At 37.7% G+C, this 60,948-nt stretch overlaps 1 protein-coding gene across 1 annotated transcript; it reads left to right on the top strand.

Moving 5' to 3' along the window:
- Positions 1 to 7,525: 7,525 nt before the first annotated feature.
- LOC139735336 (putative serine protease K12H4.7) lies at positions 7,526 to 43,700 on the top strand. The gene is made up of 10 exons (XM_071646086.1): positions 7,526 to 7,784; positions 18,262 to 18,443; positions 25,746 to 25,882; positions 27,478 to 27,573; positions 29,592 to 29,733; positions 31,287 to 31,401; positions 37,654 to 37,843; positions 38,780 to 38,873; positions 39,449 to 39,654; positions 40,977 to 43,700. The coding sequence occupies exons 1-10, from the start codon at positions 7,578 to 7,580 to the stop codon at positions 41,093 to 41,095; spliced, it is 1,488 nt and encodes a 495-aa protein (XP_071502187.1). The 5' UTR covers positions 7,526 to 7,577; the 3' UTR covers positions 41,096 to 43,700.
- The last annotated feature ends 17,248 nt before the right edge of the window (positions 43,701 to 60,948 follow it).

Below are 60,948 nucleotides of genomic sequence, written 5' to 3'. Positions count from 1 at the left end.
ACAGGCCGCCGACCACCAGGGAAGAGGTGGGCGACAGGTCGGGGTCTGGAGGGGAATAGAAGCATTAGCAGCTTGGGTAATACATTGTAGAAAAAGATCATACAAATCGTAAATATTTGCTGGACGGGAGCTGTGTGAATGATGTAACAATTCTAGTTCACGCTGAAATAATTCCCAATTGGCTCTTCGAAAAGCCCAACGGGGCGGAAGATTGTCATGATTTTGAGAGGAAGCGCTAGGTATGGAAAGTCGCTTTAATGGCAAAGTAAAATGAACACTGCAATATATAAGGTAATGATCACTCCCGAGGGAAAACGGGGATACCGACCAGTTACAGTGGGGGGCTAATGACGGAGGAACAAGGGTGAGGTCAATTGATGTGGAAGATCCTCTAGCAATGTCAAAGCGTGTTGCTGAGGAATCGTTAAGTATAACAATATCGTGATCATTGCAAAATTCAAATATGACTTTTCCGTTGAGGTCCATAGTGGTTCCTCCCCATGCAGGATGGTGGGCGTTAAAATCTCCTCCAATGACATAGTATGGCAGGCAGTCGACTGTAAGTGAAAGTAAATCTTGTGTGGACAATCTTTTTATGGGATTGTAAAAATTTATCACAGTGACAGAAACATTTCTATACAGAATATTGACTTTTAAGCCCTCTAGGTGAGGGAAATAATGAACATTGCTGAAATTTACGTCTTGATGAATAAAAATTGCACAGCCACCTCCACGTGATGAGACGCGATTGCGCCACAGAGCAGTATACTTAGGAATGGAGAAATTTGTGTCATCGTGACACCAGGTCTCTTCCACGAGGATAACATGTGGGGGAGAAGGGGAAGAGTAGATGTGTTGAGTCAGCTCCGCGCCATTAGAGGGGAGCCCTCTGGCGTTCCACTGCCAAATAATGAGGCTCAGATCCATTATTGGATCTGGTGTAGGAGTTCGAATATCTTTTCCTGGGAAACGACCACATCGAAACAAGTGTTTGCAGATTGAACTACTAACATGATTCTCTTGTGGTCAGAATCAGCCGCATGAAGATTGTTGATAACTGTGCTCACAAAGGAGACTAGTTTTTCTACTAGGAGAATGGATGTTGTATGAGGGAGTTGCCGTTTGTTAGTTTGAGTGGAGGCCGTATTTGTATCTGTGGGGACTGGGAGGCTTCTGTGAACCTGGGCCCTGTCAGTAGCCTGTTGGGGTTGAGTAAATGCATGGGTCACATTCACAGTGGTAGGATGGGAGCGAGAAGTAGTGATGGAGGAGGTGGTAGGGTTGGACTTGGAGTTATGAATGGGAGCAGGTATGGTGGATTGAGGAGGAGAATCGGGCACATGAGGACCTGGGAGATGTTGCGGGTCAGATTGATCTGGGTTAGAATTCATAGCCTGGGTGTTGGATTGGGTAACCTGTAGCTTTTTGGCAGCTTCAGCGTAGGAAACATGATTCAAAGTGGAGTAATTTTGCACTTTACGTGCAAGTTTGAACTTTGGGCAACCTGCATATGCCGCGCTACTATGGGGGCCCCCGCATCGCAGACACTTTGGATTGGATTTGGACGGGCAAGAAGAGAGATCATGGTTTTCTCCACACCTTACACAACGCTGTTTAGATCTACATGTATCTTTTGTGTGACCAAACCTCTGGCAGTGAAAACAGCGAGAAACAGGGGGAACATATACACTTACTGGGAAAGTTTCGTAGCCAATGCACACTGATTCTGGAAGTGAGGGGCAGTCGAAAGAGAGAACAAGTACATTGATTGGGGTGGGACCATCGTTTGATCGCTTTGAGATGCGCTTAACTTCGGTCACATCCTGGCCCGCCAGCGCCTCCTTGATGTCTTGTTCCGTTAACTCGGGCGAGACGCGTTTGATGACACCTTTTAGAACAGGAGAGAATGACTTGTCGTTAGTGACACGAATTGGGGTTTTGCAGAATTCATTCAGTTCCATAAGAGTACGAACCTGTTTAGGATTGAAACATTTGATAGTGAAGGATTTTTGTTTGCGTTGGACTTGAGACACTTTTCCTACTAGCTTGTTTATTTCACGTGCGATCTGGATGGGGTTGATGAGAGTAATGTTTTTGACTGTGCCAATGATAGTTACATGCGGGTTGAAGGGAGGACGGGTGGGTGTGTGAAACAGATCAGATTCGTCATCGGAGTAGGGTTGGGAATTCGGTCGCTGTCTTTTTCTTGAAACTTCAGTAAAGCCAGTGTCGCGGCTAGGAATCGGAGTGGGGTCAGGTTCCATTTCTGAGAGGTTGTTGGGGTTTTCTTCGGAGTCATTAGCGGGAACAGTGAGGGGAGAGACGTCCTGAATTCCAGACATGGCCGCCATTGTGACGGCCATGTAGGGAGAGGATCGAGTGGGGATAAACAATAAAGTGGGGCAGGGAGAGGCGAAATGAATAAAAGGGAAAAGGAGGACTAAAGGCGCACCGGACCGAATACGAAGAAAAGGAAAAAACCAGGCAATGACAAGAGAGACCAAGCGATAAGGAACTCTAAAGAAAGTCTGAGGCCTCTCATCAGTTATAAAGTAAATAGGTCGGATAGTATAGAACAAAGGGAAGTACAAAAGAGAACGCGTGTATAGAGGAGGTGAGAAACAAAATGGCAGCTACATGTAGCTACACACTATAGCTTTGGCAACGTGCAGCGACCGAACACTGCAGTTTACACAAGTATACACAGAATCAGATGTAATTTTGACATCTGGGTGTAAATACACAGTGGATATATAATAACACAGTAACAGACAGATAATACTTTCCTTTCACAAATAAACTACAGGTGAAGTCAATCAAAGATATAGATATATGGATAATACTAATAGTGGATACTATAACTCATAACAGAGGAAAATAGGCCTACACATCTAAGACAAAAGAAAAATAACAATTAGACAATATACTGTTCGCTACAATGAATGATAAATGATCTTACGAAGTATATAACATCAACACAAGAAAGTAGTAAAGTAAGTGATAACATGTATAAATCACGGTAACTCAAACTGTATAGGGCGGAAGCTAAAGAGCAGCGGACGTGCACGCACTGCGACAGACTGTGCAAAGCAGTGCTTGACTGCCGTGAGTCGAACAACTTACGATGATATGCGTTGTCCTTTGGGTTCAGATCCGCAGTCAAATTTCAAAACAAGTTCAGCAGAAATGTGTCACTTAAGGATCGAATAAATGAAAAACAGGTTCACTCATATGATCAAGAAGAACAAACAATATTAATCAAAGCTGAAAGGCAGAAAATAGATGCAAAATTCGGTTAATAGTACAAGTAGAACAGCGAGAGCACCACGGCACGTCCGCACCCTTCGACCTGCAAGAATAGGGTAGATGAGGAAGTTCAATATTAACACGGAACACACAGAATATAAAGGATAAGTTGACAGTCACCCTGGGCTTCGGAGACGATAATGATACACAAACACACAATGTCAGTTAACAAATCTTTTAAATAAAGGAAGGAAGAAGAATGTGGAATATTTTCAAATTCTCGGCATTAAAGGAGAAGGTTTGTTCAAGATAAGATAATGTTATATCAAAGTAATACCAATGAGTTAGAAAGACACTGTAATCCAACGTAGAGTTCGGCAGTTCGGTTAAATAAATTTTGATTCAGCATTCAATATTTTTGGGCAGAAAATAAATTTTCAGTGCATAAAGTCCAAACAGATAAATTTATGAATATTTTGTCAGAGAATGACAAAAGTCATATATACTGCAGATAAGTGATAGTCCTAATGATTTTGAGATTAGTGATAAAGAATTCAGGGAATTATTTCTTAGGCCGGGAAGTTCAACGCTTATCAAATAAATTTGCATTTTACATTTTTAGAACTGAAAATCAGCGATCTGGTGTACACTTTGGGGGAATATTCAGAAAAAAAAAAGTTAACTCAAAAGAAGAAAACATGAATATTCAAGAACATTGCGCATGATTACATTGTGCATGGTATCTGTCACCCTTCTTTTCTGCGTGTGTGTTTTCATTGTGTACTAAGTTTATGGAGCTGGAACAAAGGGGAGAGTGTGGAGCTTTTGAATTTTTAAAAACTGGTATTCAACGACCTCCATGGTGCACACTTTTAGGGGAATAAATGGAAAATGTTCAATCCCAAGTAAGAAAGTACTCAGGGAGTGTGAACGGCCAGAAATTTCCGCGTGTCCGTCTTTTCACCGTATAGATTAAGTCTTCTGAGATGGTCAGAAAGGGGAGGGTGTGGGAGGGGATATCCCCCCTCATCATACGGTCCAGCTTTTCCGTATATAGAACTGAAATTCAACGATCTGGAGCATATTTGGGGGAATGTGAAGAAAATTTTAAATCAAACGCTTGAGAAACAACTATTGAGGCCATTCAGACAAAAATGACTAGATCAAATTTCTGTGTTTGCGTCTTTTCACTGTGTAAATAGTTTGTGGCTGTGGAACTTGCGGGGTAAGTTGTGAGATGGATTTCCTCCTCCATTTCGAGGAAGTAAAATAATTTGAATTTTTAGAATTGAAATGATCTGATATGCACTCTTTTGGTGGAATGTTGAAGTTTTCAATCGAAAAAAGTAAGAAATATAAATATTTAGTGATATGGTAACCGAACGGTTCAGTGTTGTGCAATGCTGACCCGTCATTCAATGACAAAGACGCTTGCCTACTATGTGCTAGTTTCAAGATTTTAAGACAAGTAATAATACAGATAGTAATGACGATAACAGTGTAAGATTGATGCACTTGCTCCATCCCCATTGTATAAGCCTCTTGATAAATGCTTAATGACACCGTCCCATTATAGGCAGAAGAAAATTGTTTATACGGATTAGAAATATGGAAATAAAGACGAGGTAACGATGACGAAGATGACGATAAGAAAAATAATAAACTATAATAATGATGATGATAATAACAATACAAAATCATATTCGCTGCATGATAATGATAATAAAAACTAGAAAAGCACTCAGACCTCCGCCAAGCATGCAGCTCATTTCCACCACTGATCTTGTTCTTCCATAGAGATAATTCCACCCATACGTACTTAATAGCATTGTGTGCTGAAAGTCGCCCGATTTCGCAATATAGAAGCCTTTGTTACGTCATAAACCTTCAGCTGCACGGCGCGCCTCGCCCTAGCAGAGACTAGAGGGCGCACTTTAGTGCGCGCATGCAGACCTCAAATACGCGCAGCCTGAACTCCCAAGTTCATTGTCCCTACATGCCAAAATATCAAAATCTTCATAAAATCCCCCCCAAATTGTCGGATCACTACCAAATTTAATCATCTGCTACTTGTATCATTCTAAACCTTTCCTGCATGCAAGTTTCATCCAAATCCGTTAACTACTTTTTGAGTTATTATGCTCACGACAAACTAACACACAAACTCACAAACCAACGGTAACGAAAACATAACCTCCTCCCTTTGAGGAGGTAACAAAACAAAACGAAAACATAAATACACATGCACACACACACACACACACACACACGACGCGAAAAACAACAGGTCACGTTTGTTACCTCCGCCAAGGGGGGAGGTTATGTTTTCGTTACCGGTACCGTTGGTTTGTTTGTTCGTTAGTTAGTTGAGTTTGTCCGTGTGCAAAATAACTCAAAAAGTAGTTAACGGATTTGGATGAAACTTGCAGAGAAGGTTTAGAATGACACAAGTAACAAACGATTAACTTTGGTAATGATCCGAGAATTTGGGGGGAATTTATGAAGGATTTTTTTTTAATATCTTGGCAGGTAGGGTCAATGAACTTGGGAGTTCAGGCTGCGCGTATTTGAGGTTTGCCTGCGGGCACTAAAGTGCGTGCTCTAGTTTCTGCTCGGGCGAGGCGCGCCGTGCAGCTGAGGGTTTATGACGTAACAAAGGCTTCTATATTGGAAATCGGGCGACTTTCTGCACCGATGCTGTGTGTACGTATGATATCTCTATGGAAGAACAAGATCAGTGGTGGAAATAAGCTGCATGATTGGCGGAGGTCTGCGCTCTCAGAGTGCTTCTCTAGTTCATATAAATTATTTACTACAATAACATTACCTTTGGTGACTGGCTTCCGATGCGCATTCCTGTCTTTTCTCGATTTGCTCCTGAAATCTATACAAAAAAATAAATGCAGTGGAATAAAATATTCATTTCTTTTATTTGACACGTGAACGTATATTGTAAGAGTAACGTAGCGTCATACAACGTATCTCATTGACTACCATGATTCATCGCAATATCCCGCGTTCCCTGTATAATGGAATCAATGGAGTTTTCACAAGTTAATTCCGAGACAAACTTGAATTTTATTTATTCATTTATTTTGCTGGTGGCCTGTTCCGATAGCTTATAAAATCTTTCAATTCGAATTTTGATGACCCGAAAAAAGAAATGTATCGTGGCCTGCAATCAAAGGAAACATTAAAAAAAAATAGATTTCTTCAACACAGTTCTCCGATGGAACCGTCAAAACATAACCTGTTTAGAAGTTTGGTGGTCTGATTTCATTTCAGAGGTCCCGAGAAACCACTAAAGAGCCATTTGAGATGTAGAGTATCCATAGCCTACTTCTTATTAGGTGTCGTCTATGAAAGTATAAAAGGAAAAGACATCGGTTGCATTATTAACCGACAATCTATGAAAAATTATACACGCATTGTTCCCGGGATGAATCCCTTCTGAGGAAAAAAAAAACCCATCATAATAACAGTTAGAAGAAGAAAATGAAGAAGAACACAAAAAAGGAGATGAGTGATATTCATAGTCACGATAAAAAGAATACCACTAATAAAAAAAAAATCTCCGAAACCGGGGGGGGGGGGGGGGATTATACATGTCATCCCCACCTTACGAGCTTGGGGATGTATACCTTCACCCCCCCCCCCCCCCCCCCCGTTGTCTACGCCCCTAATAAACACTGTCTAATTGTCAAGATCATTATTGGAAAAAAAATGATTCTATTCTAATCCTCTCCCTTTTCCAGGGCTCTTGATGTCATGATTATACATCATCGTAGGCAGAAGAATTATAGTAATAGTAATTGGGCTAGTAATTCATTGTGATCTCAAGAGCGATGTACCCTCACAAAAAAACCCCAAACAAAACAAAACAAAACAAAACAAAAAACCGACATATTGAGATGCTTTTGAAGCGGAGCATTTTTAATTTTCGGAGCAATCGTCGGCGGAGCATTTAGTAGGAACTGTCCGATGCGACGAAGAACCACACTGCGCTGCGCGCGCTGCGCTCTATCATCTTTGCTAGTCCAGAGCAGCAGAGGAAGATTTTGAGACCGGTGCAAAAAAACTTATTAATCACATGATGGGCAAACTGTCACATGACTACCTTTAGCATCATGTGATTGCGATAAAGCACGCTGCCGCTATTCCCCCCCCCCCACACACACACGGTCTTACGGGCGCGGGCGCGGGGTACTGAAGCTGGTAGTTTTGCGGTGTTGCTCAGAACGCTAGTATACAAACAACCCTCACAGTCGAGTCACAGACACTGTACAGTCACACAGTCACTAGGGAATGTTGTACTCACAAACCAACTGATCATGAAAGGAGCATTCGTTATTTTTATGGTGGCTGTTGTGTTACCATTTGTGTTGGGTCTACCTCGGTTTCTGAATGGGAGGGCCACAAACCGAAACGGCATGCTTTTATCTCCAGCAAACATCGAAAATCACAAACTACCTCCTGACCAATGGTTCACTCAACAGTTGGATCACTTCAATGACGCAAATGTTCGAACATGGAAACAGGTAGGTAGCTTGACCGAAGCGAAAGATCAATCTATGTTGGACAAATAAATTTTCAATCGACAGGGATGTGTTCCGTGAAAGCTACTAGAAAGTCATCGGCTAGTCCTCTACGTCTATCTTCACGGAATCCGTCTTTGATAATAATAGCCTATAAAGGAGAAAAACCGTCAAAAAATGTTATAAAGCTCCTCCAATCAGACAGATTTTTCTGTAACTGTGATCTGTTATGACATTTTGTACTGTAAATTCAATATCTATGTTGGTGCAAACGTATACCATGCATGTACCAGTGCCAGTGGTAATATAAAAAAAAGAAAAGAAAAGAAATCGAAATAAGTTTAAATACTTTGGCAGTGATATTCCTGCATTGGTGAGTATGAAAATTAATAGAAGATTTGCTGAATCAAGTATGACTGAGCACACTCATCGAGTCATGGCAATGCTGGAGTCACTTTTCAAAATGCACAACTACAAGACTCACAAAAGTAATTTAAGTAAAAATTAATAAAATGTTTTTACAATGTAAATGTATGTGTATGATTAAGTCAGCGCTGTTTTTGTTTCACCACCCATCATTTGACCTCACACCTATCCTGACACTTTTTTTTTTTTTTTTTAAAGTCAGGTGAACTTTAGAGGAAAATGGCTATGGTCAACCATTACAAAAACTGCAAAATTCTTTTAGTTTATGGAAAGAATTTAGATCAGATACTACCAACAGAATTGACAGTTGATATTACTAACATGCTACCAACATGTAAAGTTTAACAGCACTTTTTGAGTGAACATAAGAGGGAGGTGTTGTGTCTTTGTTGAGTGAGGACACTGTGAAGATGGAGCAAGAAAAGCAAAAATATTCTGTTCATATTGCATGAATGGTGATGCAATGGATGACAAATAACAGCACCACTAAAACATTCACCAGAAGCAGAATGCTTCACTGACCCCACAAAAATAACTTTTGTAACTTTTGAAAAGTTACCATTGTTGTTAATGTGTGCTCAATCATACATAACTGAAATGATCACTCTCATTTTCACACAGAAGTTAGTCAATGTGTATGCCAATACAATATTGTACCCCCGCAAAATAATTTTTCTTACGCAGCATTTTCATAATTACAAAGTTGCATCATTTTGACTATGGGGAGTAATATCTGGTGCGTATACAAGTATGTATCATATGTATGCACTGTTTTTCAAATACCATGCTAGGTACACTATAATCATGCGTGTGTTAAAATGCTGAAGTAAAGCATTAATAAATCAAGACGGATGAAACTTTACTTAAAAGGACAAGTCCACCTTCATATACATAAGGATTGAGAGAATGCAGCAATATTAGTAAAACACATCAGTGAAAGTTTGAGGAAAATCGGACAATCCCTTCAAAAGTTATGAATTTTTAAAGTATCTGCGCAGTCACTGCTGGATGAGAAGACTACTACAATGTATGATGTCACATGCGTACAACAATATTAGGAAAATAAAAAGAGAATTTCAAAAAACTTTACTTTGTGAATAAAGTGCACATTTCTTCGACTTGTTACTGACATATTATAACCTGGATGATATTATTCCCCCTGTCTTCTGAAAGAGAGAAGTCGAGTGTTCTTTTGTTATGGGAGAAAAATGGAAATATGTTGAATTTTCTTTATTCTTTCTTTATATTGTTGTACACATGTGACATCACAAGCTGTAGTAGTCTTCTCATCCAGTCGTGACTGAGCACAAACTTTAAAAATTCATAACTTTTGAACGGATTGTCCGATTTTCCTCAAGCTTTCACTGATAATGTGTTCTACTAATATAGCTGCATTCACTCAACCCACATGTCTATGAAGGTGAACTTGTCCTTTAAATACCCCCATGAGATAGAAATTTTGCAATAAGAAGACATATGACACACTACAGCTGTACTGTACGTGAATATGAAACTAATAACAGAAGTGATTCTATCAATTCGGCCAACTTCCTTATATTGAAGTCATTAACCATATGTTGTTAGCATACAAAAAGAAATACAGTATCGTTCTCATTTACGATTTTATTGCATTATATTTTGTACACATAATATCAAATTTTTAGAGGAAGACACAGGCATTTGATTTTTTTTTTTTTGGGGGGGGGAGGGGAAGGGAGAGGGGCAATAATCTAAATTGAATTAGTAAATGCATTTGGTGTTTGTTTTTGGAGGAGAGTGAGCATGTCAAGGGTTATTCTGTAGGTTGATTTGTATTAGGGAATATCAGAGGTTCTTGCTGGTCTGGCTGTTGCTTGCCTTCTTCCTCTCTGGTGATAATGTAATAGGGTAATTCCATGGGGTTGGGACTGACATTGTGACATACAAGTTGAAAATTCAAGTTGGGTAAATTGAAATTTCCTTTTTCCCCCTGATTTGTTACTCCCATTCTTCAACTTATTCTACTAGAAATCAGTTTAATACTTCGCACACTTTCAGTCAGCATGGGTAAACAGGTATGGCAAAATACCTACGTTGGTATGTTACACGGACTTCATTTTTTGACATCCTTAATAATTTTGTGTTCTGAAATGATAACAATGAACACATCCACATTTTTTTTCCACCATAGCACATCAACATGTTATCTAACAGGCGCATGAGATCAATATTAGTGAAAGACTGTATGTTCTGATATCAACTGCAAGCCACTTTTATTAACATGTTTTTTCTACAAACCATTTACAATTTCAATCAAAGATTTAACTTTTTCATCAAGAGTGACACAATAACAATATTCTTAAAAATACTACAATTGAAGCAAGTGATTTGTACGGGTATTCAAGTGAAAACATGATTTTATTGTTATAATCAGGGGTTTTCATGTGTGTACAACAACCTCGCCCACAGTGTACTACCGGTACCTATGTTACATGGTCAGTATGTCTTTGTAACATAGGTACACTACGACATATCAACTGATTTCCTTTATTGTGGTGTGAGATGTTAAAACCTACACATATGGACTTTATGTATGTTCCCACAAATAATACTATTGTAACAGTTCTTTGGAATTATACCTACTGCACACCTGTGGAACAATACCTATGTTACACAGACTTCAATTCTTTGTAACTCTGGTATGAAAGAAGGCAGACTTAATCAGAAGAAGAAGAAGAAGAAGAAAGTGAAGCTTTACACAATTTAACCTTATATACACTAACAGCATCATCAACTAGTTGTCAACTAACTAAGAAAACTAATAAAGAGAAATCATACAAGTTTTCTTGTCTTCTCCATGTTCTCCATGTATTTTGTTGTTTGAAGTTAATTTGTGCTCTTTTGTCCAATGTCCATTTAGCCCTCGGTTTTTGTTTTTCTTCTGTCCATTTTCCCTCTGTGCAGTTTTCTTCTTGTCTAGTCTTATGTTCACTCTTCTCGGATGTTGCTTTGTCGGCTTCCTCTCTGTTTGTGGAGTGCTGTGGATGTGTCCTTTTCACTCTTTCATGTAGTTTAAGACGTAGCGGTGGCAGAGGAGGAGTAATGGCAGATTCATCAACAAACTGAACAGAAGGTGTAAAGAGAAATAAAATAAAAAAAATTAAAAGAAAATTTTTGTTGGGGTTGACTTTATATTCCTGTTGATGTATCTATGTGTTTATCGATGGAATTAAATAATTTTAACAATTTTGTTACATTTCTACCTCTTGGCATACCCATTAGCTAGAGTTCCATGTATACCCCCTACCAAAATTGAAAAAAAAATGGGTTATGCTTAAAATGATGTAAATATGAAAATAATGATACGTGTATAGCATTTAAAACATGGGAAAATATCATTTTCATACTCTACCCTAAAAACTTGTTTTCAGATGTAAGCTAGCAAGGGCAGGTCGCTGCCCCCGGTGTCTTACACGTAGCTAGGGTTAGGGCTAGGGTCAGGGTTACGGTTACGGGTATGGTCCTTAATAGACTCCAAATAAAATACATTACTAGGCCCCATTTTTTATTCAATCCCCATCAACATTGTCGCCCTCTTTTTGAATGATAGTATAGAGCAATAATAGTCCAATTTTGATTGGGGTTCATAATTTTATTGAAGTCTTTCCTACCCACTACCCACCCAAACTGAATAGGAAACTGGCATTTTAGCTTTGAGACTTCACAGTGGGTGAACATGGAATGGAAATGGTGAATCCTTGTGAAATGTTAACAACTTCGTCAGAGCATCTAACAGGTCAGTGAAATCTTTGAAGGAAAACATTGACATTTTTTAAGTAAATCTGTTAAAGAGAAAGAATTTCACAGCTCCTAGTTCCCTCAATATCACCAGCAAAATAAGGCAAACTCTATTTCTCTGGCTCAGATGCAGTCTGGACGTCTACGTTTTCAAACTAGTATCAAATAATAGTGATTAATACTAACTCTAGCACGTCTACCTTGGTAGATACCTAATGATAAAAGAAAGGTCCAAAAATTCACAATAATCGGGAGGAAAAATAATTTTATACTGCAGTGAAGATACACTGATATACTTTTGTATGGTTTTCTAAGAGAGGAATATATGCTCCTTTTGCAGAGACTGGCATGGAAGGAAAATTTGGCGATCAAAATTTCGAACATAAACCTGTAACAAATATCTCAGTATGTGGGACTACAGTATCATTGTCCACAGTATTTTTGGCCAGTTCAGAGGTTTAGATGTCGTTTTTTTTCCTCCAATACAGTTACAGAATATGACGAATGTTATTTATTTCGTAAAATAGCGTAAAAGCTTACCAATTGACATCAGAAACATCAAAACTCCTTTACCTACGTTACATGGACATCAGCAGAAAAACAGATCTTGTGCTGTCCAGGTAGGTGTATACTGGCTGTGAGTAGTTTTCCTGCCATTGGGGGAGGACTGCCAGTGACATGAATACGATTGCTGAAGTTAGTAGCTCTTCTTTATGTCGCGAGACGCGACTTTCTTTACCTACGTTACATGAAGAGGCCGGACATCGCACAGAAGTACAGTGATATGTTCCGTATTTTCTTGTTTATTTGGAGGATTTTGATGCTAATTTTTGGATAAGAATACTCCTGAAATATAACTCTCATTATAGAAATAAAGTTTCTGATCATAATTATGATTGGAAGTGTACATGTAAAACCATGCTATACCTATGTTACAACAAAAATCGCCGCGGACTTCGTTGTAACATAGGTATGAGGTGGCTTTCAAGATGCTCTGGTGTTCTTATTTTGTTACAAATGTTTATGTGCCTTATAGTCTTTGTAGAAGTCACCTGGCCTCTCTTTATTATGATAGGCATAATGCTGAAAGGTTGTATATTCCTGTTTTACATTGCCATGAAAATGGCATATATTTATGTCACAACATAAACCACAAAAAACCATGAGACATCAATAGTGAAACAGTCAGAGACAAAATACATTTGTACACAGGCTTGGTTATTTTTTTCATCAAATAATTCTTCACACATTTCTCTCCAAGAATAACCGCAAACCACAATTATTTGATAAATTTTTCAGAATATGACTTTTATTCCCTACACAACATGAAAATCTAGAGAAGACCCAACCCCATGGAATGACCCAATAACATAGCAATACTGAAAAAAAATTGTCACAATGTCATCCTCAACCTGTCAACCATTGCTTGCATTAATGATTGTAGGTTGCAATCACTCTACAGAAGTTAAGGAAACAGTGAATTTCACGATTAGGCTGTTTTCCCATCAGGGTCCAATCGGAGCTCAAATGGTGGTTGTTCTTGATCGCGATTGTGAAACATATCGTATCTTACTGTACCTCGGCAGAGTGCATCAGTTCGTGATGGTCGTATAGAAAGTTATTGGAATGAACTTGCACATACCAGATCGGGGATTGCTATAGTAATGACTTGTGTCAGATCAGTACCCAAGTGCCAATCTTGGACTCAATCGGGACAATAGGATAGTATCTGAACAGGAGACCAGGCTATGACAGATCATATCACTTAAAATTGATTTATCATGTATATATCGCACCTTTATAAATGCAACAAATCATAGCAGCACATATTGACTCACACCACCTCTTGACTCACACCACCTCATGTCCAAACATGAAATTACAGATTATGAGTTGAACAAAACTTTCATGATCAGTTACGAATGGTAAATTATGGTGTTACAAATTGTAGTAACAGATTGCACAATAGTGGGAATGCAGCATTAACAATACATGGATACTCTGCAATGAAAGTTAATGTTGAGGCTGGTATTGTATTGAATGTAAGCAAGCACACAGTGTTTGTTTGAACAGTGTATGACTTTTCAATGCGCACGTTGTAACAACTCAGACCATTAATACGAGTAGCCAGAACGCGAAGCGCTGGTTTATACAGGCCACTCCCATAGTACAACACTGTACAATCCAGAGGGACAACCAATACAACTCAGCCCGCCGTCAAAGCGAGGCCGAGTTATCCCCAGAGACTCCAACTCTCCCGTTTTTGATGGGAGATCTCCCGCCGAAAACCCATTTTTGCAAAATATCCCGTTCTCCCGCTGGAGATATGATTTCTCCCGCCCTGGCTCTGTGTCTCCCGGTGGAAAGGATTTCTTATTATTGCTATTGTATGTTGAAAAAATAAGCCTTAGATAGCACCAGAGAACATCTAGAACCCTAGGAACTTCGTGCTTCGCACACATCAACTTGGAGTCTCCCGTTTGCTAGGGGTTTCGGGCGGGAGAATCTCCAGATCAGAAGGTGCTTGGGGTTGGAGTCTCTGTATCCCTGAGTCCGAGTTTAGCCTGACTCCGTTCGGGTAAGTTCTTAGACTGAACCTTTTTGGTTAATATTTCGCATTTTCGTTGTTACCCATCGAATATCTTGTTATTACAGCGTTATTCCGCACATTTCCTAGGCATACGTTCACATTTGGGAGCGAAATTTGACAACTTTTGCAGGCGTACCAGAACTATGTTTTGGCTTTAATACTGTGTGTGTTTGCCAACTTGAGGTTGGAGGATTGGAGCTGTAATAGCAAATTCTGTCTATGATATAAAATGTATACTCTCTCTTTATGCATTATTTCACAGAGTTTGATTTGATTATCAGTATCACGAGTCATTGATTTTTTCAAAGGTTTTTGTGTTTATTTTAGCATTTAAAGGGGATGGCTAGTAACTGATCAGTGGAAATCAGTGGGAATGCTGGGGGATGATTATTCCAATCCTTATGGGATTCATTTAAGAGTACATTATATATCAATTGTGTGAAAATTATTTGCTTCAGAATGGTCTCATATTCAAGTAATGTGCAGTTAAATGTACTGTCACTGTACAGGCATGCTAACCTGGAAACATTGAACTGCACATTACATGAATTTGAGACCATTCTGAAGCAAATGATTTTCACACAACAATAGATATCTAATGTACTCTTAACCCTAACTAGGCGGGGGGGGGGGGGGGGGGGGGCCTCCGAGGGCCCCCCTCGACGTTCCGCGCGATGTATCGCTAACGCGAAAAGCTTTTGCCGCGATGTTTCATGACTTTTTTCTTTTGAGTCTTCCGCATCTTTTGACACCAAATTTGCGATGCCCGGGCGCGCTGTTCCGAAGTTGCGCATAAATATGTACGTGCATGTCAAACCAAAAATTGCTCAAAAACGTGAATATGTGTACAATTTCAATGCAAACTGTGCTTACAGGCAAATTTCATAAAAGCATGATTATTTGGGGGTTTTATTGATTAAAATCAATTAATAGCATATTTTCTTGTTTGGAACAATGTCGCGGACAAGTTTCATCGAAAAAACAATGAAAAACATAAAGTCGAAAAAACAAAGAAATACATAAGAAATTCAAAAAAACAAGAAAATTTTTTTTTCTGATGCCGCAATTTTTAGCTCACCTGAGCCAAAGGCTCAAGTGAGCTATTGCGATCGCCCTTCGTCCGGCGTCCGTCGTGCGTCGTGCGTCGTCCGTCGTCCGTCGTCCGTCGTCCGTCGTCCGTCGTCCGTCGTGCGTCCGTGCGTAAACTTTTTACATTTTCATCTTCTTCTTGAAAACCCCATGACCGATTTTCATCAAACTTGGCAGGTAGCATCCCTAGGGGGTTAGGAACTCAATTTGTTAAAATGGGCACCATGCCCCACCCAGGGGGCCCCCAGGGGGCCCCCAGGGGGGCCCAAACCCCCCAAAATTAAGGAATCTGTAAAAAGCTTCTTCTCTAGAACCAGAAGTGATAGAGCTAAGTTAATACTATGAGTTAGTACATTGATGACTGTAGTTTCAAGTTTGTTCATGGCAGAATCAGGGGTGCCCCCCTTGGGACCCAGGGGAGGGGGGTGGGGAAGGGTTCTAATGGGGCCTAAATTGCACATTTTCATCTTCTTCTTGAGAACTCCATAACCCATTTTCACCAAACTTGGCAGGTAGCATCCCTAGGGGGTTAGGAACTCCATTTGTTAAAATGGGCACCATGACCCACCCAGGGGGCCCCCAGGGGGCCCAAACCCCCCAAAATTAAGGAATCCGCAAAAATCTTCTTCTCTAGAACCAGAAGTGATAGAGCTAGGTTAATACTATGAGTTAGCACATTGATGACTGTAGTTTCAAGTTTGTTCATGGCAGAATCAGGGGTGCCCCCCTTGGGACCCAGGGGGGGGGGGGGGGGTGAGGAGGGGTCCTAATGGGGCCTAAATTGTACATTTTTATCTTCTTCTTGAGAACCCCATGACCCATTTTCACCAAACTTGGCAGGTAGCATCCCTAGGGGGTTAGGATCTCAATTTGTTAAAATGGGCACCATGCCCCGCCCAGGGGGCCCCCAGGGGTCCCAAACCCCCCAAATGAAGGAATCTTTAAAAATCTTCTCTAGAATCAGAAGTTATAGAGCTGAGATAATACTATGAGTGAGTACATTAATGACTGTAGTTTCAAGTTTGTTCATAGGAGATCCAGGGGTGCCCCTCTTGGGGGTAGGGGGGGGGGGGTGGTTGGAAGGGTCCAAATGGGGGCCTGAATTGTACATTTTCATCTTCTTCCTGAAAACCTCATGATGAATTTTTGTCAAACTTGGCAGGTAGCATCCCTAGGTGGTCAGGATCTCAATTTATCAAACTGGGCACCATGCCCCACCCAGAGGGCCCCAGGGGGCCCCAATTCCCCCAAATTAAGGAATCTTGAAAAAATTGGGCCTTAATCTTATATTTGCTCAGGACACTAAAAAGAATATTTACACAAAAAAATGTGCCCATTTTGAGCTTTATTTAGTGATTAATACCAAATTGTCTGATTTCATGCATCATTATGCATAAATTAGCATAATTTAGCATAAATGATGATTTCTTAAAAATTCAACTTCGTGGTACCGTAGATTACGTCATAGGCAATGTGTGTGCCAATTTTTGTCGCGATCGCGCAGTCGACGGCCGAGATCTGGAGGGGGGGCCTGGGAGGCCCCCCGGCTCTATGATCTACCTAAATAGCCCGGCCTAGTTAGGGTTAAAGGAGCATTCCGGACGATTTTCATAATTTCACATCATGTAGTACATAAATCGACAGCTCCATGTATAGATTTGTGGAATTTAGTGGTCCTTGAGCAGAGAAACCAATAAATTGAAAATCTTAAACAAATTACACTGAACAGTGTTGATGACATCAGAGCCTCATCTATTTCAGAAATGTAGCAGTGTAATTCCATTACAATACCGCTTGTTCAACAAGTTCACCCGCGAAAAATCTATGCATGCCTTCTTCTTTTGTTCTGCTTCCTTGAGCCCCAACTCATGCATTCTTATGGTGAGGCTGCTATGTCATCATCCTTGTTCATTGCAATTTGTCATAAATTTGAAAACATTCTCATTCCTCATCCCAATCACTAAATATTCTGAAACTCTGTACTCAGTTTAACTAATTTATAGTTGTTCAAATGTAAAAGTCTGAAAATCAGTCGGAGGTCCCCTTTAAATGAATCCATAAGGATTGGAACAATCATCCTCCACCATTCCCACTGATTTCCACTAATCAGTTACTAGCCACCCCCTTGAAGTTTCTGTGAAAGACATGATAAAAACAAACCATGCGAAGTGATAGAAAATGATTTGCATGTTGAGATTCCTTTGACACGAGAGGACTAAACTGTGACTTTGGAAAGAAGTAGTGTCTCACTACTCACAGAATGATTGCAGAAAATTGAATAAGGATTCATACACACTGATTTCTTGTTGATACCAGGTGCACCTTGCAAAGAGCTCCACAATATGAATTGAGCAAACAACCAAGAACAGAGAGCTTCATGAGATTACATCTGCTCCCGTACAATGCTGTTTTTCTAACAAAAATTGCTCGGTTCTTTTTCTTGATGTTGGGTAAGAATGAAGGAATGAATGCTGATGAAATTTGATGACTTACAGTAAAATCAAATACTTTGGTATATCATGAGGGAAAAAAATATTGTACAGTTGCAAAGCAGTTGACACCAACCGTGACTCATGTCTTAATGTCATTGTCCTGTAGCGCTTCTTCATCAATGACACATTCTACCAGCCTGGAGGACCAGTGTTTCTTATGATTGGAGGAGAGGGCACAGCTAACCCTATCTGGATGGTGGAAGGAGCTTGGATTGAGTATGCAAGGGAGATGAATGCATTCTGCCTCATGCTAGAGCATCGCTACTATGGCAAAAGTCATCCAACTGAGTAAGACACCACAGACAGTATGATAGAATAAAAATTTAATTGACGTAGGACAAGGAATATTCATATTTACCAACTCTACCACTTTTGGCAGTAGACTACTTCTTGTGAGAGATTTCGGTCGCCTACTGTTTTTTTTTTACAGAAATACATGTATACCATTTTTTGGCTAATCTGTCACCCAACCAAATGATCGAGTAAACTGAAATGAAAGTACAAGTCAATACATCAGCCCCCCAAAGACTAACACTCTCATGAACAAAATTTTTAAATCTTTGTCAGAGATCTTCCAGATGTAGTTAAGTCAAATGTCATTGTGTTTGTTGATGACACAGCACAAAATATTGTATGTTTGCTCAGATACAGGACATATTGTAGAGCAGCTTCACAGCAATTTATTGAAACTAGAGGAATGGGCTGTAAAATTGCAGCTTCACTTTTATCCTGAGAAGTGTACTGTGTTAAAGATTGGGAAACAAAGCATGGGAATGCATACTGAATGTTATGTGAAGAGAGAACTATACTCAGTACGTAGCTCTCAAGGAGGTTTATGCTGAGAAAGACCTTGGAGTTTTAGTAGATTCAAAATTTGTGTTTTAAAGAGCAAGTTTCCCAAGCAACTGTGAAAGCTAGTAGAGTTCTAGGAATTGTTCGAAGAATTTTTGAGAATCTTGATGCAGTATACAATACAATGTAGACCTATTCTGAAATACGGTCAGGCAGTGTGGTCACTATAAGCTATAGGTGAGCAGAGGAAGTTGGAGAGTGTCCTGATCTATGAGACAGGTGACTAAAATGATTCCAGGATTTGAAATTTGTCATATTGCAAAAGTGTTGTACAACTCAAATTAGCAACTCTTGCTCACTGGCACAAGAGGGGTGATTATATGATTAAGGTTTTTAAATATTTGACTGTAATGTATGATACTCCATATGATCTTTTTCATTTAGCTCACAGGAAGTCCAGGAGGGCACAGTATGAAACTGGACAAACAGGATTCTCCACTTGACTTGAGGAAATACCTTTTCAGCAGTAGAGTTGTCGATTTGTGGAATATTCTCCCTAATACATTGTCTCAACAACCTGTAAATAGTTTTAAGAATAGATTAGACAAATACTGGTCCAAAAACCACAATCTTGTTTATGAACCTGTGTAGACTATGATTTTCTCAGAAAAAAAAAGTTGGAAATTTTTAGAATGTGTCCCTTAACATTCCTGTTATTGTCAGTGCTAAGATTGTGTTGTAATCCTTACCACCAAAAAAAAAAAAAAAGAAGCTGAAAACACATTGTAGGTGGGGGAGCACATAAGCGTGATAAATCAGTACAAGGTCACATTTACCTCCTATCACAGACAAAAGACGAAACATTCCTATGTATTTCTAAGGGCTCTTAAAGAGGGCATGTTATCGGTTGTGGAAATATTTTGAGTTCAAACGTGTCCGCAAAATCCTTCAAATTCCAAGGAAAGGGTCAGCACCACACATGGCCACAGAAAGATGCCAATATCGAGGACAAATGATTATAGATGACCACCGACTCTCTCCTAACGTTCTGCTTTTGCTGATGACTCATTCTTTGTCGGCATGCAGTGGGCAAAAGTACTGTGGACTGCAGCCCACGCGATTGAAAGATCTAAGACATTGTGTTCATGATAACCATTTGAGAGTATTGCAATGAGAAGTGAGAATACCCGATGGCAGAAAGATATAAGCAACAGGTGTTTGGGTGTTGTCATAAAATTTATTCTTGGATATAAGTTATGTGTGTGTGTGTGTGTGTTTGTGTATGATATGGGTTGCAAAAATATATCCTGAGGTTGTGGAGTTGGATTTTGTTTTGTTCTGATAACACAAACACAGATATATACATATATGTTAAGAGAGAGATAGAGATAGAGGGAAATGAAGTGTGGCTTTCTCAGAGTTTTGTAAAATGATCTCTGCCATCTTCTAACTGAGCAAAGCCCAAATAGCATTATTATATTTTGATCGTGATGGTGGGCGGGTACATCCTACCCCTTTCATTGTTATGATATTCATATTGAACATCTTGGTTTTGGCAGTGTAGGTTGAATGAGGTACAGGGTACCAGTGAGACTGCCAAGTACTGACTGCACGGTTGACTGATGAAAATATGAGTCAAGTGTTTTTCAGATATCTTGATGGCATGAAGAAGACAATAGAGAGTATTATGTTTGTCTGGCCCGTGGAGTGCGAGTCTTTGTACCTTCCACCCAGTTCCACCTTAGACATCTATTGTGAGACAGAGCGGGATATTCCCTCCCCATTGTCACCCATAACATTTCCCATGAAGGGGGACTTCTATTTTCTTTTCTTCTTTTTTTTTTCTTCCCCACTGGATAATGGATAAGTTTAGCAGGAAACATTGAAACATTCGAACATACTGTTTACATTTTCTGTCATGATGCTTTTAACATTTGAATTTTATGTGTCCACCTTGCCTGTGCATGAATTACCAACAACTTTTTCAGCACATTGCGTGTTCAACGAATTATGTACTAACCTCACTTGGCAGAGTGATTATATCACCTTCCGTGCACTTAAAGGGATAGTACAGTATTGGTGGAGATGAGAATTGGGCTTTTAACTTTTTGCGAGATACCAAGAAAACATTTATAATATAGTACAGAGCATACCGTTTTAAGAGGAATTCAAAGTTTATTTGATGAAAATCGGGTTTGGAATGACTGAAACATCAAAAAACAAGGGCGATCGTAATAAAGTGTGGGTCCCACACTTCATTAGAATTGCTCTTTTTTGGATATCTCAGCCATTTCAAGACCAATTTTCGTCAAATAAATGTTGGATTCCTCATAGAATTACATGCTCTTTCATATTTAATAAGAAGTTTCTCATTATCTCACCAAAAAATGTGAGAAACCTGAAATTAGGTCTCAACCAAAACTATACAATCCCTTTAAACAGTTTTCGCTTAAAAAAGATATGTTTACAAGACTCAATGAAGCAACTCTGCAAATTGTAACACATGTTGTCCTTCATCCTGAATGAAGACATATTAATGTATTTCCGGTCTTACATGATTGTTACAATTAAGTAGAATTGACTGATGTCTAAATTCATCTTGCAGTCTCATTAATAATTATATTAATCGTTGAAATGGAACCTCTACATTTAATAGCCTGAGCCATTTTACTTCTCAGATTTCATATTTTCCCTGCTCTGGGAGGTGGATAAGCCTCCCCCCATCCCCTCCCCACACCCTCTCCCTGCTTCGCTCCCTCGCCTGGATTCTACTGTTTTCTCAAATAAAATTTTTGGTATGTAAGAATATTTGACCATCTGCACCAAAAACCTGTATTTTTTTTTTTTTTTTCGCAGAATGCAGTTTGAGAAATGGGATCTTGAACAGAAATTAACTTGAAAGGAAGATATTATTCAGAGGGGTGAAGGTTCAGGTGCGAGTTTCTTCGCTTTGTCTCCCTCTACAAATCAAATTTGTTAAGATCACAACTGCTGAGCTGTAAATTAACAAACATGTCGGAAAAAAGGAACCTATGGGACTCGAACCTGTCTCCCTCTACAAATTAAATTTGTTAAGATCGCAACTGCTGATCCGCTGCCCGGAAAGTAGTAGATGACAGGTTCGAGTCCCACTGGTTCCTTTTTTCCGACATGTTTGTTAATTTACAGATCAGCAGTTGCGATCTCAACAAATTTAATTTGTAGAGGGAGACAAAGTGGAGAAACTCGCACCTGAACCTTCACCCCTCTGAATAATATCTTCCTTTCATTTAATATGCCTTGTCTGCCTTGGACTACTTAACATAACAATGTCGGAATTTCGGAGCTTAGGTATTTGTTCCATGTTCATCGTGTCACTGCCGGCAACCAGGGACAGCCTGGTGGTAGTGTCGCTGCCCGGAAAGCAGTAGATGACAGGTTCGAGTCCTACTGGTTCCTTTTTTCCGACATGTTTGTTAATTTACAGATCAGCAGTTGAAATCTTAACAAATTTAATTTGTAGAGGGAGACAAAGTGAAGAAACTTGCACCAGAAATTAACTTGTTTTACGTCATAATGTCATTTTTTGATAATCAACAGTTAGTTTCAACATGAGATTAGTAATGACAAATAAGATCAGTTCATCTCAATCATTCATGAACAAAATAAATTTGCTTTGCTAATAGAGAATCTTCATCATAGGTACAAAGGGGGGAGGGGGGAGGAAAAAAACATTTTGCCTCTTCCAAAAAAGCACCCCCAAAGTAGAATAAAAAGGAAAACAGAGAACAAGAGGAAAATTATATGTAAGCTATGACTGGTTATTTCTGAGCTAAGGCTTTAGTTCTTTTGAATGTTTAAAAACTAAGTACTGGTAATGCATCCCTTTTTATGCCTCCGCCATGAAGTGTTGCCAGAAACATTATGTTTTGGGGTTCTCCGTCAGTCCGTAATCAATTTTGTAGACAGCATTTTTTTTTGTTTGATAGATACTTTATTTTCTGCAAATCAATATACATTGTACATAAACTGAATAATCGTGAACATGGGAAATATACAAAGTATATTTGAAACAGAGTCGTTTGACTTGCATAAACAATGATATAAAAGGAAATTAATGATATTACAGTATGCATGTCTATGCAGCTGGGATTACAATAACAATATTATATTTAGGAAATGATAATGCAGAGGGCCGCCATTGTAAGCATTGCTTGAAAAGATGGCCGGCCCGAGGAAAAGGTAGGTAGGTAAATTGGTAAACAATACAAATTCTGCTGCGAGGATAGCAGGGGAAAATAAACTCTGACAGCATTAACTTAAAAACTGATTGAGGTGTCCTAATGAAACTTGGCATATGTGTATATCAATGAAAAAAGTAGTGCCTACCAACTTTTATTTGCACATGCTCAAGGTCAAAGGTAAAAAATGAAGGTCAAATTCTCTAAATTGTACTATTTCCCCCATATCTATGCAGTGCCTGAAGGTATTTTCTTGAAACTTAGTGGACACATGTATTACTCCATAGAAATTTTCTAGCTAGAGAGTTTTGGGCCATGAGGTCAAAGGTCAAGTGAAAATGCAAAAATTTAACTTTTTTCCCCCACATCTCAGAAATGGCTCAAGGAATCTTCATGAAACTTTGGACATATGCATGTGCAGTCAGTATTTCTCTTGGGACTTTTTGGGCCATGGGATCAAAGGTCAAGGTCAAATTGTCAAGATTTCACTATTTTATTTGTCATGCCGTATACCGGGGTATGGCATTGTGTAGCGCTATCTGAACAGAGCATGTAAATGAGAAAAAAGTTATTTTTTGCATGCATTAATTGTTGCATAATCACAAACAAGAAAGCATTTTTGTGCATAATAATACTAAGAATTAATTTTACACATTTTTGGTACTCCAGGGTACACAGCGCTGAAAAAAAAAAATTCAACAAAATGGCGAATTTTCATTTTGTACCCCAGGGTATCAAATATTGCATCATTTCCCCCATATCCATGCAATGCTTGAAGGTATTTCTTGAAACTTAGTGTATACATATACTACCAGATAGAGATTCTCTGGAAGAGGTTCGGGGCCTTGGGGTCAAAGGTCATGGGCCAAGTGAAATACAAATATTTTACTCTTTTCTCCATATCTCGGACATGGCTCCAGGTATTATGAAATTTAGTACATGTGCGTGCACTGCCTGACAATGCTTCTCTTTGGAATTTTCGGGTCATGTTGTCAAAGGTCAAGTGTCAAAGGTCAGATTAGAATGCTGAAATTCTATTTAATGTTGAAATTACACTATTCATACTATATACCTGGAGACTATTCTATGCATAAACTTAAAGGTCCAGTTTACCTTTGGGAGCAGTGATTTCAAAAGTGTTCATATCACATTTGATACATATGTGTAGGTCTATTGTATCACAAAACATCCTACCATATAAAATTTTCACAATAAAGCCTAAAATATAAGGAGATATCAGCATTTTTCTCAATAAACCATAACTGTAGACGGTTTAGTCTGGAAGCATTCTTATGATAACTAATGTTCACATTTTGTGTATTTAACAATACTTACCATCGATTATATGGAATCAGATTTTTACAGTGGTTAGTTCTATCCCTAACTCACATTTTAGAACTATTTTAAAACATGAATGCTGGGTTTTTGTTTCATCTGCACATAATGGTAAATTATGCCTTTAATCAAACAAGGTATAAACATGCATTATTGCACAATGATTCTGTATGACAAGATTTTGGTCATGGGTCAGAGGTCAAGGGAAAATGTTTAAATGTCAGAATTTTCTCCTATATTTTGAAGATAGCTCAAGGTATTGTCATGAAAAACTCAAACTTCAAACTCTTTGCTCCGTAAATTATGTCCTCCTTTCCATAAGTCTTCATCTTTCCATGTTACATTATTTTAAGACAAAATAGCAAAAAAGAAATATTTCGGTTTAACCATACATAATAGAATAATTTTGTTTTTAACATGCTGAGCGAAAAGATTTTGGTAAAAACTAACAGTACATAGGACAAACCAAAGAGACATCATGGATGATGTATTTTCATCATCCATATTGAAATCGATTCATCTTGTAAGTGGCTTTATCATTATGATAGTTTTGTCAATTTTTCATGTACAAATGCAATTAAAAAACATTCATAACTTTGAACAGGTATGTCTATAATTCAGATAAATGTTGAAGGATTTGTTTAGAAATGCTTGCAAAATATAGTAGGCCTACACCAGTTATTTTTCATGTATAATATGTGGTGCAAACCATTTTAGCATTTCTTTTTGAGTATTGCATACAGGTGCAGTAGGCTGTTACGACCAAAGTTCTGACAAGCTAATTGACCAAAAGGGATATTTCTTTGGTTACTGTAATCATCCTGTTGCTCAGTGAAGCAAGAAGTGTGTGCAAGATGATGATTTTGGTGTTTACAGCTTTTGTAAAAAGATGTGATTGTCATCTGAAATTATTGCAAGATTAAGAGCCTCCAGCATGAGAAGTCACTAAATTCTGGTAAAAGGATCTTAAAATCCATCAAAATAATCAAATTGTTAACAATTTCAAAATGTACGTCTGTAATGGAAATTTTGTATGGCCGTAATTGTATGCCCGTACACAAAAAGGTTTAATAAATGCCTTCTGTTGAATAGAAAATGATTCTTTATATCTGCACTTCTGGGTTGTGTAACATCTAATTGAAATGATAAAGAATGAATTTGTCGGAAATTACCCCACATACCAGTGTATCATGTAATAAGGAAGAATTACTCACACATACTTTTACTTTCCCACTCTTTACAGAGACATTAGTGCGCAGAATCTCCAATTCCTCAGCAGTGAACAGGCCTTAGCTGATCTTGCCCATTTCCGAACAGTGATTGGCCGTGAGATGGGGCTGGAAAACAATCCCTGGATCTCATTTGGGGGGTCTTATCCAGGTATCATTGCTGGATGTCATTTGATGTGTGGAAGGCATTGGAGTGAGAAGGCAGTGCAGTGGACTCTCGTTATAACGAAGTCCTCGGGACCGGCAATTTTCCTTCGTTATATCGAAATTTCGTTGTAACCGAACAAATAAACAATAAAAATACATAGAGTAGATAATCTGGCGGCCTGAATTTTTACTTTGCTGTAACTGGAATTTCGTTATAACCGTGTTCGTTATAACAGGAGTGCACTGTAGGCCTATGTTGTTTAATGCATGTTTCTAGCAATCATCAATTATACAGAGTGCAACTTTGTCTATAGCAAGGCATTTTCTTGAAAACTTGGAAGATGCCTATATTTTGCTCCAGGAGCATCAATGAACAGGCTTTGGTGGAAGTGCAGTTATTATGCCCTGGCAACTGAAATCACGTCTTTCCTATTTTTGTCATGCAGCATGTTTCTGCAGAAAGTAACCAGAAAGTGTGTCTTTGAAAGTGGGACAGGCCAATCAATTTGTTCTAGTCAGTAAAGGCATGATATATCATTGCAAAAAAAAAAAAAAAAAAAAAAAAAAAATCAGAATAGGATAACCAGAGTTTTTTGAAATATTTTCACAGCCAGAAAAACAGAAACTTCCATTGTTTCCAAACAATGTGCATGCATGAGGAAAACTGCAATTTTCAAAGTTTTTTGTTGTTTTAATTGTTTGTAAGTAAACAATAATGTGCATGTGCAACTTGCCTTTGTCTCTGAGTAGGCTGTGTGATTCTAGGTCAGTGGTGTAGGCAGGTGGGCAGGAGATCCCCCTGTGGGTGGATGTCATGTGACCAACAGTGGGAATAAACTGTTGAGCAAGCATTTACACTTGCAGGAAACCTCAATAAAAGTGCTGCACTTCAAAAAACTTCACTTTGGAGGAGGGTTTTTCAATTCTATTTTTTTTTTTTGCTCACATACTGGTAGTTGCACAGCAACTTCCAATTGAAAACTGCAATTTGGTGGCAGTGTAAATGCCCAATGCAACCTATAACATTTTACATGCTGTCTTGCATAACCAGAGTAATCTGGTTAGTGATAAGAGTAAAGAGGCTGAGAAAAGGTGGTGGAGGGAGGTGGGATTAAGGTGTGTGGAGGATGTGGGAAGGTGCTTAAGCATATTTCAGCTCTAAATCTGGTGCATATTAATATACATTGTAATCTTATTGTGATGAAAAAAGATTGTCTTAAAATATTACTTTTGATGGTTGGAAATTCATATATATATATATATATATATATATATATATATATATGTATATATATTTATATATGTATATATATTTGTTTTTTTTTTTGTTTCATCATCTTTTTTTTTTGGGGGGGGGGGGATGGGGGCAAGGGTTCAATACATTGCAGCATTTCAAGATCAAGTGTGGCAGATCGGTTTAATATGACTATATGCTAGATTACCTCTGGGTAAACAGCAGGCTTTTCAAAAGATGTTCAAAGGACCAATGGCAGGTAGGGATCGGGGCTTCTTTTTGATGTGGTAGTTGGTTCTGTTTTGAGAAAGTATTGTGAAACATTGCATTGTTTTATATCCTTCGTAATTGTTTTAAATGCATAGGATCCTTGTCGGCATGGTTTCGCCTAAAGTACCCTCATCTTGTGACTGGAGCAGTTGCAAGCAGTGCCCCCGTGGAAGCACAACTTGACTTTCCAGGTTTGATCATTCTTATACTTGTATCAAACAATGTACGGATTTTGCATTCAGTTTCTTTAGATCTTTTCCATTTCTTACAAAGAAAGCAACTCTCTCCTCCTAGCACCTGGGATCTCCAGTTGTCAGTCTGAAAACTCTTTTTGCCTCAAGTGAGCTATTGCAGTCATTCATCAATTGGCATCCAGTGTGTGTAAACAATTTAAGTCTTCAGCATGTTCTTAAAAACCCTGTGATGTATTTTCACCAAGTTTAGCAGGCATCATCTCGAGGATGACAAAATCTCAATTTGTGTAAGTGTTCACAGTGGGCCAAGTTTGAGACCAATTTTGACATTTTTCACATTCTTGAAAATGCATGGTCAAATTTTCTCCAAACTGGCAGGTATTTTGGCTAGCGTGATTGGATACATTTTGTGCAAATGCCCCACTTTGGGCCCCATGAACCTCTAAATTAGAGAATCTTACAATTGTTTTTGTTTTTGTTTTTTTCTATGAAACCAGATATTCTGTATATGTAAGTCACTGTACAAATTAAATAAGGCTGTGTACTATCAAGTTTACTTCAGGTAAATCCTGGGATGGACCCCTTTTTTAGGGTGGAAGCAAAGTGGAGGCCAGTTTTCACATATCTTCTTTTTGAAAATGTATTATCAAACTTCCTGTAGACTTGGCAGGTATGTTTGACAGTGTGGTAGGACATGTGAATGGATACTGCCCTCATGGGCCCTGTTTCATAAAGCCAGAGACACAATGTCAGGTCCCATATTCAGTGTCAACTTCCAACCTGCAGCTTCAAGCTGTAAACGTTGATGCTGCATGATTGGCATCATAACGTCTCTGGGGCGATAGACATTGTCACAGGACATACTACAGTGGCAACTTATCATGTATACCATGACAACACAACCTTTATGGCCTACCTTAAGCTTCTCCATAATAGAGGCTCGAGGAGGGAGAGGACTTTTAGGGACAGATTCAATCCCCTAGACATGATGATATATGCTCAAAAGATATCGTTTCGTGCCTGCAGGAGTGGTGCACCTCGTAGACAGACTGAGACCAGCTTGATACATGCAACAAAGTGAAATCATGCTGTCCATCCCAGTCTGCAAGTATTTATTGCACTAAGATTTTATGGAACTGCTCTTGACAACAGTGCAGCTATATGCATGGCATAAGCCTGTCAACTGCAAGCAGAGTTGTTTGAAGGGTTATGCAGGTAATTTTTGGCCTGGGATATCAAGTAAATTCTACTGATAATGTAATGTATAAACATACCAGATTTTAATATTTATTTAGTTTTGAGTATGAGCACTACTGTTCATTGCAGTCGATTTAATCAATCAATGTCACCCAGCCCCTTAGTTTGATGTTTTAAAAGTTAATCTCAATCAAATAATACACAGAACACCACTGCATGAAGTGCTGATATGCTGACATTCTATTCCTAGTAGTTCTGACCACTGTGAATATTCTAGTTTCTAGAATATACTCTTAGTGGTGGGTAGCGTGTGTGTGTGCCGAGTGCTGTGGAACACTGTCCATTAGCATTAGTGCTACTGTACGTTACCCTCACAATCACGATACACAAATTGGCATTGACTTTGGAGGAGGGTGTTCAGTTCTTGACCATGCAGAGCAGCATGTGAAGGACCAAAACCTTATTACCTCCGCCAAGGGAGGAGGTTATGTTTTCGTTACCGCAGGTTTGTTTGTTTGTTTGTTAGTTTAATAGTTAGTTTGTTAGTAAGTTTGTCCAAAGAGCTTTTCCCCAGTGGTGGAGAGGAGAAAATCTCTTTGGGAAGACATCGGTGGAAATTAGCTGCTTGGCGGAGGTCTGCGCTCTCAGAGTGCTTTTCTAGTTCCCATAGTTTTGCATTACTCATGATTACACATAGTTTGTCAGTAGTGTGATTAGTTTGCTCAAAACTATGGAAAGTGATATGAAGTACACTGTGTGTATTAATCTAACTAAGGCTAATAATAGAATTTTACGTTTTGTATGTGCGTCTCTTTCAGAATACCTTGAAGTGGTGCGTGACTCCCTAGCAACCAGTCAGGTTGGATCACAGTGCAATGATGCCATCAGCGTAGCAACAAAAGACATTGAGCGCCTCATGTTGCATATGACTGGCTGGCAGGCACTTTCTAAAGTCTTCAAGTAAGACCCTGATTGAGAGGTTTCATGATGGAAGATGCCTGAATAAAGAGCAAAGGAATTCTCTTCAGAAAAGTTGATGACATGTAGATAATTAAGGCTGATAACGAAGGAAATGTGAAAGGGGTCTTAAGCTCAACAAAACATGAGACTATTACAAAGAAAGCTTCCTACATATCAAGTGTAATTAGTGGAATGCATGTATGAATAACCACAAGTGATATGTCAGCCTGCACAATTTCTGCTGATTGCATTCTATTTTTGGTGTGTGAGTTGGTAAGCATAAAAAATCATTCAACCTGAAGTCATGCATTAACCCCCCCCCCCCAAAAAAAAGGAGCAACATACAGTTTCAAAAACTTAGTTTCTCATAATTCTTTAAATACCAATATGCCAGTAAATAACAGTACATTAAGTTATCAAAATATCAATTTATTATAGAACAAATATTGCAACTCACCTAAATAAGTTTAGGTCACAAGAAGCTTCTTTAGTTAATTCTGGAGTAACTTTTGCATGCTACATACAGTGTACATATCATGTTCATGATCCTTGCTCAATGCATGGGCAGAGGGAAAGGCCAATATCTTTAACTGTGATTTAAAAAAAAAAAACCTATCAATAGAAATAGTTTTTAGACAATCACAATCAGAGTGGTCTGAACTATTAGATGAGGTCTGACTTACTTACTTTGCATGATATATGAGTTGTCAGATCAAAAAGTGGGTGAAGGTCTTGATCAGCAGTCCTCACTCATACAAAATTTAGGGAAACATGCCATGGTCTAAAATGATGGTTATTTGAACTTAAGATATAAAGATTGAATCATTTGACAATAAAGCTGAGAGTCCAAATTTCAATTAACTGCCTGACTTTTTGACACTGACTGCACATTAAGAAAACAATGACAGCTTGAAATACAAAAAAAAAGGGTTTCTAAATGCATATTAGAGCTTGATATAAGTGTAGTTCAAAGTGTAGTTCTTTTTCCTTATTCTGTAAAAAAAAATCAATAACCAATTAGTAATGGAGCTCACCAGGTTCCATGAAAATGTTTGACACATGAATGAAGTTTTCATATCATTATTGATCATATAAAGTAACGTTTAACAAGGACAAATGTACAGTTTAGTAGTAGAGGTGTACTGTATGTTTAAGCCAGGTTTTGGTTTTTGCCCTTCTTTGCCAATGGCAATAAGTTATTCAGTTGGCCCCAATTTTATATGCGCACATGTACATGTTGGTTTATAATGTCTTTGAACACACCCAAAATTTACTGCTCTATTTCTGGTAGAAATAGTGTGGCTTTGTTGGTGGTGAAAAAAAAAAAAATAATACTCATATATTTTTTGAAATTGAAGTAGAGATTATGCATGACAGCATTTCTCAAACATTATTATGAGAACAAAAACAAAACGGAAAGTTATTGTAGACACTGTGCACTGTTCCAAACTGCTCAAATTTGTTGTCTACAACAGAAATCTGGAGGTGTGAGCCTTCAGTGAACAGCAAGTAATGGATTAAATGTTGTTTCAAAGTTGTTGCTCATTTTGTAGCCTTTGCAGTCCTCTCAAGGGATCAGACATGCTGGATGTTGCAAACTTCTACCAAACCGTTGCCGGAAATTTTATGGGAATTGTGCAGTACAATAAGGACAACCGAGCATTTGAGGTTAGAAAACTATGATGCATGTATGTTGTTTATCCTCCATGCTGCCTCCAAACTAGCACAGTGCTGTACAGCTTTTCATTGTATTAAGCAGGGGCGGATCCAGGAATTCCGTAAAGAGGGGGCGCCTTTACAAAATTAAAGGGGGCACGTGTGCCCCCTCCATTTATTCTTTTATTTCTTTTGTTTTAACAAAAAATAAAGTGGGGTGCATGCCTGGTGCACTCCCTCCTGGATCCGCTACCTTTAAGAATAGAAAGCTGTCATTAATTATTCAGTAAGCAAATGTTTTTCTGCTGTACATTGTTGTGAAAGGGGCAAATGAGTGACAAAAGACCTTGAGAGAGATGAGAAAAATCTTCACATTCCACCAATATCTCCTCAACATGAGGTAGGATTTTTGGGTACCTAGTCCGTATATGCTACGAGAGGGTGTTATGCTACAATTACGGCCTTTTCTCACTGACAAAAATTTTGCTTAGCCCTGGCAGTTGCAATTACAGATCCTTGAGGGACACCCCATCGAAGTAGAATGGGTTCGGAAGTGACTACTGTTAACTATCACTTTCTGTTCTCTGTCAGTAAGGTATGATAGCCAGGCTGATGCTGTTTCGGTTATGCCGAACCTGTTCTTCAGCATGGAGAGAAGGATCCCATGATCTATCATATCTGTTCTCACTGGGTTTTTTTTAAATGGGCGAGCCCCACTGATAGTACGGGCCTATCTAGCACTGCAAATTGGTAGGATTAGCACCATAATTGCGTTGCTAAGAACGCCAGTGAGAACACAACAGAAAGACATGTAGTAGGGCACTTAGGAAGCCAGCAGAAAGAGGTTGCACTGCAACCAGTCCCAGCCAAGACAGCCATAATGTTTAATTCCTTGACGTGATCATGATGAAGTCAAGCTATTTGATAACACAGACAAAATAGCTTGGATGTACTGTTTAATGGTCATCGCTAGTGGAAGTAGGAAACTTAGAAATAAAAAGCTTATATTGCATTGATATTAAGCAATATATTATTGGTAGATAGCTAAAAAGTGCTTTGTGATATCTGTTCTTATCTGTGACTCATTGCACACAACACTACCATAGTAGCTAGCTATTTGCATGTCGTCTGTTCTTGGGACAGTTGTTCGTTTATGGAGGCTTATAAGTGCCTACCAGATGATGAGATAAGAAGACGACAAGACAAGCTAAATACCGAGAAGCCGAGTTATTGTAACTAGGCAAGTCGACTTGTTTGGGTCAAGAAGTCACGAAGCCGAGTTATTGAAACTCGGCACGTTGATTTGTTTTGGACGAGAAGACAAGATGATGAGCTGTCGAAACTCAGCAAGTCGACTTGTTGGGGAAAATAAGACAATATGACGGGTTGTTGGATCTCGGAAAGTCGACTTGTTTTCGACATGAAGACAAGATGACGAGTTTTTAGAACTTGGCTAGTCTACTTGTTTGGGACAAGAAGACAAGATGATGAGTTGCCGAAACTTGGCAAGTCGACTTATTTTGGACAAGACAAGATGACAAGTTGTTGAAACTCGGCTTGTCTACTTGTTTTGGACAAAAAGACAAGATGATGAGTTGTTTGAACTCGGCAAGTAGACCTATTTGAGACAAGATGACAAGATGACGAATTGTCGGAACTTGGCAAGTCGGTTTGTGAAGGACAAGAAGACAAGAAAATGAGTTATAGGAACGCAGCAAGGCAACTTGTTTTGGATAAGAAGCAAAAAAAAGGTCCTTAAACATTTATTTTTTTATTCATTTTATCAATTTCAACATATATGTATTTTGACAGGATAACAAGATCAGCAGGTGAGTGCTGTTTTACATCAAGGTCCTGTACAATCCAACTATATAAATATAAATCATGTTACATAAATATAAGCATAAAAACCACAACAAACAAGCAATCAGAGTTGTGAGGAGCAAAACGTCTAGTTGAAATCAGTAGTAACCAGATCAATGTACGATATGACAAAAGAATATGATGGAAAAGGATATATTAACCCTATTCTAACTGGGGGGGGGGGGGGGGTCGGGGGGGGGGTCAATTTGACCCCCCCTCGACATTTCGCGCCGCGATTCCGCAACGCGCAAGATTTTGCTGCGTCATTTCATGACATTTTTCTTTGAAGTCTCCCGCATATTTTGAGACCAAATTTGCGATGTCCGGGTACACCGTTCTGAAGTTACATAATGTTTTGCGTATGCATGTCAACCCGAAAATGGCTCAAATTCATGATATCGTGTGCAAATCCAATGCAAATTGTGTTTTTTGGTTAAATTGATATAAATTAGATTATTTCAACTTTCAACCATTGAAATTAATCAATTTTAATGTAGATGAGCATGAAAAAGTGCCTGCAACAAATTTTGGCCAAAAAACAATAGAAACAAAAGGTCAAAAAAACAATGAAATACATAAGAAATCAGCAAAACAATAAAAGCAAAAGAAACTGATTTTGATTGTGCTATTTTTTTTTACAAGAAAATTGTTCAATGTGTCTTGAGGAACTCTTACACAAAAATTTAGCAATCATTCAGTCTTTTCAATGGAGTTATAGGTGAAAATATGATTTCATGCGTAAATTTGCATAATTATTTACTAAAAATAGAAAATCAAATTTTTCTTTTGTATGACCATGTAATCTTGTAGTTGACATCCGGCTCTATGTTCAGGCAAAATTTTGCGGCGATCGCGCGATCGACAGTCGAGATCTGAAAGGGGGGTCAAATTGACCCCCCCACCCCCACTAAAAACTTGGTCTCAAATTAGCCCAGTTAGAATAGGGTTAAAACAACAACAAAATGATGCAAGATTATATACACAATCAAACCATTAGGTGTACAAAATTAGTTTTAAAAAAGTACAACATCGTACTTTCGCGGTGAATAAAAAAATTACACCGTTCTGGGGGTTCTTTAATGCTTAATTGTGTGTGATTCTAAGCTTTTCTTGTAACCATTACCTTCTTCTGTGCAAGGAAGGAATAATGGAATTATTATGGGATGGAGCAAAGTGATATGTTTGTTGGTTATTGATGTTTTGGCCTTTTCCGCGCAAAGCCCGTGTCGAAATTGTCCTGTTTTAGTTGTGTTTTGATGCTAGATTAGTTTTAATATTTTATTATTCTAAGCATTGCTTTGTAAATATTGCTATAATTCTCATTTTGAATGGAATTACTGGGGGCCGGGGATAATATTTTCATTGCCAACTGCCCCAAACGCTCCCCCGGCCCCCACCACCCTTCATGAGGAAAAATCAGGTGATTTATCATGAACAATATATTTTACTATTTCCTGAAACCTTCGGGGATGATTGTACATACCACCCTCCCTCCCCCCCCCCCCCCCCCCCCCCCCCCCCCGCTATCTAATGCCCCTGCTTGATGGGGAGGGGTGCTCTGGGAGTTATGTTTGCGAAATATGGTATTGCTGTAGAAGTAAGGGAAAGACCATAATACACATAAGTGACAGGTTTATTGAACTGAGCTGCCTTCTCCCCTCCACCTCTGTAAATCGATCTATAAGCTTGACTCTGTTATCTTTTTTTTTTCTAGTTCTTGCAGCTTGTCAAAAAAGTTAGTGCTAGTGGCCGTAGATAAATATGCCCTCTCCCAAGTTCTCCCTTGGTAAATCAATGCTATGTGTTAATATCACATTGTGTTGAGAAATGCTTATGATATTACTTTTTGTCAATTGTTGTTTGTAGGTTGAATAACTCACAAACCCGTACTTAATGATTCTATTTCAAATTTCCAAAGTGAATGGCTGAATAGTGCCGGTCTTTGATTTGGTTTTAATCCCAATTAGTTGTATAATTTATTTTCAGTTTTTTCCAAAATTTTAAAATCTCAAATGAAGAAGCTTGAAGAGAAAGGCATATAGGTACGTATTATTTCACTGTCGCAATTTATTCATAGTTTAATATAATTTCAGATAGTTTCAGATGCATTAAAGAGCAAGTTGCTGCCTTCCGTCTGTCAAATACGTATTCCAGCATTATTCTTTTCCATGATAACAATTTGTGGAAATGGCAAATAGCTTAAAATCAGGAAGGATATCAATTTTCCCAGACATTGCTGTCGTGTGGAAGAGAAACTCAGTATGCAAATCCACGGCGCAATGAGGTTGCAAATGTCGTAAAGAAATCTGTGACTTGCCGAGTTTCAACAACACGGCTTCTTGTCCCCTTGTCCCTTGATTTCTTGTCCTAAACATGTCGACTTGGAGAGTTCCAACAGCTCATCATCTTGTCTTCTTATCACCCAAAAGTCAATTTCTGAGTTTCAACAACTCGTTATCTTGTCTTTATGTACCAAACAAGTCGACTTGCCGATTTTCAACTCGGCCTCTTGTCCCAAACAACTTGTCATCTTGAATCTTGTCCCATACAAGTCTACTTGCTACATTCTAACAGCTCGTCATCTTGTCTTCTTGACCCAAACAGGTCGACTTAGCCCGAGTTTCAATAACTCGGCTTCTTGTCCTCTTGATTTCTTGTCCCAACAACTTGTAATCTTGACTTCTTGTCCTTAACAAGTCGACTTGCCGCCTTCCACCAACTCATCATCTAAACTTCTTGTCTCAAACAAGTCAACTTTGTGAGTTTCAGCAAAAGGTAATCTTGTCTTCTTGTCATAAACTAGTCGACTTTCTGAGTTCTTATAACTCTTCTTCTTGTCTTCTTGTTCTAAACAACTTAAATTGCCGAGTTTTAACAACTGGTCATCTTGACTTCTTGTCCCAAACAAGTCGACTTTCCGAGTTCCAACAACTCGTCATTTTGTCTTTTTGTCCCAAACAAGTCGACTTGCGGAGTTCCGACAACTCGGATGCTTGTCTTCTTGACCCAAACAAGTCGACTTGCCGAGTTCCAACAACTCGTCTTCTTGTATTTTTGTCCAAAGCAACTCGACTTGCCGAGTTTCGACAGCTCATCATCTTGTCTTCTCCTCCCAAATAAATCGATTCAACAACTCGGCTTCTTGTCTTCTTGACCCAAACAAGTCGACGTGCCGAGTTCCAACAACTCGACTTCTCGGTATTTAAATTGTCTTCTCGTCTTCTTATCTCGTCATCTGGTTGGCACTTATAAGCTTCCGTATTCGTTTGCTCAACTGAGTCTCTCGAAGCCTTGATAGTCCAAGATTAATGATAGCTAGTGAGAACAGGCGCAATTTTCTTAACCCTGGCTGCCTCAATAGTACAGTTCTAAATATGCAAGTGAGAAAAGGGGCTAAGGATAGTCCGGGGTTAAGGATAATATGGGGCAAAGAAGACCAAGTGAAAAAAGGGCTGTAGATATGGGCATAATGTGTGAAGGTCAAAGGTCACTGAACTTTGGCCAAATATGGCATTTTTAGCTGCAGCTTCATCTTGTAATAGCCAGTGATAATATTATATGAATTGGATGGAAGGGCAGAAATGAATAGACAATTATGAAATGATAGCAGTCAAGTTAAAGTTTGGTGGTCACTGCTCTTTCACCTCAAAAGTCATTTCCAGTCATCATTTAAGCTGGTAATATACAGTGATGATATCACTTAGTGGACAGGGTAGAGGAAATAAAAATGACCATTATTTCCATGAATATGATAGTTATGGTAGGTCAAAGATCAAGGTCAATTATCACTGCACTTCAGGTCAAATGTATCTCCCATATGTGGCCCCCAAAGCCACCTGAATAAGCTAAAATCACATGGTTGATAGTCTGTAAGAATTTAAGGAAGGTGAACTTGCAATAATCAGGTGAGTGCCAGACCCCTAGATCTCTTGTTTTACTCTTAGTATGGAATACAGCAGGTATGCTCAAAGTGTGTGCCAATCAGACCTTTTTGATGTTAAGTAGGAATCAGTCCACCAGCTTCTTCCATTTGTGCACAATCCAATCTGAAATTTATTTCCTGAATATGTTTACATATCTGTTCATTTCTTTACCAATAAAGACATGATTACACCATCTGTGCGTCAAAATTTGAGAGATTTCATACTGTTTTGGGGTATGAGCTCAGGAATTCTTCTTAATTTTATTTACCCTTTTCCTGCAGAGGGCATACTGCACTCAATCAAAGATAAACCTACTTTAACATTGCTAAAAATTTTATTGTGTGGTCTTGAAATAAATGTCATAACTGCATCTTTATATATATATATTGTTTTGGTGCACTATGAGGAGCCTATTTTATTTTGAGGCTTATTTGTGATGTGTAAGCAAGTACCATGATTTTTCATACTTCTACTGCAGGGTCCAGCCCCAAATATCACCATTGACACACTGTGTAACATCATGACCAACTCATCTGTTGGTTCAGAGCTTGAGCGCTATGCAGCAGTGAATGAGCTGGTCAATAAGGGAGAATGCATAGATGTCTCTTACAGCAAGATGGTATCTCAGATGAAGAACACATCTTGGAACAGTGAGGCTGCTAATGGATGTAAGTGGCAAACTGAAACTCATCAGCATGTTTGCTTTTCAAGAAAGTGCAAGTATTTCTCTCTTCACATGAGCAAATAATAACATCAAAAGTCAGTTGTGAAAGACAAAGATAATGAATTTTCATGAGGAACATTTCATGGGAACATTCACTTTGACACCATTTTATGCTTAAAAGATGACCACAAAATGGCAACCAAAAATCAGAGTCGGATTTGGCACCCTCAAAAGAGGATAGAACAATTAATTTTCTTTCAAGGAAGTACTTTTTAAAGGAAATACTGCTATTTTGAATTCTGATGGCCATTTTTAATATCTCAAAATCCTCAGGAGTGTAAAATTTGCATCATCCAGATTCAGATTCACTTTTCGTTTAAATAGGGTAAACCATCATATTTTTCAATTTTTTCACCATTTCTGAGGAACTATAGGGGTATTTCAATTTTACAGCAGGAGGCTATCTTGAATAACTCAATATCAGCACCCTTGCAATAGGTTAAAACCATTTTTTCCCTATTTTTCACAATTTATCTGGAAATTTATAGGAATTTCAGATTTTGACATATTGATGACCATCTTGACTTTATCAAAACCCTCAAGGATGCAAGAGTTGCATCATCTATATTTGGATTCAGCATCTTAGAATAGGGTTTATCCAATTTCTAAGGTGCTGAGTCCAAATCTTACAACAAGTGGTGATAAAACAAGGTTCGGCCCAAAACTGCTTTGGCACCCATATTATTTTGGTGATTTCATTCATTGCATTTTTCTGAAGAGATTTGCCTGTGAACATTTCTCTACAACTCAGAGACCAAAATATTATGAAGAGATTTGAGTGCTGATGAAAATATAATTTGAGTTGTGAAATCAATACATTGAAGAACTTAATAAAGAAGTTTCAGATGTGAAATCACAAGCCCATGTTTCCTGTTAACAGTGAGGCAATGGACATATCAGACATGTACTGAGTTTGGATTCTACCAGACATCTGACAGTGCCAATCAGCCATTTGGTAGTCACTTCCCACTCAGGTAAACAAATGGTTACAGAAAGAATACTCACAATAAAAGTTTCTAATTCCAGCTTTACAGTTGACTTGAGGCCAGTGAAATATGTTGATCTTTCTCCATTATCTGTTCTCCTTCTTTTGTCCATTACATGTCATACATTGTGCATCTTCAAGAAATGTACTCATTTTTCATTCAATTTAAATTCATGGTTGGATTCTAACTTAACTTGACAGGTATTATTCCCAGCTCCTGGGGATGCAAAGTCGTTCATAATGCAGAGTTGCTCTCCATACAACCCAAAGGCACAACCTGAATGGCCCGAACTGCGTGATTACAAAATCTCTGGATCCAGAAGCAGTTCAGCCAAGTTATAGTGCATGTATATACTATTATAAGAGTAAAGAGTTAAAGATATGGCTTCAGTAGGCTACAGGTAGGAATGGATTCTAAAGTTAGTTTATGTGTCACATGGTAAAGTGCAGAGCATGATTTATTTAAGAAATTTCTATTAGGCTATAGTCAAAGAAACTGTTAGTACTGCTTCTCAACCAAATGTTGTATGCAATCTTAATAATGTCTGTCCATTTTCTCCGCAGTTTCTCCATCAAACTCTGTGAAGACGTGTATGGGGTGAAATTTGGTAAAGAGGAAAACCAGGCAGGTGTCAATTCTACTAATACCAACTATGGTGGAAGGGAGATTCAGGCCACAAAGATTGTGTTCCCTAATGGCTCCATTGACCCTTGGCATGCACTCGGCATAACTGGTTCCACAGAAATGTACACTGCCATCTACATTAATGGTGAGACTTCTACCACGAATTATAAGTTGTTTCAGTTCTCATCAAGATTTTAACATAGCCATAGATTTTCTATGGGATCCACCATGCTTAGGCAGGCAGCAAGGTAATTTTAGTGTGGATTTTGTGGTCATCTCTTGCATTGTGGCCATCTGAATAAACTCACTATGATATAAATTACTTTGTTTTAAATGAGAAAAGGGCAAACTGGGAATATATAGAGATTTATAGAGCATCACCGCAAAGGGCTTTCAGAGAAAACAAAATGCCATAGGAGGTTACCCACTATGACATCGTTGGCCGTGCCCGCGCTATCATTCAGGACAACTTGAGTGTGTTGCAATTGAGTTGTGTGTATATAATAATGGTGTGGAATGAGCAGTAATTAGGGGGATTCTGAGTGGAGAATTGAGGAGGAGCTTTGACCACCATAATAACGACAATTGAGCTTAGTTGTGGCTGGAGTGGTTGACACAGATGCTGTTGTCGGAGATTGGAGACAAAGTTTAGGTTGTCGGCCTGTCTGTCCGTAATCAATTTTCTGGACTAGGTAACTTCAAAACTGTTTGAGATATCCTAATGAAACTTGGCATATGTATGTATGAGAGGACGAAGTTGTTTCTATCAACTTTTTGGTGCACATGCTCAAGGTCAAAGATCAAAGGTCAAGTTCAAATTCTTAAAATGTCACTATTTCCCCCTTTTCTATGCAATCCCTGAAGGTATTTCTTAGTGTATACCTTTATTACCAGATAAAGATTCTCTAGGGAAAGTTTTTGGCCATTGGGTCAAAGGTCAGAGGTCAAGTGAAAATGCAAAAAATTTACTTTTAACCCTAGAAACAATGATTCTGTAGGAAAAGATATTAGCTAAGGGGTCAGAGGTCAAGTGAAAATGATAGAATGTCACAGTCTTTCCCAATAGTTCTAAAATCTATGCTCAAAGTATTGTCATGAAAATGGATTTTACCAGTAAGTGATTATTTTGAAGAATGTTGGGTCAAAGGGCAAGTAAAAATTCTCAAATTCCCAAATACTTGCTTGTAAACAATTCAAGGAAAGTAAACACTCAACACATTTAACACTCAACACATTTGTGACAAACATGTCATTTCAATTTTTTTTTTTTGCCAGTTACACAGTATGTGAAACTGTAGTCTCTCTTTGTCAAGACATACTCTAGACCTAATGGGAGAACCATGTGATATGGAAGAGTCATACCAGTTGCAGTAGCAACATTTGTAGTTTGTCATGTTCTTGTGTGATGTATTTTTCTACTGTAAAAAGACCTAAAATATTTTTCTCTCTTTACTTCTTGTGTGGCAGGAACGGCCCACTGTGCCAACATGTACCCTTCTTCCCCGGATGACCCAATTCAACTGACTAATGCAAGACTTCAAATTAGGGACTTAGTACAAAAGTGGATTTCAACAAATAAAGATTAGACAGTGAGTCTTTATTATGTTGGTGATTAGCAATTCTGGCCATTTTGAGAAAACCAAATCCTTATTTTTTTGTTTTTGTTTTTGGTTTTATATCAAAGAATTTATGTTGTCAAAAAGCACTCATATTGTTGTCAGAATCATTGGAAAGTAATTTCAATATGTATTTATCAGAGAAAATGTAAATTTCAATCTAAATTCATTAAATAAAATTGATTTACTGTACTTACACATGGAAATACAGTACTGTACATTGTCATTTTAGTCATGTTGTATTGTTCATTGTCACATAATCGGGTAGGCTCGGGCAGAGCGTTTCTTACCCGATTAAGTGTAGTACCCGATTAACAGAAGAACATGTCTCATTCACAATTGACACTCACAATGTGTATGTACATGCATTGTACACTGCACCAAACACCTACACTGTATGCTTTTGCACAGCACATTATACATACCTTACACTTGCTCAGTCACGAGCAATAATTTACACTCTGTTTATGGACAAATATGTCTTCAGAAAACTGTTGTTTGACTATAGACTCCTCGCTAACACGCAGGCGTTTTCTGATGAACACGTCTCTTTGCGTGCACTAGTCACTTAGAACGTCGGATTACTTTTCAAGAAGTGACTGGGGAAAAGCAAAATTATGGAGCTGGTGCATGGCCCGATTTTTGTTGCAAACTTCTCGTATTGTGAATGTTGTTGCGGAGCAAGGGAGAAGCGCAAGTGTGTTCAACTCCTGTCTATCTATGCAATTGTGAGTACCAGCTACATGTGTAATGTTCGTTTACGTGTGGCAAGTCGATCTATACTGGTACATGTGTTTTCATGTTGAATCACTCCCCAAATGATCGGTCTTCTTTGCAAATTAGGCAGAGAATACGATTAGCCATGGAAAATTTGACATTCGTGATTTTCAAAGTTTTATATCTGCAATAAAATGTGGATAGAAATTAGATTAGAAGAACATTATTTTCCCATTTATGCAGAGAGGCAACCCGATTATCAGGTAATTTTAATGTGCATTGGAACTAATTTTGACGTTACTACCCAATTAAATGGAGTACCCGTTTAAGCGATACCCGATTACGCGGAGAGTACGGTGTATATACAACGTGTATATATATATATATATATATGTATTGGTCTTTCAAATAGCTGTCATTATTGGAATAGACTTGACTATAGAATGTCACACCAATTTTGGTGTTCACCCATGGGCAGAACATGCTTACCTAAACAAATGTCAGTTGAGAGATCGTACATGTAATGAATATTAAAATATGGACATATACAGTACAGTTAAACTCGCATAAGTCGATCTTCTCGGGACTGAGCAAAACACATCGACTTAGGCGATTTTCGACTCGTGCGTAAGTCGAAAAAAATCGACTTAACAACAGTTACACCACACGTACATTATGAATAAATGTACATGTATGTTGTCTACTCTGGAGCCGAGAGCTGGAGAGGTGTGCCGCAGCATGGGTCGCCTGGCAGGGCCGCGGCTAACTTTGCATGGACAGTGCATTAGTATTGGCACAGGTCCGATTACTTTACACCCTTGTTAAACCTTGGGGAAGTGAATATGAACGATCTTGAGCAGTGATTGATTAGTTTACCATACCGTGGCTTGAAATGCGTGTAGAGGTGTAAATTTGATTTACCCGTGCCCGTAGAAACTTTTCCCCTACTTTCCGCTTTGAAAACTCAGCAGCTTCATCCATCCACTGCACAGCGCAGACTGCAAACTTACACAGACTATACACAGCCCAGTCGCTGTACGTACGTAGCGCTGGCGCGACAGGGCTGTACCAGCGGACCTCCAAACACAAAGAGAGTTCAACAATTGCATGCGATCGCTTTGAATTTTGATACTTCAGATCATTTTTTTGTCACCTGTCTGGTCGGGCTAGTTCTTATATAAACAAAAACTGGCGTCTCGTGATTTTGACAGTGATTTATTGCACAATAAAATCCTATTCGACTTAGGCACAGTGAATTTAATGGTTTTTTCGTGAAAGTGTTCTTGGAATTTCATCGACTTAGGCGAGTATTCGACTTAGAAAATTTGACTTGTGAGTGAATTAATACACGTAAGTCAATGGGGAAAAATCGGGACTTTATTAAAATCATCGACTTGCGCGATTATTCGACATATGCGATGTCGACTTAGGCGAGTTTAACTGTACATGTAATTTGGGTAGGCACTGTGTGCGCGAGATGCAAAGAATCGAAAGCTGTATGTGCTTTATACACTATATTAATAGCAAGTCTATTTTTTTTAATCAGGTCTTCCCAACATTTTCACAAGTGGTTAAATTCATAATCATGGAGTACAGTAATGAAAGGAGACATGTATGCATGGGCATGACATTCCTGTCAAGGTCAGAGTTAATAGATTTGTGGCATACTCGGTATATATGGAAGTTGATGCTGCAATGATGGCTGGCTACCTTAGAAAATTGAAGTTGAGGGTACAATGCATCCCTCTCAATGTATTGAATACCCTATACTGTATTGTGTAACAGATAATGTCATTTGTCGTCAGAATTATGTCTCAGGTTTTGAAACAAACTGGGAAGGTTCTTAGCAGATGAAAACTGGAATTACGTTTACCCTTAAAAGTACTTTAAATCAAACTGTTCAGATGTATTTCTTAATGTATGTTCGTGCCTACACCAGTCTTCATCTTCGTACTATTACATTTATCATCTTGTATATTACTAATTTATAAAATTTGAATCCATTTGTCAAAATTGCAATTAGAAAGGAAATATTAAATTGTTTAAGCATATGGTGCATGAAAGTACATTTTACCAGTACAAAGCTCTATGCAAATTTTATCTAAGGTGACTAAAGTGTGAAATATAGTTATGAAGAGCTAGAAAAATGTGTTATGTAGATTACAAATACTTTGATTTTTTTTTTTTTGTGAAAGCATCTATCATGTGATATTGTTTCCTGTCAGTTTGGAACTATCTTTCCTGCCAATGGGTACATCTATCATTCATATACTTAGACAAATGAAGACATTATATGTGGGTGTGTTCGAACATATTTGTGACCTACTCTACTTTGAGTGCAGTATGTGACTTACCTACCTGGCGTTTTATACAAGTCCATTGCCGGTAGAGAAAAAACAATATGAATATTGGTTGGAAGAAAAACGATGGAGCTATAGTTACCATAACTTTATTCATCTTTCATTTCAACTCCATTTTTATGCCTCCGCCACGAAGTGGTGCCGGAGGCATTATGTTTTCGGGTTGTCCGTCCGTCCGTCCGTCCTTCCGTCCGTCCGTAATGAATTTTGTGGACAGGGTAACTATCAAAACCTTTTGCGGTATCCTAATGAAACTTGGCATGTATGTGTATTAGGGGGTGAAGTTGTGCCTATCAACTTTTGGGTGCACATGCTCAAGGTCAAAGGTCAAAAGGTCAAGGTCAAATATATAAAATTTCACTATTTCCACCATATCTATGCAGTGCCTGAAGATATTTTCTTGTAACTTAGTGTATACATGTATTACCCAATTAAGATTCTCTGGTGAAAGTTTGGGTCATGAGGTCAAAGGTTAAAGATCAAAAGGTCAAGTAAAAATATTACAACTTCACCTTTTTTCTCTGTACCTTGGAAATTGTTCAAGGTATCTTCATGGAACATAGTGTACTGACTGGCAGTGATTATCTAGAAAATTAAGGGTTCATGCGGTCAAAGGTCAGGGGTCAAAGGTCAAGGGAAACACTTCAAAATTTTACTATTTCCGTCATATTTATGCAATGCTGGCAGGATTATTATATTTTTTACACTTGGTGTATGCATGCATAACCTAATAGAGATTCTTTGAAAGTTTTTTTTTCTTTTGTTTTTGCCTCAAAGGTCAAAAGGTCAAAGATCAAGTGAAAGTGCTGAACTAAGCTTTTCCTCCATATCTCGGAAGTGGCTCAAGTTATCTTGAAACGTACTACATATTTATGCATGTTCTGCCTGACAGTGATTATTTTATGAATTTTAGGGTCAAAGGCCAGATGAAAATGGTAACAATTTACTATTCAATACAGAAATTGCACTTTTCTGCGTACCTTGAAAATAACTCAATGCATAAACATATGAATGGGTCAAAGTCAAGTTAAAGTCCGTAACTTCCAAATACATGCTCTCCTATAAATCCAATTAAACCTAGGTCAAGGAAGGTGAACATTTACCACATTTGAGACAAACTTGTCGTTTTAATATTTTGCCAATTTTGTGAAAATGTAATCACACATTGTCCACATGTACTATCTGTACCTATTAAGGAGAATCATGCATTATGGGGGAGGCATACCAGTCGCCGTAGCGACATTTCTAGTTTTTCAATTTGTGCTTCTTTTTCTGAGGGGGTTTTTCCTTTTTTTTCTGGTTGCTATGACAAAGTAAAAATACAACAAACTGAAGGAAACAATGGAAATTTGGGAAAAGAATGATAGAGAAGGCAATTGCATATAAATTTAAATTAAAAGTACATAGCACTATGAGATTACAGTATCAGCTGAATAACCGACAGTTACACCTTTGCAGCACTTCAAGTACCGGGTAATTGATTTAAAGTTGGATAGGACCGACAAAGGATTTTAGGCCTATGGGATTACAGGCCCATAGACTGGTCATCTGATATGGACAGACAATGTCATATCAACTGTAGGTACATCTGAAAATCTGTCAACATATTTACCCAGGCAAACTGGGTGAAAGGAGAGGAAGACATATGTTCAAATCAAAACAAATGAATGGATAACTTATTTTGCCCCTACTCATGGCATTGAGTGTGGCCTTTCATTGCTCACTCACTCTCTCACACACACACACTTTTTTATGTAAAATAATTCATGCACTGAATGTTCTTATGTAGTACTTAAGTAAGATGATATCAAATTTTTTTCATGAATTTGAATACGGTCATTTTTTGGCAGCAGTAGTAAATTTTGTTTCGAAGTGGTAAATATTACTTTAGCATTTCTCATTGTTCTTTTTCTTTGTGCGAAATGATGATCATGGTATTAATCACTAGATTGTCATTAACCTCATACTTGATATTGTCTGCCTTATAATGCAGATTGTTGATGAAGCTCCAAAAGTTTGTAGAATGATGGAAAGTCAGTCAATTGTTATTGGAAGAGTGCTCGAAGGTGCAGAAGTAGTGTATAGTCACCTCTATGTAGACTGTATATATGTATTTTGTATTACAAACAAGACTTGCTTCCATTGTCAAATTTTGGAAGCACCAACAGGAGGCAGTATCTTACTCAAGGTAGTCAATGAAGCCGTGTTGATATCTTACTCCTGCCACATTCGGTGTTCTGTGCTGGTGTAAGCAGATAGCTTTAAAGCTTGCATTTGTTTGTAGAAATAGATTGAAAGATCTCTCATGATGCCTGCAGGGGAATGAGTAGTATAAAAATGTGTATATTAATAAAGATTGCAAACTTCAACCTTCAATTTTATATTTAGTTATTGTATGCATTTTGCAACTTCATGATTGTGTGTTTGTTTTTGTTCTCTCTGCTTGCCTAATAAGATGTGGATATTATGCATTTCTGATTTTTATGCCACTGCTTTGTTTTGTTTTAATACATAATATTACTGTGTGTCATATGTCTTGCTTATCTATTTCGTATACATGTATGTGTCCATGATGTTAAACACATCTCCCTTTATTTCAAGCATTTTAAATGAACTTGATATTCCATCTTAATCTACACTGAAACACAAAGTGCTTTATTTATTGATACCACAAAAGCATAATCACACTTGCAGATGATTCTTGTCTCTCCATCATCAAGACTACCTTGGGAAAGGACTTGTTGGAGGTCCACTTGTGAGGATACCATAGCAGGTGTCGATTACCTGAACAGTGGATTGAAAGGGAATTATCTTCTCCTATGTAGATTGAATGACATATGTCAGCTCACCTGAGCCAAAGAAAGACCAAACTTGTGCAGGAGTGGTATAAATCTATAAGAAATTACTCCTAAGTAGTGTAAGAAACTTTTTCGTTTCAACAACGGGAATGTCCAGTGGTTAGCACGCAAAATGTGATGAAAAACAGGTAGGATGTCTGACTTCGGTGGAGAGCGAGCAAGGAGACCTCTTTCCAGGTGTGCGACCTGGCAGATTCGGGCTGCAGTAAGCAGTGATGGGAGTCATCCAGTACGTGTGTGTGTATAGATGTGCAATTGCAGTAGTACAAATGATGAAATTCATCATCAAAGATTTCATTCATGTTTGATCAATTCATAAACTTTGATCCCTTAGGAATACAAAACAATCAATGGGTGATTTTAGAAAGCTCATTTTTTTTTCTAGAAAAATTTCCAAACGCAGTCTTTTTTTACATGTTGATACCACATATCAGCTCCGTTACCAGAGGTAACATATTAGAAATTTTTCTTGACCCTTATTTGACCTTGATAGTGACCTTGAGAGGTTTCAAGTTTCTTTATTTCACCAAAGCAAGGAACATGTTAAAAACAGATACATGCATCAATATTCAGATCTTATTACAAACATACCAGTAAGACAGTGAAAAGGGAAAAAAATACAAATATAGATTGACAATTATACACGTACATACACTCTTTATTTCTGCGGCGTCAAAAATAACTCAGAAAGTGTGAAATATGACTCGGAAATGGCGCCAGCTGGGAGTCAACTCCTTCCGAGTGAAAGCTACTCGGACTTCCGAGTCAAATGATTTCACTCGGATTCTGAGTCACTTTCCGAGTCATTTCTGTAGCGTCAAATTAACTCGGAAAGTGTCAAATTTGACAAGGAAATGGGGTCAGGTGCAAAATGACACAGATTTCCGAATCAAAAGATCACAATTTCACTCTGATACGGTGTCGTTACCCGCATTGTAAGTAACCCATTTTGGTGTAGTAATGACTCGAATTTGGTGTGCACTTTTCTAGAGGAATGCGGAATGGAGGAATACAATAGGAGTTTTCATCAGTGAGTACCCACCTCATTCACAACACTCAAAACACTCAAAACACTCATATAAATAATTACCTGACAGTCAGTTTTATTTGGGGCAAAATGAACTTTCGACACGGACACATTGACCGGTAATGGCGTAGCCATAGGCGGCTGTACGGCAACTCGTACCTTTTGTACGTAGCCCTGGGCTATATGCTATACGTTAGAACCAATCTGCAATAGATGTGAACCTACCTAGCTACACCTCCACTGTACATGCATGGAACCTACCCGTATGGTACGATGAAACTACGCGAAGGGGGTGGATTGAAACTTATTTATTACATGTTATTACAATAGGTAGGTTCACATTATTGGTTCTAATGTATAGCATATAGCCCAGGCTACGTACAAAAGGTACGAGCTACCGTACGGCCGCCTACGGCTACGCCATTACCAGTCAATGTGTCCGTGTCAAAAGTTCATTTTGCCCTAAATAAAACTGACTGTTTAGACCATGTTTCAGGAAATTATTTATATGAGTGTTGTGAATGAGGTGGGTACTCACCGATGAAAAAACCGGCCTATATATTCCTCCATTCCGCATTCCTCTAGGAAAGTGCACACAAAATTGTCCATCTTGAAGACAAAAAGTTGCAAGACATCCTGCAGCCGCGGCGGATCCCCCCGTCGAGAAATGACGCTTCTTTTTCTTTTCTTTTTTCGCGGGGGTACTACGTCACATAGGACACATGACATGTTTTGTCCAATTGTAGCGCGCGTATGTCATGTACACCGCGCTGGGTATTTCTGATGTGACTCTGCGCAGGTGTAAAAAGTCCGATAACCAAAATGATAACTCGGATTTGAGTCAGAAGTACACGGTTGGTGTTAAATTTACATGGATCGGAGTGAAAATTTTTTGACTCTGATTCAGAGTTGAAAATGTTGACTTGGCAGAAATAAGAGTGTAGGTTAACAGTTATGCTATGGTAAGTAGCAGCCAGAAAGGAGATGTCCCTTATTTTTAGCTGACCTGAAATCATTCATTTAGTTTCAATTATCTATGATGTGTTCAAATGAAAGTAAAACGTAAGAACAGGACCAGACAAGACAAAACAAAACACACAATGACAACAACAAAATGCAGGATGTCTCGAAACACAAGGAAATAAAAGATTATACTCTTGACCTCAGTGAATTTGGCTGTAATTATGGAGGAGAGCTTTTTTGTAACCAGATTTAAACGTATTCAAAGAGTAACCATTACGAATTGCACAGGGGAGAGAATTCCACAGGGTAGGACCAATGTAAATTTATAAAAAGAAGTACGAGATAGAGGTATGTGAAAATTATTCGCGGATCGCGTGCTATAGTTATGAATTTGATTATTAAAAGTGAAAAAATGTAAGAGAGTCTTAGGTAACAAACGATTTTTACACAAATACATAAAAATTTCAGCTTGATATTTGTACATATCATTCGACTGCAATATCTTTAGGGATAAAAAAAAAGTGGTTGGGTATGGGCAAGAAAAGTGGCATGGGAAATGATTCGTATTGCACGTTTTTGAAGCACTAAAAGTCTTTCAATGTAACATTCGTGAGCATTACCCGAAACAGTTATTCCATAATACAAATGAGGTAAAATTATAGCATTATAAATTGATTTTAAAACAGACTTTGGGAGAAAACTTAGTTTATACATTACACCAATATTTTTGATAATTTATTACAAACAAAATTAATATGATTCGACCAATTCAATTTATTATCTATATGAACTCCAAGGAATTTCAGTGAAGACGTCTGCATAATTTGAGAACCACACATGTTAATGCATACAGTGTCAATGTTAAATTTTTTCTTTGAAAATATAAAATTAGTGTTTGATATATTGATTGATAATTTGTTAACTCGCAGCCAATTTGTAATATAATGTAATTCCTTATTAAACATCTCCTGGAGAGAATCAATATTATCATGAGACAAAAATATACTTGTATCATCTGCAAATAGAATACATTGTAAAATCGTCGGCATTTTCACGAACCGACGCTATTTCGTTTTTGAGCGAAAATGCAATTCTGAGAAAATCGCGTTTAAAGATCTCACAAGTTTTAGACAACGTTTTCAATGACTTTTCCTGTCTTGTGTGTGAAAATTTTGACAGGGTGATGAGAGTGGAAGTTGTTCTTCCTATCCATAGTGTAATTTTAGTGTGAATTCAAAAAATTTACGATATATCTGTCTTCAAACTCACTGCGTCGGTTCGTAAATCCATCGTTTCTTGCGCGCACCATAGGTTATGTACTTAAGCGCGGGTCTCACGAACCGACGTAAGTTGTATTACGCCGGTTCGTGAGACCCGCGCTGTAGGGCCTGTACAATAGGTAACGTGCAATACGCGTGTATTTACGAACCGTCGCTATTTCATTTTCGTATGTGTTTACACACAAATACTATTAGGGCTATACCTGCTTATCAACAATAACCTTATTAATTGAAATTAATTGTCATGTAATGATTGTTGTGATGATTACAATACATTTAGTGATAATTAAGATGATAATACAAGCCAGTTTCTCTTAAAGGACAAGTTCACCTTCATAAACATAAGGATTGAGAAAATGCAACAATATTAGTAGAACACATCAGTGAAAGTTTGAGGAAAATTGGACAATCGATGCAAAAGTTATGAATTTTTTAAATTTTTGTGTTGGAACCGCTGGATGAGGAGACTACTACAGCTTGTGAGTCATATGCGTACAACAGTATAAAGAAAATATAAAAGAAAATTCAACATATTTTCACTTTTTTCGCATAATAAAAGAGCAATTGACTTGCCTCTTTCTAAAGGCAGGGGGAATAATATTACCCATAACATTTATCGGTTACGAGGTAGGGGAATGTGTACTTTTTTCAAAAGATGGAATTTTGTGAAATTCTCTTTATATTTTCCTTATATTGTTGTACGCATGTGACATCTAAGTTATTCATACACTGCAGTAGTCTTCTCATCCAGCGGGTACTGCAAAAAAACTTCAACAATTCATAACTTTTGAACGGATTGTCTGATTTTCCTCAAACTTTCAATGATGTGTTCTACTAATATTGCTACATTCTCTCAATCCTTATATTTATGAAGGTGAACTTGTCCTTTAATTGTTCTAAAAAGAGTGTTGTCATTGTTTTCATCTTCATTTAGTTCACGCATGTATTGTTATTATAGCTGTGGTTGATCGTTCCAAAGATTTCTTTGCCCCCCCCTTTTTTGTGGATATATTATTATTTAACACTTTTGCATGTGGACATCTATCATTTGGTAATACATGTACTCGGTATACTGTGTTTCATATTTTTTTTTACTTTTTACTATTTTTTTATAACTTTTTTAATTTACTTTTTTATTTTTTCACATTATTTTTAATTCAAATTCAGTTCACTTCTTTCATAATAATTATGAATGTTTGTTCTAAGATGAAGGATACCGCTAAATCTTGGGAAAAAGACGTGCCAGTCAGTAATAATTACTTGTATTTACTCATCTTTCATACTCATGCATGCACTCTGTTATTTCTTTCTCTGAAATAATCTATTAATTTCTTTATTTCTTATTATTCCACATATTTGTGACATTTACTTTGTCACAATTTTTATCAGTGTCATTATTGTCATTTGGCTCGCATGCGAATTCACTCATAATTCCTCATTTTCCATCTTTCTCTTTCCTGCTCAACAGATTCTATGATAGCTGCACCTGATCATATAAAAACATAAAACTCATCCTGCATGCACTCTTCGAAACTGATAAACTCCTAAAAATACATAAATATCAACACTATCAGAATTTCAAGCTTCATTTTAAATATATAATAATGGTCATGTTTTATTATGCCTTTTGCAGCAATATATTGAAGAGGTACATTATGTAATCGAAGAAACATAGGTCCTCAATAAAATATCAAATTTGAATTATTCAGAGATGAGTAATGACAATGGGAAGGATAACAATTGTGGAAGAGCTCCATAAATCAATACATATCTAATGGCAAATGGAGATGGAATCAAGATTCAAGAATATGTGTAATTCAAGTTCATTATTATATCTGTTCTTGTGTGTTCACAAAAAGAGGAACACAGTTCGAACATGCACACCAAATCTTACATCGTACATTTACATCTATAGAGTGCGGACGGAACATATACAAGAGAAAGAATAACATTCTCAAATTAATATATCAAGCATAACTATGTATATGAACACACAAAGATGTTGCTGCATATGCATGAAGCTTGAGAGTGCTGCAACACCCATATGCTCAGATAAAAACTTGATGTATATCATACAAAAGAGAAGAGGTACTGCATGTACATGTAGTTACACTATTCACAGGACAGTAGAGAAAAAGCACGAGAGAGAAGGAAATGGGTGTCTAAAATAGGTCGATGTAAGGAGTGCCAAGCCAATTAATTCTCTAATAGAAGTCATACATATATAAGGAAACAAATTAATCACAACATAAATGATCGTGCTCATGTTAACCAATAATTAGCATCTAAAAATGTGTGTAGAAAGCCCATAATATCAGCCTTTCGCCCCGTAGGCTTGTTACATATGAGAAAAGAGAAATTTTGGCCGACCCCCCCCCCCGTGAATCCTTAATCCACCAGTACTATAAACACATTCTGAGAATGTGTTTTAGTACATGTACTAGCAATTTCACAAGAGGGGTGGGGAAATTCGGCCAAAATTGTGTGTGGCTAAAATAATTAAAAAGAAAGGTCATCAGCAAAACTACGGGGTGGATGCAGACGAATTTTCATGTGATGACTAAAAAAAATGCAGCTAAAGGAAAAAAAAAAAAGACGGCGGAGAGGGGCCAAGGCTAATTTGACTCCCCCCCCCCCCCACCAAAAAACAAACAAACAAACACCACTGTTTTACAGCACCTTTAAAGGACTCTTAATTTTTTGTTTGTTAAAAACAAACGTCTCGAAGTAAAGAATTCCATATTGTAGGCGAAATGTAGACCGATACAGTGTATAAAGTATACATCCCAAGCTATTAAAGAAAAAAAAAAGATTATGAATATCATTTAAAGTAAGAATTTCAGTGTGTTTAATCATCTTTAGTTGAGTTGCAAATGACATGTACACATTTAATAAGAGCAGTAAACTTTGAAGCGCCCCCAAGCCCTTCTATACTTAATTATTCATGTGTAAAGGTAGCGCCAGGGCACTCCGGTGGTCTAGTGGTTATGACGCTGGTCTAGTAATCCAGAGGTCGTGGGTTCAAATTGTGCTTGGGCTGCCTGTGATTTTTTTTTTTTTTTTTTCACAGCAGCCTACAAACTGCACCCTGCAGTTGCGTGCGTTACTACGGATGGAGACAAATGAATAATCTATGATTTTAATATACAATGTTTGACATCCTTATTGCAATCACTTTCTTTAATTGTAAATTTAGAGACATAATGAATTATTATTAAAAGAAATCATATTTCTGTATTTTGTTGTGTTTGCATGGGAACATACACGTATCATAATTTACAATTTTAGTTAAATAAAGAACATCTTATAACAGAACTGTCTAGTGATGGTTGAATAATTATGTCAATTTGTTATAAGTCCTATCAGTTACATGGAGTGCATGTTCCCATGTTTATAAGAATCATAAGTGACACATTCAAAGTGGGTTGAAGACAACAAAATAATAAATAAAAGAATAAAGGAGAATAGAACTTAATCTGATTACAGCATCATCTAAATATTGCCAATGTGCACTTAGAAATCTATCAAGATTTATCACAAGGTTATGATTACCACACAAAACCTTCAAGATTTATTATCATGAAATACATACCAATGAACACTTAAAAAAATCTAACATTCCATATCCACATGAAGCTTTCCTTGATATAAATGTCTCTCTGTAGTGTTATTAAAGTGTAGCAAAATTGTAATTACGACATCACAGAATGGAATGCATTGTTTTCACCTTCAATCTTAGGCTCTCCTTTCATGTTTCCACTTCACAATCACATTTCACTGTAGATATACCGTACTTATGTTGTCGCCCTTCATCCCAATTTCTCCCTTCTATCCTATCTGTAGATTGTCTTCTTTCCTAAGCCATTGTATTCACATTCCTTGATGATCAGCACGATGCTGTACTTTTTTCTTCTCTGAAATAGTCCAGCTCTTCGCTACTGCATGGCATCAGTCATCTGAAAGAAAAGACAGAAATTAAGAACTTTCGATTAAAATCAAACATCATGATACAAGATACAACTTTCATTTTGAGAAAAAGAAATCAGCCAACTAAACTGTAGTTGAAATTATTTTGCTCTATTTATATTAAACATAAAACAAAACGGTATACAGGATCAAAGAATGTCAAAAAAATACTGCTGTTCGTCTTTGATGCATATTCAAATTGTCTCGCCTTTTACATATTTTAATGATGCAAGATGTTATGTCTAGCACTTAGTAAGTCTCATGTAGAATTTAAATTATTATTCACATGAATAAATCTACATGTCCTTGTAAACAAGGCATTGCTTTGAAAAAGCTGAATAATACTAACTGCATTTGGGAAACAGTCTACGACAATCAAACTTGTTTATTATCAGAGACTTTAACATCTTAATTAGACCTAGACTCTACATTACCATTGTATTCACATCCGTTGGTGATGTACACGACCCTGTACTTTTCCTTTTCTTTTCTGAGACAGTCCAGTTCTTCGCTACTACATGGCACCAGTCATCTGAAAGAAAAGAAAGAAATTAAGAACTTTTGATTAAAATCAAACATCATGGTACAAGATACTTTAATTTTTAGAAGAAAAAAAAATCAGCCAACAAAACTGAAGTTGAAATTATTTTGCTCTATTTATATCAAACATAAAACAAAATGGTAGGCCTATGCAGGATCAAAGAATGTCAAAAAATGCTGCTGTTCGTATTTGATGCATATTCAAATTTTCTCGTCATTTACACATTTTACTGATGCAAGATATTATGTTTAGCACTTAGTAAGTCTCATGTAGAAATTGAATTATCATTCACATGAATATAAATCTACATGTATTTGTAAACAAGGCATTGCATTGAAATAGCTGAATATTACTACTTGTACCTGCATTTGGGAAACAGTCTATGACAATCAAACCTGTTTCTTATCAGAGACTGTAACATCTTAATTAGACCTAGACTCTACATTATCATTCAGCTTTTAAAGGTATTAACCATTCACCTATAAAGCACTGGCATTGTCATGTGCATCATATTTCTTTGATACTGCACATATTTTCATGAAGTCTGTGCAAGAATGCAAATGAAACACGTCTGCTGTTTGGTATTTATGAAAAAAAAAAATCACTAACCCGGAAGTCCTTGGCCTTAGGAATAACACGTGGCGAGTTATTAGGAATTGACGTTAAAATAGAATAAGAATAGATCTACTAAATAGGCCTTTGCCTCATGAATGTCTGGTCTAATTATAGACTAAGTGAAGTCTAGACCTTTCACTTTTAAGTTACCAGTGGTACACAGAATTTATATTATAGATCTAGACAACATCTAGATCTAGACATCTAATACTATTAGATCTTGGCAACTTTTGTCTTTGTGACACGAAATTAAAACGTCACGGATGATATTGCGGCGATATCCAACAGGATGACAGTACCACTATTACTGAATCAGTAAGTTGACATAGATAACTAACATCAACTTGTTAACGTACGTTAGCGATGGCACCATATACAATAACCGGTGACACTGACACTGACAGAAACGACTACGTTTAGACTAACGTTAAAGAGTTAGACTCGCCATCTCAGTAAGTCGGCCAAAGACAAAGTCAATACAGGGCTAAGTCAGTGTTACTGTTATGTTAGGCCTAACAAACGTTAACGGTTACTCGGTTAGGTTAGGTTTACCAGGACTCAAGAGTCCTGGTTAAATCAGTCGAGGGACATTTCTTAGAAGTCCTTCGATTCCAAGAATAAAAAGGGTGAAAGAACAAAGGGGAAAAAAGGAAAGAAGAAAGGACAAAAGATTATGTATGGCTGCTGTGGATAACGACAGCGCTACTGTATCACTATCAATCAGGCGTAAATATGTAAACGCCATTTGGTTGGGCCGCATTCACAAGTTTTAGGGAAAAAAAGCCCCACCGCTGTGCTTCAAAGGTACTCCACTCGAACTAACGTTAGACATAACGTCACATATCTACACACAGTACGGTACTAGGGCTGAATTCACAAGTATACTATAACACTGCACTGTACAGGAAAGCCACCTAACCTGTAGAGTACTACTCGTAGTGTTTAGCATACTGTCATAGATGACATCTACACCAACGCTGCACACTGGCACTGGTCCGACGGTCCCTGACCAGGAAAAATCACTGTTGGACACTGACCAGTAACTTTTTCAGGAATGGACCAGTAAAAATTGGGGGGAAAATGGGTGGACTCTACCTACTATTACCACTAGTCTAGAGATGTAGATCTAGAGCTAGTTAATTTGACTTGGTCTTAGACTTCAGCTGATCTTAGTTTTAGTAACTGGTATTACAAGTAAAGTCTTAACTTAGACTTAATAGTTAAACTTGAAAGTTAAAGTCTAACATGTCTAACTTTATTCTTTACTCTTCCTTTGAGTTTTACTTTTAGACTTTTTACTTTTTTTTTTAGTTTAGTAGGCCTACAGTACTTTGTCAATCTCATGATTTCATTTTCAACTCAAGTCAAGGCATAGCAATGAGTGTCTTCGAGACTTTGACATCTTGCATGTCTTGCACACAGACGTTACGACTACAGTACTCAGTAGTCTCAGAAGTAACGACATAAGTCGAAAAGAAACTATAAATAATATGATTTGGGATCTAATTTGAAATTGGATGGCGTTTACAGACTAGGCTTCATAAGCATCACGCGATTGAATACATGGGACTACACTCTACCGCAGTTAACGGTTATGGTAGTCCAACTGAAACTGTTATTTTGAGCATGATTTTAATAGGATTATAGCTTACCATTCACTTCACTAGTGGACAGTGGGCTGGCTTAGGTCGTCATTCATCTTTCAGAAGGTTTGGTTCTCACTCTGAGATCTGGATTAGGGCCAAAACCTAATTCTAGGCCAGTAAGTTGAACAAAGCTCAAAATAGTGCAACCGCGACGGTTCGTAAAACCCGCATTGCTCTTGACCCTCGCAATTCGGGTTTCACGAACCGGCGTATCTTTACTGCGTCGGTTCGTGAGACCCGTTTTTCTCAATTTCTCGATATTTCGGGTACCGTCGTTTTTTTCTTTCTTTGATAAAATTAAGAATAATTAATTTTGTGATCTAAAATTTTGGGATTTGGTAGAGTTTTGAAAGCACTTTCATTTGGTACCAATATCTCGATTTTGAAAATTTTGACCAAAATCGAAATAGCGTCGGTTCGTGAAAACGCCGACGAAATATTAGAAACATTGGGTAAATCATTTATATACAAAAGAAATGAAATAGGCCCAAGGATCAATCCCCAAATCGTTGATTGTCTGCTTATTTCTCGCTTTAAAACGACAATGCTTATGTTAAACTACAAGCTTAAACATGAACAAACATCATGGAAACATTTTGGAGTCAGCCGTGATCTAATTTGTAATACAAATTATCCTGATTTATAAAGTGAAGGCTAAATAAAAAGCAAGAAAATATATATATTTCGACTTAAGATATGTTACCCTAATTCAACTTTGTACCTGCATTTGAATTAAACATAATGAATAAGTATTACACTTCTCATAAATAGCAAATGCCAGGTAACATCTCTGCTAGATTAAATACATTCTGGATCGGAAGAAGAACGCATGTGTGGTAACGTATATCTGACGCATCAAAAGTTCCGTTTGCATACGTTTCAGACCCAACACCAATCATGCCAATAAATTCATTTTAACCTGTAGGAACATCACAATGTGACTAAAGAATGATTTCATCATAGGTAGAAGATTAGATAGCTCTTTGATAAAACTGTGACAAATACGTGAAATATGAGAATCAAACAAACACAAATCTATGATACTTTTTATGGCTCCGCCACGAAGTGGTGCCGGAGGCATTATGTTTTCGGGTTGTCCGTCCTTCCGTCTGTCCGTCCTTCCGTCCGTCCGTAATGAATTTTGTGGACAGCGTAACAAAAAAAAAAAAACTTTTGAGGTATCCTCTTGATACTTGGCATGTATGTGTATTAGGGGGTGAAGTTGTGCCTATCAACTTTTGGGTGCACATGCTCAAGGTCAAAGGTCAAAAGGTCAAGGTAAAATGCTCAAAATTTCACTATTTTCCCCATATCTATGCAATGCCTGAAGATATTTTCTTGAATCTTAGTGTATGCATACATGTATTACCCAATTACGATTCTCTGGTGAAAGTTTAGGGTCACGAGGTCAAAGCTCAAAGCTCAAGTAAAAATGTTAAAATTTCACTTTATCTCCATATCTTGGAAATGGTTCAAGGTATCTTCATGGAACATAGTATATATGCATGTAATGACTGGCAGTGGTTATCTAGGGAATTTTGGATTCATGGGGTCAAAGGTCAGGGTTAAAGGTCAAGGGTAACACTTCAAAATTTTATATCCCTCATATTTTATATGCTATACCTGCAATATTATTTTCTTTTTTAAACTTGGTGCATGCATGTTTAACCCAATAGAGATTCTCTGGGAAGTGTGTTTTTTTGCCAAAAAGGTCAAAGGTCAAAAGTCAAAGATCAAGTGAAAGTGCTCAACTTTACTTCTTCCTACATATCTCGGAAATGGCTCAAGTTATCTCGAAACTTAGTACATATTTATGCATGTTCTGCCTGACAATGATTCTCTTATGAATTTTAAGGTCAAAGGTCAAGGGTCAAAGGCCAGATGAAAATGGTAACAATTTACTATTCAATACAGAAATTGCACTTTTTCCCCTTACCTTGAAAATTACTCAATGCATTAACTTATGAAAGGGGTCAAAGTCAAGTAAAAGTCCTAAAATCCCCAAATACATGCTCTCTCATTCATCCAATTAAACCTAGGTCAAGGAAGGTGAACATTCAACACATTTGTGACAAGCGTGTCATTTTAATATTTTGCCAATTTCGTGACAATGTAATCACACATTGTCCACATGTACTATATACCTATTAGGAGAATCATGCATTATGGCGGAGGCATACCAGTCGCCATAACGACATTTCTAGTTTTTTTCTGATATCCACATGTAGTTCCGAAATTTTGTAATTACACTGAAGACGGGATAAATATGAAGTTGGAAAAGATATGCACATAATACGCACGAATTCAATTTTCCTTTGTTCCTGTCTGTAATAAATTAGGTCTCACGAATCGAAAAACGATGGTATGTTTATTGATACATTTAACTACCGATTTAAATCAAACCCAGATCATTCAATCATGTGATTAAAAAAACCTGATGCAAAACGTTAGACATCAAATCCTATAGTCATTTTCAGAGCATAAACATGTAACCAAGGAAGTGCTCTTGACTTTAACCATAATACTGAGCGCATTTTATGTACATAAGATGCAAAATTATAATGAACAAAGGTATAGACCGTTCATGTAGCCTCGTTTGCTGTGAAGTTGACGACATAAGGTGGGTACCAGACTTCAGCCCTTAAAAGTCTTAAGTTGATTTTTACAGACAAAAATGTATTTTGATACAAAACACACATTCACAAAAAAACTCAACAAAGCAAAAATAAAATGGATTTGTAACGTATATCTGACGGTACTTTTTGTAAATGCCAGCAAGGGATAATTAAAGTTCTGGTTTAGATATGAGGAATCAGTTTTTAACCTTTTGCAAGATAATCGAAATCCACTTATTCACGAAATACTTAAAAGTTTATTTGATGAAAATCGGTTTAGAAATGGCTGAGATGTCCATTATAAATTAACAGAAAGATGTTCAAATAAAAGTAGATCGGCCATCACATTTTGTTAGGACCTCTTTCTTATACTTAATTTGGGATATCTCGGCCACTTTAAAACTGATTTTTCATTAAATAAATTTGATTCCTTTTAGAACTGCATGTTTTCTTAGCAAGTCATGTATAGAGCACGATGTCAACCGGATAAATCCTCGCACAAAAGCTCGTCGCGGTTAACTTTGCTACACGATTGGTAACGTATCTGACATGTTTGATGGTATAAACGTATTTTATGTGCCGTTACCGTTCTCACACTATTATTTACAAAAATATTCATTTTCTTGAGCAATTTCTGTTGTGTGAATAATCGTTCCCTTAAGTATTAAAAATTACCGAAGCTTTACTTTCATATATCAGCATATATAAAAATGATGCAAAGTTTAAGTAACGTATCTGATATCAGCTCATCGTAACATCAGGTTTCCACGGCTTCGGATCAGTGGGCCGGATGCATAAACGCTAGCAATTGCTTGTGGTAGGCTTTAACTCGAATCCGTATGCATAAAAACAAGCAATTGCTTGCGAGCAGAAGCTTTTGCTAGCAAGCACAAGCAATTGCTTGCTGCCCGCAAGCAATTGCTTAGAGACCAAACATTTAAAAACGTATGCATAAAACATACCTTTTGCCTTTTCTTCGTAGCAATTGCTTACGATTTTCCAAGCTCTGTAAAATGAGTTTGAGCTTTTGCTTAACTGGGACGTATTTTCATATTCATAAAAGAAAGACCACACTTGTGCAGGAGTGGTATAAATCTGCAAGAAATTACTCCTAAGTAATGTAAGAAACTTCTTCGTTTCAACAACGGGAATGTCCAGTGATTAGCACGCAAAATGTGATGAAAAACAGGTATATAGGATGTCTGACTTCGGTGGAGAGCAAGGAGACCTCTCTC

The sequence above is a fragment of the Diadema antillarum genome, unplaced genomic scaffold, assembly GCF_040938485.1.
Source record: "Diadema antillarum isolate AM-2024a unplaced genomic scaffold, OU_Dant_1.0 scf00000027, whole genome shotgun sequence".
Taxonomy (NCBI): Eukaryota; Metazoa; Echinodermata; class Echinoidea; order Diadematoida; family Diadematidae; genus Diadema; species Diadema antillarum.
This window is presented reverse-complemented; position numbering and strand designations above follow the sequence as displayed.

What these genes read in the sequence shown, in the direction of transcription:
- LOC139735336 (XM_071646086.1), top strand. Translation starts at nt 7,578, where the DNA reads ATGAAAGGAGCATTCGTTATTTTTATGGTGGCTGTTGTGTTACCATTT. An exon ending in GCACTTTCTAAAGTCTTCAA is followed by an intron (nt 29,734 to 31,286) that starts GTAAGACCCTGA and finishes CTCATTTTGTAG; the next exon opens with CCTTTGCAGTCCTCTCAAGG. An exon ending in GGTAGTCACTTCCCACTCAG is followed by an intron (nt 38,874 to 39,448) that starts GTAAACAAATGG and finishes TTTTCTCCGCAG; the next exon opens with TTTCTCCATCAAACTCTGTG.